At 43.5% G+C, this 54,970-nt stretch overlaps 4 protein-coding genes across 12 annotated transcripts; 1 reads left to right on the top strand and 3 right to left on the bottom strand.

Moving 5' to 3' along the window:
- Positions 1-742: 742 nt before the first annotated feature.
- Positions 743-1,660, bottom strand: LOC4343000 (SKP1-like protein 1). Its single transcript, XM_015790801.3, has one exon. The coding sequence runs from the start codon at positions 1,563-1,565 to the stop codon at positions 993-995; it is 573 nt and encodes a 190-aa protein (XP_015646287.1). The 5' UTR covers positions 1,566-1,660; the 3' UTR covers positions 743-992.
- A 2,727-nt stretch (positions 1,661-4,387) lies between these two features.
- On the top strand, positions 4,388-10,580 carry LOC4342999 (transcription termination factor MTEF18, mitochondrial). Of its 8 annotated transcripts, none has more exons than XM_066312774.1 (5): positions 4,388-6,258; positions 6,648-6,796; positions 6,897-6,968; positions 8,733-8,831; positions 8,918-10,580. In XM_066312774.1, exon 1 carries the CDS (start codon positions 4,442-4,444, stop codon positions 6,167-6,169), a length of 1,728 nt encoding a protein of 575 aa, XP_066168871.1. In that variant the 5' UTR covers positions 4,388-4,441; the 3' UTR covers positions 6,170-6,258; positions 6,648-6,796; positions 6,897-6,968; positions 8,733-8,831; positions 8,918-10,580. The 8 variants fall into 8 exon arrangements, with proteins under 8 accessions (XP_066168871.1, XP_066168870.1, XP_066168869.1 ...); XM_066312773.1 differs by having other exon boundaries at positions 8,733-8,834; positions 8,912-10,580; XM_066312772.1 differs by having other exon boundaries at positions 6,897-7,991; positions 8,151-8,831.
- Positions 10,581-11,983: 1,403 nt separating this feature from the next.
- Positions 11,984-16,077, bottom strand: LOC9267504 (D-ribulose kinase). 2 transcript variants are annotated; one of them, XM_015791468.3, is made up of 9 exons: positions 15,842-16,077; positions 15,530-15,735; positions 15,110-15,249; positions 14,738-14,999; positions 13,678-13,810; positions 13,459-13,547; positions 13,086-13,363; positions 12,769-12,838; positions 11,984-12,316 (listed from the first exon to the last, which is right to left on the bottom strand). In XM_015791468.3, exons 1-9 carry the CDS (start codon positions 15,894-15,896, stop codon positions 12,116-12,118), a joined length of 1,434 nt encoding a protein of 477 aa, XP_015646954.1. In that variant the 5' UTR covers positions 15,897-16,077; the 3' UTR covers positions 11,984-12,115. The 2 variants fall into 2 exon arrangements, with proteins under 2 accessions (XP_015646954.1, XP_015646955.1); XM_015791469.3 differs by having other exon boundaries at positions 12,769-12,831; positions 15,842-16,038.
- A 1,993-nt stretch (positions 16,078-18,070) lies between these two features.
- On the bottom strand, positions 18,071-31,044 carry LOC4342997 (calcium-dependent lipid-binding protein). The gene is made up of 11 exons (XM_015791467.3): positions 30,734-31,044; positions 30,490-30,591; positions 28,617-28,667; positions 27,669-27,789; positions 26,265-26,383; positions 26,069-26,167; positions 25,378-25,458; positions 25,215-25,297; positions 23,740-23,965; positions 20,703-20,870; positions 18,071-18,734 (listed from the first exon to the last, which is right to left on the bottom strand). Exons 1-11 carry the CDS (start codon positions 30,836-30,838, stop codon positions 18,342-18,344), a joined length of 1,548 nt encoding a protein of 515 aa, XP_015646953.1. The 5' UTR covers positions 30,839-31,044; the 3' UTR covers positions 18,071-18,341.
- Positions 31,045-54,970: the final 23,926 nt, after the last annotated feature.

Genomic DNA, 54,970 nt, shown 5'->3' with positions numbered 1-54,970 from the left:
TTTTTCCAGACTTGGAAAATCGGGATGACAATCGAAAAAAAACACCAACCATGATGTCACAACCTGCAACATGTGATGGCAAGTGATATACGTACTAGCACATTGACATGTCACAAACCATACTCTTCAAAGCAACAACAACACACAAATTAGTATCTAACCAACACATACATCTACTACTCTACCTCAGAATTCAGAGAACCCACATGCAAATCAAACAACACAACGGGAAACCACCATCTAGGGGAACCAAACACACCAGGGAAAGATGCAGCAGAACACTGAGGCCTGAGGGGATCCGGTTTACCATAACAACACAAAGTCACAGAGCACATTCCATACTGATCAGAATATCAGATCACTCCACTCATCTCTGAAACCAAGTGAGCCCACATAAATCTCACAATAGTGTCTTCACAGATGTGCCACGATGCACAAATCGAAGTGTAGAATTGCTACCTACGCAAATGCATGAACAAGAGAGAAGAACATCTTGTTGCAGGCATCCAAGCCCAATATACACATCTGAACACTCAAACCAAAAAAAACAGAGAAGAAATATGCCAACTATAGAGAAACGTTAGAAATCAGAAAACCAAATTTCTTAAGACAACCTCAACGAACCACACGCCATTGTGCCAACCAGCATACTAATTGATCAATACTAGTACTAATCCAGAAATAGACAAAGAAATCATTTAATATGACTAATTAATCAACTGCATGCAGGAACAGATCAGCATAAAGCGGCAGGGGCAAAACATTTCAGTTGATGCAAACAATTAAGCAGTTGAACATTTCGATCGACACACACCAGATTCTGTTCTAGTTGGACATGATGCAAAGGAAAGGTAAAAAGGCAAGAACGCCGATTCGATCTGAAGTTCTGAACGAACCTACCAGAGATAACTACGGGGAGCAACCACACGCGACGGGTTAAGCGATGATGAGCAGAGCAGATGCTCGATCGGGGAGGGAGGGGACGCTAGCTTCTACTCCGGATCCGGGAAGACCCAGGGGTTCTGCTCCTTGATTGCCTTGTCTTCTTCCTCGGTGAAGTCGTTGCGGATGTTGAGGATCTGGCGCATCTCCTCGGAGGTCTTGCCCTTGAGCATGTCGGCGACCTTGCGGCAGGTGATGTGGAAGAGGCCTTTGATGTCGAGTAGGTGGGCGACGAGGAGGAGGTCGTGGAGGGGCTTCACCTCCATGTTGACAAACTCCTTGTCCCAGTTCTTGAGGTCCTCCTCCTCGTCGTCGGTGCTGCTGCTTGACGCCGCCGCCGCCGCGCCGGTGTTGGTGGAGACGGTGGGGTTGCCCTTGTCGTCGACCTTGGCGTGCTTGGTGCAGTATTCCTTGACCTTGGGGAAGATACCGGAGGAGATTTGGTGGGGGAGCTCGATCACGCCGCCGTGGTCGATGCTGGGGTACTTGTCGAACATTTTGCGGATGGCCGTGCTTAGCATCGCCGCGGCCACCGGCATGTGGAAGGCCTGTCCGTCCGAGCACCTGAAGGAGATCGTCTTGCCGCCGGCCTTCTCCCCCTCCCCGCTCTTGTCCGCCTCCATGACTCTCGCTCGCTCACGACGAAACTCTAACCTCCTCTTCTGATTTGCTAGCGAGTTGGCGCTCCGCTCACGGTGGATGCGAGGCGAGGTGGAACGAAGAATGATCGGCGTGGCCGCCGTTTTATACACGACGACGACGCCGCGCTTGCCGGGTTCGGGTCTGAGCCCGCTTGGAGCGGAGGCGTGCCGGAATTTGCTTCCGTCTCCCACTGCAGTTTTCTCTCAGGTTTCGCGTCCGTTTCTTGATTTGCACGAAAGAATAGTAAACTTACTGGGCCGTTCTGCGGCCTGCGAGAGAGGGGAAGAATGGGCCCAGAATTACTGTGTTGATTTATTTGGGAATAAGTTCATTTGAGGTCCCTTCACTTGACACCGATTTCATCTCTGAAACACTGGTCCCTCAACTGTCAAAACCGGTGAAAATAAGGTCTAATACGGTTTGAACGGTGGCTTAAGTTGACATGGCGTCTACGTGGCTGGTTTGACTTAGTCATCGTCCTACGTGGTGATGATGACACTAGAAGAAAAATATCGTCCTACGTGGTGATGATGGCACTAGAAGAAAAATATACAAATTAAAAATTAAAAAAATATGGGGCTCACATGTCCTCCGGTTGAGTCAGCGTGGGCCCTACATAGGTCCCACATGTTAGCTGCGAGTGGCTCCTTAACCAATCGACACCAGCGAGACAGATAAGAGAGAGCAGAGGAGGAGGTGTCGACGAGGCGGGCGTGGATACGGCCGAAGAAGTTGCCGGAGTCGGTGAAGAAGCCCTCGACAGCGGCACGTCGGCGCCTCCTTCTCCCCTCTCCCTCTTGGCCATTCTTCCTCCCTCCTGGAGCTTCCTTGTCAGTCGGCTACGGTTGTTGGCATGCCAGCGTTGTGGCGACTCAGCAACGGTAGGTGTGGCTCGCGAAGGTGACGGCTGAGGCTCTGTGACGGCCTCCTCACTGGCCTCCTTCCTCCCCCCGCCCGCTCGCTGGCCTCCTTCTTCCCCCACCCGCTCGCCGGCCTCCCCGCCTCCTCCCTCTCCGCCGGATCCTGCAGCGGCGACCGTAACAAGGCTATTGTCGGCCATGGAGTGCACGAGCGGCGGGGGAGAGGAGTGGCGTGCAATGCGGTGGCAGGAGAGGAGAGGAGCTCAGACTTGTTGTCGGCTAGCTCGGTCGGTTTGGTCTCTAATCCAGATTTCTTCGAACATTTGTTCGCCTAGGATTGTGTCACATATGTTTGGGCAATGGACTTTGCGACAAACCAAATAGCTCAGACATCTTTTTCTTGTAGGGGCAGCAACAACTTATTGGGTCACTTGGCTTTCGAGGAATGATTATGGGTTTTGAAAGCAAATATGTTTCTTCTCCTTTGCTAGTTATTTTCTTGGTTACACATTAGCTTCGAGCATGGGCTATTCTCCAGAAGCCCGGTTCACATAGTTTTGTCACTTCGGCTTGTATTCATTTGGAGCATGTGGCCAATGAGTTTTTTTTTCACCTTGGTGCATGGGTGGCAACATAGTTTTCAGGTGCAAGGTTCTTGAACCTTAGTTTGGTTTTTATTTTCTTTGTGTGTGAGGTGTGTTGGTTGTGTGCACTTTCGTAGTGTAGAGGCTAGGAGTGTCCTTAAAAAATTTTGCCAAGTTCAATAAATCTTCCATTATCTTAAAAAAAATAATGTCCTTTTTTTTTCATTTTTACTAGGTTTTTGCAACTTGTCCTGAGTGATGCTTTAATTGATTTAAAACTAATCTGAGTGCTACATTTCTTTAAACTGGTATCAACATATTGGATATTTTGTTAAGGGTTTTTTCTTTGTTCTTACTTCCTCCGTTTCATAATGTAAGTCATTTTAGCATTTCCCACATTCATATCGATATTAATGAATTTAGATAGATATATATGTCTAGATTTATTAACATCAATATGAATGTAGGAAATACTAGAATGACTTACATTGTGAAAGAGAGAGTACCAATTTTAGGTTAATGGAAATGAGTGAATGGGAATAGAGTTTATTTGAGAAGGGTGGGAATGGATTTAAATTGAAGGTATACGTATGGTTTTCATTTTGGCATTGTTTTGCATCTCGTGCTAAGGGCCTATTCGGCTGCCGGAGTTGCAGCTGCGCCGCAACCAACTAGTACAGTCTGACAAGCTCCAAGATAGCAGGGGCTGCAACAGTCGCAGCTGCAGTCCCAGCTTGCCGAACAGGCCTTAAGTTTGTTTATTTGAGTGAATGGGAATAGAGTTTCTTTGATAAGGGTGAGAATGGATTTAAATTGAAGGTAAATGTATGGTTTTCATTTTGGCATTGTTATGCATCTCGTACTAAGTTTGTCTATTTTGAAACCAAGAGAGTAAGTCAGTAGTGTGGATTCTCTCGTGTAACAATGCACTCTTTTTTGAGTCGGTAGAAGTAATTTGCAACATCTCGGTTGCAAATGTTACTTATTATATTATCCCTCTTTCAGGTTCTTTTAGTGAATTGCACTTTAGACCATCTTTTATTACCTTAATTTTACTTTGGATCACCTCGACTCTCTTTAATATCCATCCTATACTCGGACAAAGATATGGCCTGCTCAGAGGTGGAGGATTTTGGCAGCATGCCATAACTAATATCCTAGAGATTGTTGATGTGGTAAAGTGGCTTTGGGGTGTTCCAAAGTAAAATAAATGTAAATTTAGCTAGTCCAAAATAAAATATTGAATTATGAGTGTTCTAAAGTGAACGGTAAAAAAGATAAACCAAACTGTAATTCACACTCTTTTTTTTCACTGAACCGAACCATTATCTGCCAAGCAAACAAAGTCTGAAAAACCCTAAACCTCGCTCGCCCATCCCCACCCCACCTCCTCTGTGGAGCAAAAGCGGCGCAATGCCGCTCTTCCGCGCGGCGGCGCTCCGCCGGCTGCTCTCCACCGCGGCGGCTTCGTCGGCACCCCCGAAGCTATGGAACCTTCCCTACCGCCTCCGGCGCGCCGCCGTCCCCGCCGCGCGCGCCGCCGTCTCCGAGTACCTCCACGCCACGCGCTGCCTTCCCTCCTCCCACGCCGACACCATCGCCGCGCGCTCCCCGCGCTCCCTGCACGCCTTCCTCGCCGGCCTCCCCGCTGTGCCCAGCTCCCTCCGCACCTCCGCTTTCCCCTCCCTCCTCCGCCGCCACCTCGCCTTCCACCCGCTCAACGAGCTCCCCTTCTTCCTCGAGTCCATCGGCCTGCCCCCGACCACGCGCTCCGACCTCATGTTCCTCGCCGACCACCCGTCCCTCCTCCCAGCCGTCGCCGCGCTCGCGCATTTCGGCTTCCCCTGGTCCCGCCTCGGCCTCCTCTTCCCCACCGTCCTCCTCCGCCTCCCGCCCGACCTCATCACCTCCCGCCTTGCCTCTCTCGAGGCTTGCCTCGGCCCGCTCCCCCGTGCCGCCATCATCGCCGCCTGCCTCGCCTTCCCCTCGCTTCTTGAGAACGATCTCTCCAGCAGTGACCGTCTCGTCGACGATCTTGGCAAGGTGTTTGGAAGGCTGGGCCCTGGTTTGGGGACCTCCAATGACATTGATGCTTTCTTGGGGGTTTGCCGCAGGACATGGATGTTCTATGATGCTGGTTCAGAGGTCGGGGGCATTGGGGACCTTGTCGGCTGCAACAACCAGAGGGTGTTTCTTGAGCTTGAGGAGGAGAGGATTGGTAAAATGTTGAAGTTTTTCAAGGGGTTGGGGATGGCGGGAGAGGAGGTGGGGAGATTCTTGCTTACCAATCCCATGGTTTTTTATCTTGAATTTGGTGATGTTGTCATTTCGGTGCCGGAGTACCTGAGGAGAGTTGGTTTGGCAGTGAATGAGGTTAATGCAGCGGTGGAGAAGCACCCGTACGTTGTTGGGAAGAACCTGCTGCAGAACCTCCCTGGTGTGCTGCGGGCAATGGAACTGGATCATTGGTTCCTGGAGAAGATTTCTGATGGTGGGGAGAGTTTGCGGTATTTATTTCCAGATTTTGTGTTGGAGGATGTTAGTTATGACGTTGAGATTGAGCGAGCATTCTTGGGAGGGATGATTAAGATGAAGGCTGATAAAAGAGCTCAGCATATTGACGGCAAGCTGGAATTCTTGAAGAGCATTGGATATGGTGAGAATAAGATAGCCACAAAGATAATAGCCGTACTGCACAGCAATCGGGATACTCTGCAAGAGAGATTTGATTGCCTCCTGGAAAGAGGGTTGGAGTACAAGATGCTGTGTCAGATCGTGAGTGTATTCCCAAAGATTCTCAACCAGGGAAAGAAGATGCTTAATGACAAGTTGAACTATATGACTAAGGAGCTAGGATACTCAGTGGAGTACCTCGAGTTATTTCCAGCATTTCTGTGCTTTGATTTGGAGAACCGGGTAAAGCCTAGGTATACAATGCTTCGGTGGCTCCGAGAGAATGGTCTTCTTAGAAGAACATTAGCCCCTGCAACTGTGCTTGCTAACTCAGAGAAGAGGTTCATTTCCAACCTGTACAATGTGCATCCTGCAGCTCCAAAGCTGTGGCTTGAGTGCTTTTCTTCAAGAAAGCACATGGAGTATTATCTCAGGAACATATATCACCAGCATGCTGATACCAAATAATTTAATGTATTTAATTCTATTGATACGATTCTGAGAGGTTAATGATTGTTACCTGCGAGTCTTTTGTGGCATCCCTCTCCCTATTGAGGGTACTTCTTAGTTGCTACAGGTTTCACTCTGCAAAATTCTTTGCTCCTGCATATTTTAACAATAGTATGCAGGATGTAGGATGGAGTAGAATATAGCAATGGAAAATGAATGTAACTTAATTTTCATAAAAACTGAGTTGTACATTGTACCTGAATAATTTATAGGTTGTAACTGATCTTGGCTTCGTTTATTCATGAGTGCATGGCTTTGATTGCATTATATTGTGAGAATTTCTTCCTCTTGAAATTATGTTGAAAATTGTTGCATTCTTTGCTGTTTGGCTAATTTGTTGTGTATCAGTCTTCAAGCTCTAATTCCATCCTGTTGCAATCAGAAAATAGTTTGTGCATCCCAATCAACCATGAGCTGTAACTTTCTTTTAAACCAGGTGGTGCTGATCATAAAGTAGTAAGGAATTTCTGTTACAATCAGAAACAATGGCAGGACTGTCGAAGAAGCTCATGAAAAATATTGAGAATACAACCCAAATTGCAAAGGATGGCAGGACTGTCTAAGAAGCTCATGAAAAACATTAAGGTGAAAAATATTGAGAATAAAACCCAAATTACCTGACTGTTCCTGTATTCTAGTACCTCGGATCGTTCTGAAATTTTTATCGATTTGTGCCATTTTGAAGGTTGCTAATGAAGCAAGAGTTGATGTCAGGTTGAAGATAAATCCAATTTTGTCTCAAAGATGCTCTTGATAAGTAAGCATTCAACTCCAACAGTTCCCTTTATTCCTTTATTTTTCAATTTTGGTGAAATGCATATGTACTATTTCTTGTGTATTGTGGTCACACTTATTTTAGCAGATTCTCAGAACTGATTAGGCTAATATGAGTTTCATAAGACATTGTGTTTTGTACTTTTGTATGGCTACATTCACAAGATTTTGAAGATTCAAATATGTGTTGTTATGTTGGACCATTACACCCCATTATGTTGTTTACTGTTGTTTACTTCCAGCAACCTGTCAGAAATTTAATTCGAGGTTTCTATTCACAAAGCTGGGAAGTTGCTTTATGATGATATTGCAGTTGATTTGCTATTAACAGATAAAATAGTTTTGTATGGTATGAATTGATTTTGTTCTGCCACCATGTTTGCTCCCACCTGAACAAATTAATTGCGTTATCCACGGTAATTTGTAATGAAAACGACAATATTTCTAACCCCCCCCCCTTCTTCTGTAGTGCTTCCCGATCACTGGCACTGAGCAGGCCTTGCTCTGCTCTGGTGCAGACTCAATGGTGTTGATCCCTACCATTGGTATCTTTCCCTAGTCCAATCCATGACAACACCAAGGTCGAGCGAAATCCTCTATGGACCTCATCACATCCCCCCCCCCCCACCACACTGTTTCTTGGCATGTCATATCATTGTACTAAAGAAGAAAGGGTAGAATCCTGAGTACACACGTGCACCTTAGTAGAACTCAGATTATGTTCACGCCTATGACAAAAGACTACCAACAACCACCTCTAAAAGACTAAGATCCAGGCGATAGGGCTCTTAGGAAAGAGAGTCCTCAAGCCCCAGCCAAACTCCAGAACTGCACTTTTTTCTTGGCAAGTAACAGGGTGCTCGTCAGGTTAGGAGTGGCACCATCAAACACACAATGGTTTCTATGCTTCCAGATAATCCATGCCCCAAGGATGACAAGTGAGTTGAGGCCCTGCTGCATCTGGCCATTAACAGCATCACTGGGCATGCTCCACCACTCATCAAAGGTATGATTGGCAAATAACAGATATGCAAATTAACACCATATGGCTTTATTCTCCATTGGTATCATTTGATCTTCCTTCTATTTTTTTCTCTCATTAAGTTTATATTTGAACAATATTCGGTGCATCCAGAAGCTTATTATCGTTTTGCTCTAGTTTCAGCCTGTCGAGGGTCACCCTAATGTGACAGGGTGTTGCAGCGGCGAGCAAAAGCAATGGCCACATCAGAAGAGCGTGCCTGTTGGCCCATTCCGTGATTTTCCATTGGACTGATTCAGCTGATGGACTCATCCTGTTCTTGCAAACGCTGTATCCGAGCAACTGAGCATATAGCTTGCTATATTTAGTTGCTTGTGTATTCAATGCTAAGCCATTAATATGTGCTCACAAATTGCTCCCTGTGTTAGTACATAAGAGGCTCTCCAGTAAAGCACCTGTAAGGTGCATGTTGAAATGCCTCTGTGTGCTACAGAGGGAAGTGAGCATAATGTTTTTAGGAAGAGCATTACCTTTGCTCATTTCAGAAAGTATTATGTGTTAGAAAGATAGTAAGCACCAATTCGGAGGTGATAATTAATTTCTTCTTTAATTTCATTGCTATTAATTTGGTAGTCTTAACAGATGATCACTCTCACTCTTTGTCTCTCTCCAATCTGCTTATATATGAGTCCGCCAACCTTTTTTTATAAACACTTAACAGATTTATAGCTTTTCTCATAGTATTGTGCTACAAATTGTTGTCAGGCATGAAGACAATGGGGAGAAAGACGCTTAATTTGTCAAGAAAGGCCTGGGTTTCAGGGATTTAAGGCTCTTCAATCAAGCTCTTCTTAGTCGACAAGCGTGGTGGCTAATTTCCTTCCCTGACAATCTTTGTGCTCAAATTCTAAAAGCCAAATACTTCCCTAACTGTGACTTGATAGATGCAGTTTTCCCTAGCGATTCTTCTCCTACCTGGAAAGCGGTGGAATATGGTTTGCAACTTCTTAAAAAGGGGTTGATATGGCGCATTGGTGATGGAAAGAAGGTTAAAATTTGGCGTGATCAGTGGATACTGAGGGAGACTTCTCTCAAATTGGCAGGCCAGAAGGGTAGGTGCCGGATGCGATGGGTTTCTGAACCGATTAATCAGGAGGACAGATCATGGGATGTTGGACTGATATATCAGGTGTGTCAACCTTGTGATGTCCCTGAAATTCTGAGGATTAAACTACCGCAGTATCAGTCGGAGGATTTTCTTGCTTGGCACTATGAGAAGTCGGGTGTTTTCTCAGTTTGGAGTGTTTATAAAGTCGCCTTGAAGTCTCAGCTGCCTTCCAATATGGGGGCATCTAGCTGCTCGGCGAGTGGAGAACGGAGCATCTGGAGAAGATTTGGAACTCAGTTCCAAATAAGGTTAAGATTTTTGCTTGGCGTGTGGCTAAAGGTGGCTACTATGTGCAACCGGATAACTCGAAAAATGGAAAATAATGCTATCTGTCGCATTTGTGGTCTGGAGGAGGAAGATGAGTTCCACGCTTTTATTTCATGTACAAGGGCGCGGGAGCTCCGTGACAGACTGCGCCTGGAATGGCTTCTCCCGGCTGAAATCTGTTGGTGAGATCAGGGCCGGTTGGCTGTTGATGATTCTGCAACATGTGTCAAAGGATGTGAGGTCCTGCTTTCTCCTCGTTCTCTGGAGGGCGTGGTTCTTACGAAATGATATCTTGTTTGGTGCGGGTCGGGCGAGTGTAGAGGGATCCTTCCTTTTCCTGCTAAGTTACTGGGATTCTCTTCGGCAAGATAAACAAAACTGCCCTAAAGACTCTGGATCTCCATGGCAAGGCGAGTTGTTGTCCTCAGAGATCGGAGCCGGTAAAGGAAGATGGAGTTCAGTTCTCTAACTGGAGGAAGCCTCCGGTGGATTGGGTCAAGGTTAATTCGGATGGTGCCTTTGTCAGGAGTACGGGAGATGCAAGTGCCGGGGTTGTGATTCGGGATCATGAAGGGCGGGTTCTTCTGTCTTCTTGGAAAGTGATAAGAAATTGTGGGTCGGCAGAGGAGGCCTAAGTGCTGGCTTGTCTGGAGGGCATAAGACTCACGGTGGAATGGATTAAGCAGCCGATGATCCTAGAGAGTGATTGCGCAAATGCGGTAAATATGCTGAAGAATGGGCCGATGGACAGATCACTGCTGTGGCATATTCTCTCCGAGGCTAAAGCCAAGTTGAATCTGCTTCCCAGTGCTAGGATTGGAAAGATCTACAGAGCTGATAACGGTGTTGCCCATAGTCTTGCTCAGCTGGCTCTGAAATCTAAGCAATCTACCGTGTGGCGTTTTCAAGTTCCTGTGTGTGCGTGCGAGCCTTTACCTCGAGATTGTAATGCTCCTGGAGTTTAATATATTTCAGTTTTTCCTCACAAAAAAAAAATCTTCAAGTCTTTTTCTTTCTTGAAAAAAAAAGACTTCATTTCTTTAAGTATAAAACTATGGTGATGTCTACAGAGGAAATACATGCTACAGTTTTACTCTGGGGCTTTATTTGCCAGTACTCTACTTTATCACTGTAGTCTACGCACACTTCTGAGAACAATTCAAGATTTTATAACCAAATATATTTTAGTTTTCTCTGGACTAGGTTTCAGTGCATACTAACACAAATAAAAGAAAAAGAAATGAAGAGCTCAAGACTCGGTTGTAATTCTTTTGTATTATTCTGTCTGCTTTGCGTCCATTGACAGGTTTCTTGTTTCTTCTTGAGAGAGGAATTTCCTATTTAAATATTCCCAAATATCCATCACCATTTAGTGTTTCCTCTCGGTTACTGGTAGTAACGAGTAATTCTTTCACATTAAATTCAATGCAGATTCATGTTTGTTTTTCTGCTAGTTATTCTGTACCGGTTGTCTTCATTTTTACTCATCTGTTTTTGCTCCTAGAGCTGTTATCTGAATGCCTTCAGTCTTCAAATATATCGTACTTTTACAGTGTTCCTTTCTGCCATCTTATGGTCTGTAACTTTCTAAATGGGTCAGATCTTATTTGAACAAGCATTAGAGCCCACTTCATGGACTATTAACCCTTTAAGATATCCGTGCGGCTTTAGCTATCTGGATTAAAAACGTGTGTGATACTGTTAATTTTTGTCCAAATCCTGCGCATAGTGTGCTGCCCTTAATTGTCATGTAGGAGTTAGGGCCAAAGCTTCGAATATTAACCTATAGGTGTGTGTGGTATCCCTGATGTATCCTAGCTGCTGTTGCTACTTAGATTGCCCATCAAATAACGAGAACACTTTTGCTATATATTTATCGATAAATTTTCTCCTAAAAATTTTAGAGATGTAATTATAATACTGTAAATTGCATGTAACTACAATGTAACTATAATGTATAACTTGCATATAACTTTCATATAATTTTGAACCATTAAATTTGTTTTAAGATTTGTGCAAGTGAAGAAGGAAAAAAGTTATTGCGCGCACATATGTGAGAGGATTCGTTCCCACGACCTCCGTTTCACCGAAATAGCATGTTACAGAGAGATTTTTGAAAGTTATATACAAGTTACATGTAAGTTACAGTATAATTATACTACGATTGTACTATAGTTGCATCTGTTAAATTTCTAGAAGAAAATTTTGTCAATAAATATATAGGTTGATCCGGCAGCAGTGGCACTAAATGACTTACCAGATTTTTTGTTTAAATGACCAGCCTTCCTCAAAGTGGCATCATGTCATCATTTACCTCTTCTTTCATCGTCTCAACATTTTAAATGTTGAATCCTTCCATTAAACAGATATTAATGGTTAAAGTTAACTTATGAACTGTACATATGTTACGAAATGTGATTCATTTGTATGGGACTAAAATTATCATACTCTCTAACATTAATTCATGGACTACCCAGACCATTATCTTGCTATTGGGTTAGGCGGTAACTATGTTTCTTTATGAGGCATATGACTTTTCTTTTTCACACTATTTCTTTAACAAGAAAACAAAGATCAAACATTATGTCCAAAAGTAAACAGTGTCGTATATTTAGAAACAATGCAAGTACATTATAAGTTTGCGATTGCAACGCATACACAAATATATCATTAAAAAACTGTATATGTACATATATTTTGCTAAATTAGAGCGCTAGTGCGTAGTATTAGCACCCTTGAGTGCTAGCAGTGCAGCCCCGTAGGCCGCCTCCGTCTGCTCCGCCTTTCTCACCGGAACGCCAAGCACCCTTCCCCTTATCGCCGTCCACTTATCGTTCCGAGCTCCTCCACCCGCCGTCAAAACCTCCTCCACCATGCTCGCGCCGAGCTCCTTCAACAGATTGTACCCCTTTGCCTGCTTGCCGTTCGTCCACATACCAAATTTCATTTTTTTAGAAATAATATAATTTTAATGGAAAATTATAAAAAATAAATATTGGTTGATAAAAATCACAAATTTAGCCCCTATCAAACAACCGTAGTTCGATAATATTGTTCGACAACTTAGTTGGCCTGATTAAAAAAAGAAAAGAGCATGCATGGGGTGGCCTAACGAATTCCCGAAGTTTGATATGTCCCACAGCCCATTCACATGCATCCACACACATCTAAGTCCCTAACTTCTTAAACCTTGTCAAACAACCATTGTTCAATAGGGTGCTTAATTTGTGATTTCAGATAAACAACATCTATTTTTATAATTTTCCATTAAAGTTGCATGATTTCTAAAAATTACCAAATTTCAATGTCCAATAATTCAGTTTTTCTTTTAACTCATGCTAATGCAGCGCAGAAAAAAGATATCACCTCAATCCGCGCGATCGACTCCAGTATGCCATGCAAGTACGCCGTGTCGCTCTCCGGCCTAGGCTGCAGCCTTAATGCAGATATATGAGACAAAAACATTCAAACACAAATAAATGTTGTCAAGATCAATGAGGCCTACACCTTCTGTCCCATAAATAAAATAAACCTAGTACATTCTTCTACTATGAATTTGGGTAATTTTTTTCTAGATTTATAGTATTAGGATTCTGTAATAATTTTGTAGATTTATAGTGTTACGAGTATATATCATGAAAAAGAAAAGAGTTGAATTAGTAAATGATGATTTACTTGTGTACCTTGGCATCATGTTGGGGTCGGAGACAGGGAACCTTTCTCCTCTCTTAGGCAGAGGGTAGTAATCGAGAAGGGAAGGAACCGACGGGTCGATCTCGTGGCTGAGAGCGACGAGCTGATCGTCGGTGAAGAGCTGCCTGAGGACGGCGCCGCCGGTGTTGGACGCGCCCCCGACCAGCCACATGTCGTCCAGCCGATGGCTGTACACGCCGAACCGCGCGTCGTCCACGCGGGCGTTGCTCAGCAGCTTGATCGCCAGAGTTGAACCCAACGACGTCACCTGATCATCGATCCATTCACTGATTGATTCGTACGTGTCATACAAAAAAAACATTTTGTGAATTGCGATTCATCCGTGTCGTAGAATTAACTCACAGCTTTCCCGGGCTCTGTGGTGCGCGCTGCGAGAAAAGCGGCTATGCTGTCCGTTGTTCCAGTACAGACCACGCAGTTCTTGGGAAATCCTGACATGCCAATGCCATACATTTCAATAAAAGCTACTAAGTTTGATGTCATTTTGTAGTCACGACATCCAAATCAATATATAGTTTAACGAGATCCAAGAAAAATATGAGAATTAAGTTGGATCTGTACCAAACTGTGCGCGTACATCCTCCTTGATTGAGCCAATTGGAGCTCCGGGTGCTCTAACAGACGGCAACATGTAAGCATATGGCTGTGACATCAACCAACTTGGGTACGAGTCAATCTCTGGATCGTAGCCCACCTGCAGCATGAAAACACTATAAATAAGGGCCCCTTTGAATCGCGGGGTTGAAAAAATAGAGGAATAGGAAACACAAGATTCTGACAGAAATTGAAGTGTAAAATAGATGATTGAAAAACACAAGAAAAATACAGGAATGATCGTTTGATTGGACCGCAGGAAAAACGCAAAAATCAAATGAGAGAGAGAGACTCAAAGGAAGTTTCCAAAAGGTTAGAGTTCTTGCTAAATTTTCTCCAAAATCTCTATATGATTGTCCATTCCATAGGAATTTCAAATGATTGGTTAGGATTCAATCCTCTGATTCAAAGGCATTCATAAAAAAATTTTCTATAGGATTGAAATCCTCCAAAATTCCTATATTTTTTCCTCCAAATCAAAGGGGCCCTAAATTTCTGGCGAGCAATTCCTGTACTACATTGAAATGCGTTTTTTTCTCAAAAGAAAAATATATAGGACACTAATGTGGACATTCATCGTCAGTTACATGTTCATATAGTTTCATCTCGCTATGTGTGTACATGATTAATATTAATAGAGTGAATTACACTTTAGACCAACTTTGGTTGCCGCATTTTCACTTTGGACTAGCTAAATTTATGTTTGTTCTACTTTGGACCATCCAAAACCACTTCTTTAGCACATCAACGGCATTGAGGACTTGGCTCCACCACGCTAGTGAAATCCTCCACCTATGAGCCGGTCATATCTTTACCCGAGTATAGGATAGTCATAGACATGGCTAGAGAAGAAAGTCAGGATGGTTCAAAGTGCAAGAAATGTAAAGTTAGCTAGTCTAAAGTGAAAAAATTAGATTTGGGGTGGTTCAATGTGAAGCTATGACAATAAAAGGTGGCCCAATGTGTAATTCAGTCATATTAATAAGTAAAGGCTCTCTGGATAGGGGGTGTCAAGATATATAATTACCTTCAGAGTGTTGTTATAATCAGAAACACCATATTCTCCATGCAAAAGCCAGAGCAACCAGTCTGACTGGTGCATCAGTATCGCTGAATCTCTACTGCTCAAGCCTGCTGAGCTCGAATTCCACCATGACACAAGCTTGCACAGGGTGGACGAACCAGAACGCACCGTATGATTTGCCGGGGCAATCGATTCGACTGCTGGCAGCGCGTCTGCGAAGCTCTCGTTGTAGAGATATGGGCCAGCAAGAATCCCTCCATTGTTCCTAATTGCGAGCATGCATGGTCAGATACTTGCATTAGCGATGCACCTTTTGTCTGACTGAATTTTGCATTGAAGCGATGTGGAATGTGTAAGGATCTGAGGAACAGAAACCTGTCGATGATGAAAGTGGTGGCTGAAGTCCCGTCGATTGAAATGGAAGAGATGGATGGCCGGTAGATGGCTGGGATATTACCCAGAAGATGGAAGAGAGCTTCTCTCCAGGAGCTTGCCCAGTTTGTGACTCTACCAACCTACCTAGTAACTCAAACCAAAGGATGTGTATGCTCGTTAGGAGTGAACAAATAATCCAATGCAGTGATGATGGCAGAGAAAAAATTACAGCCATATTTTTCAATCTTGTTCTACCTATGGACTGAAAAGGAGTTAGCTGGTTGATTCTGATCCAATTAAACGACAGTTTTACTGATATTTTAAGCCAATAAAACAAAACTTGGGATAATCAGTTGTTCATCTACATTCTTCAGCCAAACTGAAAAGAAAAAAATGATCAGAGATTCACAAAACTCGTACAGGAGGGTAAGTTCTTTTGCCTTCAGAATGTATGGCCCCTTGCTTATCGACAAGAGCATATCTGGCACCTGAAGTTCCAAAGTCTATCCCAAGATATAGAGGCTCGCCTGTTCCATCAAAGCTCTTCTTCTGGCCTCCCGGATTTTTTTGCCTAAGCATCATAACCCTTACTCTTGATGTACCTTTCGTTGTGAACCTGGATGATCCTGAAAGTACCGCCAAGAAAGAATCATGCAGATAAATTCAGAATTGTACAGCACGCATACATCCAGGGTAGAAGTTAAAAGAGGGTCGATAGATGGTTTCACTTGCCTCGTTTTGCGGGGAGGTGAGACAGAGGCTTGGCAGAGACACTGGCAATTGGCATTATTTGGTCTCGATGCGACGATCAACTCGTTTGGATTTGGAGATGGAGAGGGGGGCGATTAATGTCGCTCGTGCCGTCTTAGAGGGAGAGGTGCCGTGCCCTCTGGGCTGGGGAAGGATAAGGATCCTTTGGATGGAAGACCGTTACGCTCCGCAGACTCGCTGCATATGGGTGGCTCGCTGCACCCTTCCCACCCCTGGACGTACTGACGTTGTACGACAATCACAGCCATTTCCCAGTCTCACGCAGGTAAGGGGGTGTTTAGATTCAGGGTAAAGTCTTAGAGTGTCACATCGGATATTATATAGGGTGTATTATTTTATTATTAAAAAAAATAATATAGGGTGTATTACAGAATCCGTTAGTAAACCGCGAGACGAATTTATTAAGCCTAATTAATCAGCAAATGTTTACGGTAGCTTCACATTGTCAAATCATGGAGCAATTAGGCTTAAAAGATTCGTCTCGCAAATTAATCAGAATCTGTGCAATTAGTTATTTTTTTAGCCTATATTTAATATTTCATGCAGGTGTTCAAACGTTCAATGTGACAAGGTGTAAAATTTTAGGGTGGGGATCTAAACAGGCCCTAAGCTTGCAACTCAAGGGTCGAACTCGGCACAGGCTCAGCTCCCCACCATAGCTCCTTTATATACACCTATAGAGAAGAGATACTGTAGATATTCAGGGATATTTACTGTATCATAAAAATGATATATCAAAGGCAGCAAAAAAAGCCAGCTACCACGATCGTTAGGGCATCACCAATGTATATGGCAAAAGTAGTCTATATAGATGAGACCCACATAAATAAACTTTAACTATAGCAATCCTCACAATATGTATGTGTCGGTGAAATGGGCCCGGGGGTACGCACAGTAGAGGAAAGTATCCTTCCCATCTAGTCGCGTGGCTACACGGCCTCGCCTCCCCCCGCCCCTTGGGTAGCGCTGAGGTGGCCAGGGGACCTCGGGGTGCCATGTCGCACCCCTCGGGCTTTCAGGGCGTGCTACCCCGAGGCCCTCGCCCGGCCACCACGTGGCGGGGAGAGCAGGCGGGGCGAAAAACACTGCTCCGCGCCTTCAATGTGCGGCGCCCCAACCGTCCTGCGCCGCAATTAATGCGGCGTGGGAGGGACGTGTGGCGCCGCTCGATTGACCCATGTCAATCGAGCTTGACCGGCCTGTGACCGTTCATAGGCGATGGGACGGGGGCAGTGCCCCCACGTTCTGCCCTGTGTCAGGCGGAGTGGGGGCAGGTATACCCTGTCCCATTGACACGTTGCCAGGGGCGCCCCACGCGCATGGTGAGCCGCCAAAGTTTTCATACAATTAATAGGGAATGACAGGTATGTTCCCCGTGTCAGGCGGGGGGCGGCGCTGGGCCCCACTTGAAGCCAGGTGGCCATGCTGCTTCCGGTTGAAGCAAAGGATAGCGGTATGATTAGGGCCATGTGGGCCTCCCCTCCCATGGAGGGGTAGGTGCAAACGGTGCATGTGGTATCCCCTTAACTATAAAAGGAGGACCTCGCCCACCGAGAAAAAGGACGACTCTGAGATAGCTCAAGCTCTAGAGGAAGAACAGCTAGATTTCCCTCTAGAGCTCAAGACCTCTTGTAAAAGTTGATCTTAATCCCACACACAGGAGTAGGGTATTACGCTCAATAGCGGCCCGAACCTGTATAATCCTTGATCTCACGCACAGCCACGAGAGCAATCTAGCAGTTAGACCGCGAGCGGAAGTAGGCTCCCGATCATCGCGCCATTTCCCCCGGCCGAACTCATAAAGGAGGGTCTCACGACCACCCGCTAGAGAGGATCACTCCTCTACCGTATGGATACAAGGTAGCATTAAGAGAAGAGAGAGAAGTAGAGATAGATAATATTATTTATTTTATATGGATAGTCCATATGCATATGGATACCTTTTGTTATTTACTTTATATGGACTAGTTGCACAATGTTACTAGGTGGCTGAATGGAATAGTTTATTCCCTATGGACTACTTTTGTACTACATTATAGATGCCCTAACCATACTAGGTGTGTCTGGCACGAGTCATCAATTAATCACATCATACACCACTAGTAGTACATCTGAATATATAGACATCTCCAAAAAAAAAAGGAAAATAGAAACGATGCGAGTATATAGTAACTTTTTTCAAGACGGTAATAACGACAAATTTCAATACCATTGCATTGTCCAGAAAGGATCTGGATATGTCTAGCTTGCCAATTTACAGTTTAATCTTGCTATTTATCTTCAGGTAAAAACAGAACGAAGAAAAAAAAGCAACAGATGGTCATATAATTGACACCGACGGTGCCAGAACACTGAAATGCATGGTATGCAACCCTATAATTCTAGGTATCACAAGTTTATATCAAACAGAATTAACACGCAACTGAACATGCGATGTCCATTGCAATCACTGTACATCAAGTCACGCAGAAGGTTGTTCAGCCTGGGGAGCAGTTGAGCTGCTACCGTTCTTCCGGGACATACTGAAAGGCCCGGCCACAGTCTTGCCCATGAATTTCCCAGCTTTACCGAGGCCGCTGCCGACAGCGCCAATACCCGAACCAACAAGCCCAACACCCGAACCAACAAGCCCAACACCAGCACCAATTCCTGATCCAACAAGTCCAACCCCGCCGACAATGCCAGTGCCCACAAGTCCAACACCAGAACCAACTAGTGAAGCAGCACCACCAAGAGCATCCATTGTACTACCAATAACCCCAGCCTCCTTGAGTCGCTTTCTCTCCTCGATAGCTCTCTTTTCAGACTCTAGGGCTTCCATCTGTTCTTCCTTTGAAAATGGGTGATATGTGACCTGAAAAGCAAAATGTCAGAACCATCATGCACAACCACAAATATTATTTTCCTAAACTAGCAAACATACCAAATGCACCATTTTTTTTACGAAATGCACATAGCATATAAAAGTACATAGATGTAAAACATATCAGACTATGTGCAGCTACAGAAAAATTGCGCATAATAGTAAAAATGAACACCCTACAAAAGAGATAAATATGTACAGCGTGTGTGCAATCATAAATTTATAACTGTGCACAGCTTTGTGCGAGTATGTGTATTCAGGCTTTCAACGTTTTGTGATCTTAATTAAGATAATTTTTCAATATTGTATAGTCTACATTCTTTTACATGTTCGCATCATTTAGTCCATGAGACTCATGTTTTCAACCAATCATGACATGGGAAACTTTTTTTCAAATTAATCTAGGTGTTCTTTCATTGTTTTCTATTTTTCAACCTTGGCTTTTAAAACAATGAGTAGAAATCTAAAAGTCCTGCCCTAAAATCATTTTTGGTTGCTTCGTTTATTTTTTGTTCGGCTTATAAGCCGTAGCTCAACCAATGACGAAAAATAAATTATGGAATCCCCTTTCATGGCATCAAGACAAGTGGCATGAATAACCAACATTATGGAAAATGAATTATGAATTCAGATAAAAAAGATTATCTGACATCCACGCGGGGTGCAGATAAAAATCAGAATGGCATGTTCTTGAACTTATGAAACATCCTAGCTACAAAAAGCAGACTGCGCATAAAAACCAGAATAGCATGTCCTCGAACTTATGAAACATCCTAGCTACAAAAAGAAGAGTGTAGCCATCATTTGTGCTAAGTTGATGTAAATGGAGATTTCAGCAGATGTGGATTCCTGTTTGGTAATGGAAATGTCCTTGGTTCCTCAACCAAAATGTCAATATTATGTGCATGCTATTACAGAAGGAAAAGCTACTATGATATCTTGACGGCAATATGCTATGCAATAAACTTGAGAGATAAAACGCCAAGGGCAACCATAGTTTAAGCAGTTCAGGGGGTAAAGTGAGCCAACAAAAATGTTTGGAGGGTTTAGTGCTCTATCAAAATCTATATCTATATCTATACTACTTAAAATGTTAGTAGTGGTGGTGTCCGTTCTGCCACACCACCCCTACCACTGGCACTTGGGCCCCACAATCCATACTATTACACCAACACCACCCTTCAACAAGTCCTTCCCCGTTCCACTGTTGGCTCTCACCAAATTTCAAAATCACCTACTTGTTCAATAAGAAAAATAATAAAAGTACTACTCAATCTGTTTCCCATTGCGACGCACGGGCTCTTGGCTAGTCTATACTCCTTTAAAAAGGAGTAGTGGTGGGGGTGAGTGGTAAATCTACCACCACCCTCACCACCAACTCTTTACCCTTTCAGAGTGAAGGACATGTGGGGCCAAAGGACCCACATATGAACTACCCCCACCACCCTCGCTATTTGTTTGGAAGGAAAAATGATATTGTTAGACCATATAACCCATATATTAGTTACAAATATATGTAGAATTTAAGAGAATGTATACAGAAAATAATGATAATAGCAGGTTAATGATCATTTTCATCAATTAAAATCCCGTTGCAACGCACGGGCAATATGCAAGTTACTTTAAAAGAAGCAAGTGGTGGGGGTGAGTGGTGAATCTGCCACCACCACCACCACCACCAACTCCCTACTTTTTTTAAGGAAAAAAAATAGAGTACCAAGTCTAAAGGGCCCACTTTTCAGCTCAAAAGATATGCAGGCATAAGAGGTGTGCAGAAAGTACGGCAAAAACGGGTTGAGATTTTTCTTTAAAACTCACATTGCAAGGTACGTGCAATATACTAGTAGTAGAGAAATAAAGTAAATGTTTTCCATGTATTAATAGTTTAGATTAGAGTGGAGTTACGTGTTGAATGCACGTCACATGTAGAAACTGACAAAACAAAAGTCTCATGCTAACCTGAAGATGTAATGTTCCTCTATCCTTGGTGTCCTTAATTTTAAGAGAATCTAGTGATTGCTGAAGTTTCAAAGTGATTTCACTGGTAGCCTCAGGTTGAAGACTGTTCACTGCTAGTTTAGCTACACCAAGCTTTTTGTCTTGCTGAAGTCTGTCTTCATCATATACCTGCAAAAAATTCACAAGCATGTTATCTGGTACTACATTGAGTAGATTGACACATAGAAGCATAATATTAAGAACACATAAAATCAATCAAGATAGAAACAACTTATGGGAATTCAAGTTGAACCGAAATTTCTACCAATGATGCATCAGGTCCTTCCAAGCACTTTCAATGAAACTAGATCACTGCCAGGTATGAAACATTCTCAAAGCACATCTGATTTTTTTTCTAGTCCAAGTCTCCAAGACGCACCAAGGAAGTATCATCATCTCTTGGTTTGATTAGGCAAATTATTTAGTCCAAAAGAAATCAGAAATTTCTGTCATCTGACATTCGTATGTTAAAAACAATTACATGTATTGTCCCATGACTGTTTGGACATGAAAATAGCAATGCAGATTAGACTAAGATAGTGACATTGTGTAATCCCTTCTAGCCACCCAATATGTAGCATAATCTGACTAAAAACTGCCTAGGGGGATGGGACAAGCTCATGAAATTAAGGAGAAAAAACTAAATTACATTGTCTGTGTATATATTAGGTCCATTTTAGGGTAACCAAATTTGAAATGGCTCTATTGACCAAAAAAAAGGGAATCCAAACCAGGGCTGAGCAGTGATAGAAAACAGTATGTTAACAATATTATTGATCCAGCTACTATCTACTCCCTCCATCCAAAAATATAGATTATATAGCATTCGAAATTTGTCCCAAAATATAAGGCCTTCTAGACTACTACTTCCCCAACCCAACCACTCATCGTTTAATTATATTCAATCTTATATGCAAAGATATGCAGCTCTGCTGCGTATTCGAGAACAAAAAAAATCCAGTCTTACCCTCAACCACCCCTCATTTAATGAAGCATTACAATCCTTTCCCTTCATCCTTAATCCCTCCAAAAGAAGCCCTAGAAGTCCTTATATTTTGGGATGGAGGGAATACGTTGCAGTTAATAATATATTGTTGTGGTACTTACCATATGTATACAATAATTGCCACCTAAAAACAAAGAGGCATGGAAAATTAACAAAAGGGAAAAGAAAGATGACAAAATGGAAAAGAACTGAGTGGATTTCATGAGCAGGGATATGGTCCATGCTCACTCTTCATGCACGATCAGTACCAGACTACCAGTGCAATGTTGTTGGCTGTCCCAAGTTGGTTGATTTGTTTATCTTCAGCGATAAGCTGCTAAATATAAGGATTTGACGGGAGAGGATTTTTGACAGTTTTTGAGTTAGAGATAATAAGTTAAAAAAAAGGATTTATCCCTTCTTAATTCTTTTGGTAGAGATCACGTGTTAGGGCTAAACCTCAATAAAAAAAAGGAGCCATAGCACCACCATACAGAAAACTAAACAATAGAAGTTGGCATGGGACTACCATGTACAGTACCAGACACATGCATCATAGTCTGAAACTTCTGTACACGTGTAATGTATGGCAAGCATTGATAACATGGCATTTCCATCCACTGAAAAATTCTGAATTATGGGCATGATTCTACAGTAAGCCTTGAATGGAACCAAAAGACACATTGAGTGAAAGACTGAAACACCAAGACATAACTTGACTCATGACTAATGTCTCAAAGAGCATTCATCATACATGTGTACCATGAAAAATAGTACACACACATGAGCATGCCACTAGTCCATAGAAATTTATTGATATCCCATCAAAGCACAAATAGATTCTTCACCTTTCCTCAATAACTCAATCTTTTAGATTAACTAATCAGGCCATAAAACTCAACATGGTATCAGAGCTAGAAGTTCTAAGTTTTTCTAAGTTTGTGATGTAGCACAATCTTGGAGAAACACAATGTCGGCAAAATACATGGTATCAGCTTATCATGGTCTCCACCATCGTCAGGCTATCATGATGTCAACTTTAGGACTTCCAGCTCTGATACCATGTTGAGGTTCATAATCTAACCAGCCAATCCAAGAGCTTAAATTATTGGAGAAAAGGTGGGCAATCTACTCATACCTCGACAGCTATACTGATTAGCATAATTTATCCCTCTGCTTTCCATTTATGGAACAAAATATTCTTCTATGCATACTAAGGAAAAGTGAGCTCCATATCGAGTTCATCAGTATCTGGGCTACAAGCCCACATGTCACCTTGTTTGGTACAAACCTGAACATTATAACTAAGGCTTGTCTTAATTCATATCTGGACTAGCGAACCAGGCTTTCTAGCTTCTATGAGCATTTTTCTGACATGTTTACCTAACTGCATGAGATCAATAAACTATTTATACATATGAGCAAAGAATGCAATTGCTTTAACAGAAGATTTTACAACCAACACACGTCCATATATATCTGACTACAATATATCTTGAGTAGGGGGTAGATACAGACCATACCATCAACCCCAACTCCCTTTTTTAAATGAGTAAAGAATTAAAGAATAACTGGACCATTTGCCAGCATGATCTGGAATCCAGCCATTAATCAGCCTTACAATCCAATGCAGATTGTTTATAGAAAGCAAGCATATAAATCTTTCTTGATAAAATTGTCTATTCCCTTCATATGAATACTAGCAAAAAAACCCATGCATTCAAATGGATCTCATAAGAGAAAAACTTAAATTATATATATTTCTCAGGGAAAACATATATAATTTGCAAACAAACATCAATACACAAATAGCAAATGCACATACACAAAAATATCAATTTATCCACCGTTAGAAGAACCCACCAACTCTAGAGGTGTGGTAGGATGGCAGACTCACAACACTGTGGTCTTCTATATACTAGAGATATTTGTGCATATTTTATTGTTTAATTGACACCATTTTGGTCATAGTTGCATGTGAGAAAGAACATGCAGGAAACAATGAAGAATTACCTCAAAAATGACAGACTGGGTTTCTTTGTCTTCAACAATCAGAGGGAATGTTTCATTCCATTCAGGATTTAGGTTATCATCTATGACTTTTGTTTTGACCTTGAACATTGGACGCACATATAGTATCACATATGGATCTGATTTACCAATCAACTCCTTATTCTTCAATGAAGTTGCTTTTACTACAGTAACAGTAAGTCTTCCCTGAGGTTTAAGCTCCAGCTCACTGCAGATGAAGTAGAGCAGGACAAATAAAATTTTTGAAATTACATGCCAATGGGATGCAATTCATTATAAAGATACTTTTCAGAACAAATAAACAAAAATATTAGTGATTTTCAGACCTTAAAAGCTAGCGTGAGGCATCAAATTAACATATTATGCTTGTGTATATCTCATGCCTACCAAAAAAATATGGCCACCACCAAATATACTCCTTCCGCCGCAAAATATAGCTACCTTTAGCATTAAAAATTTGTCCCAAAGTAAAGCTAGCTTTCCACCTCTCAACCAATCACAACCATTTTAATTTCTCCACTTACTTCCTCATCTCAACCAATCACAACCATCCATCATTGTATTTCACTTTTCTCATCAATACCCGTGCCCAACTCTAAAAGCTCTTATATTTTGGGACGGAGGGAGTATAATGGAAAGATTGGCAACCCACATAACTCACCTAGATGGAAATGCAGTATTCAATATCACATAAGGACTTTAGATTGGGATGTGAATCCTGGATGAAATGATACTCCAGAAATATATTCTGAAGAACTCCAGAACAAAGCTACCCTATCAACTTTTTCAGATGGGAGGATACTAAATCTGGATGTGTGATGCAGACTAGGTCACTCAAGTGACACGATGACCCAGCTAATTTTGTTTAAGTTGCACAAAACAACAGTGCAATGTTTAAACTATTAACACCACCTAATCGGCACAACATTGTAAAACACGCCAGGTTTTTGTCATTTAGAGGAATCAGCCAGATATTGAACAGCACACTCTGTACATAATTTGAAATGAAACTATCAATATATTCCAATTTCATCATCTCTTTTTCCCCAACCCTTTTTCCCGATCAAGTCTTACCAATTTTTCACTAAGTTATCAAAACATTCTGTTTTGTGCAAAAAAGATGCTAATTTAGCTCGAGCAATATGAAATTTACTTTAAATTCTAAGTATTGAGGTATTGTCTGGTCCAATCGTGTAATCATTAATGCAGTCAACATCTCTTGTTAAGCATTAATGTTCATGTATCGAGAACATCTTGCAGTTGGATGATTCAAAGGAATGAAGAATTATTATGATTAAAAAACAAGTTCCTTTCAAGAAAAATGAATACATGATACTATGTGAACAATAAATATAACACAGAAAAGCAGCTCATTGTCAACATTTATTGCATATGATTGGAGAGCTAACAGTTAGCAGGATTGATTATAACTGGTGACAACATTCAAGAGAAGTCACCTTGTATCAACATTGACACCAAGTGGAACAACAAGCCTGTGTGGCCACTTGAGCATGTCAGAAACAATTGAATTGACAGTGTCCTAATTAAAGGAGAGGAATCATGGTCAGGATTTTATAATCTGTTAGAAGAAATTAAATGTTCAAAATACTTTCATCTCACATCAATCATGTCGGAGAGTCCTGGAACAGCGGTCAGACTTCCTCCAATAGCCTTCAAAGTGTATTGTATTTTCGGCTCTGGCTGAAGCACAAAGAACCGCCATTGAAGAAATACCACAGGAAATGCTCATACCAATTAGCAAAAGACTCCAAACCTCAAATGTAGTCAACAGATTATCTCCAGAGACATTCAACAATAATGGCAAATTTGCAGTATGGAACATGTATTAAGTTCAAAAAATAATAATGATATAGGCCAAAGTAATGAAACATTTCCTTGAATTGGCCTTAAATGTTATTTGATTGGCCAATTTCTAATCAATTAACATTAAAACTGGACCAGGTGGAGTTGGCTTTTCTTTTCTCATTAGGACCCTTTCACATAATCTCCTACCTTGGCAGTCCACTTTCAAGCTATACTTGGAACAGTGTTATGTGTAATTTAATCAATAATTTCAAGGAAACAGATTAATAAGGTTATAAACAATCTCAAGGAAATTTCACTTTGTGTCATCCTAATGATAGGGGCACCCGGTGTTACTAAAATAGCTGCCATCGAACAACTGTGCTTAGGATGTCCACCTTGTTAATTCAAGACTCGTCTCTGCTTAGACATGCAGATCTCCTGTATTGTCTTAGAAAAAAAATCTCCTTTGAAATAGAAAGATAAATCATTTTTTGTAGATGTATACCTCTGCAAGAAGAGCAACAACAACAGCAGAGATGCAAGGGATCTCCTCTGATAGTTGAAATACAACACGGACAATGGTGTAGACTTGAAGATCTTTGAGCTGTGAGATGGTTGGCAAAGATGATATCATGACTAGTTCAAGAGAGATTTACTTCTGTAAGAATTAATCACTGAAAAGAACAAAGAAATAGTAAAACCTGAATAGGAAGTGATGCAACAACAGCATCAACAGCAAGGATTATGCTTGGATCACCACCCCAACGAAGATCTATATCCATTATGATTTGGCCTGGCTGAATATTTTGAATGCGAATACCTTTACACAACATGACAAAACGTGATGTCTCAGTTATTTAGTATTGCATTAACATGATCAAGATGCTAAACAAAACATAGCTTAGTGGGGCATCCCTAAGAAAGAACTCATGCATAATATACATAAAGGTAACATCAGGTAATTAGCATTTATTTAATGAGCATTGTTTGGAGAATGTACATAAGACCGTCCCCTGGAGGCCTGAAGCAATTGAAATGACAATCGCATGGATGCAACTATACCACAAGGGCAGGGGGGAAACTATAGAGACTAGAGACTTGTTTATTCTTGCTTGATGCCAATACTTGCAAGAAACCTCTTATATAGCGGACTCACCTACCTCTTATATAGAGGACTCCCGCTCCCCTAGCAATTATAGATATGATCAATTTAAATAATAACTTGCCTAACTACTGGAAAGATACCAAACAACCTAAGAGCTAGATTATCAAGTAACAAACCCATGCCTAATCATAAGACGATGTACTTTTCATATGAGCAGTAACTACACACTGCACTACACATCCAGGGCCCATGCCAACATTGGCAGTTGGCACATGAGTACATGACAATAGTAAAGAAGAAATTACCAGCAAACACATAAAACTGCGAAGATGATGGCCAAAACATAATTGGTATTTAGTAATTAGTAGGCAAAGTAACCTTGCTTGTTAGCTGGCTATCAGTTAGGAAGGGTAAAATGGCATATTTTGTGTTTTTTAACCTACACCAATCTGCATTGTTTTGTGCCAAAATTTTCTTTCCATATCACATCTATTTGACGAGTTTGTCTCTCTCGACAAATCCTATCTGAAGCTTTTTCACATCAAGTTATCAGGGGTACTCATGCCATTTTGAAAATTTTCCCTCCATAAATACGTAAAGAAATGGACTCAATTAATCAATTATTGACTGACAGTTTGCATCGACCGATGTTAACATAAAGTGTCAACTTGGTAATGTTGGTCAATCTACATAGAAAATAGTCACTCAGAGGTCGCAAAGAGTGTATCGTCAGATTCACAAATCACAAAACAAAAGGATGAACTTGTATTTAGTAGTCACGATGGTCAGTTCCTGCAATTAAAACCATCTAATGAAATACTCCTAAGGCATGTCACCAGTCACTATTACCACTGGGTGCAGTTCTTGGTTTACATACATCAGATGCAAAGATTGTTATTCTCACTGTAGGAATTCTCTAATTCAGAACCCAGACAGGAGGCATACAACAGAGTAAAAATCAGATAAATAGTGCAGAACGTGGAGATTATAATAGGAAAACCTTCTATCTTTGGTGAAACAGTTCCAAGAGAGAATTTGCTGAACTTCAGAGATTTTATTCCTGGAGGTCGATAATCATCTAGCAGTGGCTCAACAGATTCCTTGACTACTGCAGTGGCAGCCTGAAATGGAACTAAAAGTTTAGTAGCCCCCAGAAGAACTAAAATCTACCAAAACATAGTACATACTTTTAAGAAAAAAAATAACTTGGAGAATGAGATTGGGGCAGAATAAAACAAAGAAATAAGTCCTATCTTTATTAACACAATTGTACATATTTACCACAATTAAAAGGATTAGGACATTGTGCATACTAGTGGAAAATGTTAAGATAACTTGATAGAGGTATGCTTTCAACGCTATACTGATGAAGCGTATCTTGATATATCTTCAAAAACCAAGCACAATTTGTATAAATAGAAAATGGCATATCACTTTGAATGAAAGTGACAGGATGATTGAGATGATCAATATTTAAGTTAAAATGTTTAACCTTTAGAACCTGCAGTTAGGAGTAGCATTACAATACACAAAAAGATCAACATGAATTATACCCCCCCCCCCGCGCGTGCGCGCGGAAATGCCGGTGTTTTTGTTTAGATAATGGAATATAAATTCCGGCCTTTACTTCAAAGAAGCTACAGCCACTTATTACACAAAACTCTCAAAGAGAGCCAATAGTCAGGCAACAATATGAACTAAAACTCTCAAAGAAATGCCAGTGTTAAAGACAAAGAAAGCTATTAACAAATAACAATTAGGAAGTTTGCTGGAATAGCATACACATAGGAATGAATTTTTTTTGTAATCAAAGGAACGAATAAAAATTTCTACAAGAAAATACCATAGTTGTCAGCAAACGGGGGCTGTAGGACTGCCAAACTAACAGCATACTTTACATTATTATCAGTTGGCTAGAGCCTAGAGATTTAACAAACATTTGTCTTACTTGATCAACGAAAGGCCAGAGTTTGCTGAGATGCTTGTTCAGCCATTTCACCTGTAGAAATCAAAATTGTGGGTAAAATAGTCATTGTCCATAGTACAATGGATAAGGATAACTCAATAAGCATCAAGAAGTGTCCCTTTATGATGGGTATTTGGATTACAATACGAATATTGCCAGCACATTAATCTGGACAGACGGTTTTTCCAGCTTCGTTGTACTAGGATGTGTCTGTCCAGATTCATGTACTAGGATATGTCAAATCAACCAAAATCCCTTATATTATGGGACGGAGGGAGTAATAAATTGCAAGAAAACTAAACAAATGAAACATCCTGTCAATGTAATGATGTTCATGTTCACCACAGTTAACTTTTTCACAAGCTTACAAATTACAATAAGTATAGCCAGCTAAAGGTCTTTTATGAAGATAAAGGTCTATTTCATTTGGTTAGGTTTGTATTAGGTGTAGTTTATACCACCTTGATTCACTAGTGTTCAGTTGGTAGTACAGCCATATGATGGATATGAGAATTTCGGCTAGTGTTTACTCGAAATTTCACCATTGGGTTGATTAAGCTGTCACCTCTTTTGGGGTAAATACAAAGTAGCAATGCTAACTAAATTGCGAAGATTGAAGCCTGTCAATCTCAATCCATCATGCAAGCATACTATGATGTGAATCACCAATCCTCAACATTGCCAATAGTTTCTGAACTCAAAATGAATGCATCTATTTTGGTCAAACTAAGCCAAATCCCTTACAACCTACTGTCCTACTCTAGCAGCTGCCTCCGCATGTTGCTGACCACCAAAGGGCTACAGCACTTACCAATCCTCCCAAGGGCAGCCTTAGTTGCTGAGATGGGCTGTTAAGGCGATGTAAGGCGACCCAACCCAACCTTAGCGGTAAGGCGTAAGGCGATGCGAAAAGAAGAAGAATGCGAGAACAGATATGGGCCAGAAGTACATCCAGCCAGCCACCACACTATAGTATTCTGCAGTTAACCCCAGCCCAACAGCCCGTTTAAAGCCAACCAGGTCCCTTTCCTCTCTTGCCCCAGCATGCCAAGTCCACAAACATTCTATATATCTATGTACCCATCTTGACCCTCTATAGCACTACTTTGTTTTTGAGATCTCTGCTTCTTAAAAAGAATTGCACCAGACGTCCAAACCTACCTTTGGCTTTGATCTTGTAGTTTCAAAACTAGCACAGAAACAAGTCATCATGCAAACTACTACAATTTTCCACTTGTGAATGAAGGGGTTAAAAGGTTAGATTATAAATTGTGTTCCATTCATTATTTTTCTTTACTTGACTTTCAAGACATGGACTCAGCATATATGATCTTTTTTTTTCTCTAATGACATATTCATGAAAATTATTTAAAGAGCAACTGCATGAAAGTATTTTTATGGCAAATCTATTAATGTCATTTCTACAAATCAAATCTTAATAATTTTGCATATGTTAACAAGTTGAGGTTTCAAGATCTGACAGCACGGTGCATGCATTCTCAAGGAAAATTTGGTTCCATGAAACTGAATCCATGAGTTATGTAACCATCGAAAGCTCACTTCAATATCACCAAAAAATTTGCAAAGCTCCTTTTTATACCATTTCCATCCAACTGCGCTAACTATGACCCAGAAAATCATCTAGCAAGAACACAGACCCAGTACTACCATGCTTATGCTGTATTAAATTTTTGGTGAAGAACAGAAACGGCGCAAACTTTCGGTGTCACAAACTCAATATCAGTTCTTCCCATTCTAAAACGTCATCATTTGAGGACATCGGGTAGTAGTTTACACTTTACACAGACAAGAACAAAAATAAGACTAGGAACATTTCGGAGGAATCACCACAAACCTGCTCATACTGCGGGAAGGATATCCACTCGGGGAAATTGTCGCCGCACAGCTTCTTGAGATCGTCCCTACCGAGAGACCCAAGGACCTTGATATCCGCAGCCTGTAGAAAAAGTTTCGGAAAAACTAAACAAAAATCAAAACCTCGACCACGAAAATTAAACGACCATCACCCTAGCCTTATACGCAGAAACAAGGAGCAATCCAGGCGAAGCATCACCACCACGCGCACCCGAAACACGAACCTTAGCGATGCGCTTCCTGCTGCGCCGCTGCATCACACGGCTCCACCCGGCCATAAGCGCGACGCCGACCACCATCCCCATCACCATCCCCGAGATCAGCCCCATCCTGGCGCACCCGCGACCGACAGCCCGCCCTCCGCCGGCCAGCCAACCTCGCTTCTCGCGCCGGCACCCCCCTTACCTCATCAATCGAATGGCAGCTCGAGATCTGCGGCTTCGCAGCGGAGGAGACGAGGGGGAGGGTTACGCCTCTCTGGCTTGCGTTGGCGGTTTGCAATTGTGGCTTGGGAGTGGGGAATGCGGAGGATTGCGACGGATTGGGGCTTGGGAGAGGGGATTAATTACGGGGATTAGTGCGCAGTTAATGCCCCAAGGGAAGCATCAACGAATCGATGTACTGCTCGCTTGCTGGAACAGTGACGAGGAAGTCAACTCGAGGAGATCTGGAGAGGAAACGGAGTTGATTTTTAGGACAAACGGCAAGTCGGCCGCGAGCGAGGGGGCTTTTAACTATTTGCCACTCTTACGGATGTTGCTTAATGATTTGCCACTAAGCTCACATGTCATAGACACATGAGGGCCCACATGTCATTGACAGGGTGTGGCAAATCGTTAATTGTCATGTCACAAGAGTGGCAAATAACGTGGACCTTCCAACACCCCCACCCGCGAGCGAGGGGCAGGGGCTGTCTGCGGGGGGAAATTTAACCTCCACGTGAGCCTGGCTAGTAGCTTCGCTTTTTGTTTTACCCAAACAAAGCAGATGGGAGACCGATTTTACAAATCCACCCCAAGTTTGACAAAACTATCGTAAAAAACTAAAAACGTCTCTTTTGAGTACCTTCCCATGCAACACGTAGCACTGCAAAACACGTACCTGCAAAACGAATTGCCTGTATTTGTATGGATGTAAGTAACAGTTGCATATAAACATATAGCAATTCATATTTGACTATTTGTGGATGCAGCTTGAAGCTGCAAACATACGGAGTAAATTTAGAGTTGACATATTAGTCTACCCTTTGTATATAATAACATCCTCCAGTAATTACAGGCCTGTTTGGCAGAGTTCTAACTCTTAAATTTAGCTAGTTGGGTCTGGAGTGGAGTCGTGGAGCTGCCTAAACCCAACTCCACTTCTCTAGTTCATTTTGTGAGAGAGCTCTACCTAGCTCTGCTCCTATTTTAGATAGAGTTGAGACTGTTTGGCTAAGCTCCACCTTCAGGAGAGCTGGAGCTGGAGCTGTGCCAAACAGGCCCACAGTGAGAACCACACCGATTTTCTTATTTTTTTGCAGAAAAAATTGCTTCTTTTGAAAAATTTGACATGTGGTGGGCTAGTTTGAAAAAAGATCATTGTCTACGTACAAAATATCAAACAAACCTCCCGGCGCACTTGACACCTAGTTGTGTTTTTTCGGAACAACTCTTGTCTTTTCGTGATATACAATGTGAAGAAGAGAAAATTTTGTTGCTATGGATAACACTTTACATATGGAAACTAAAGGGGTATTTTCATAAAATCTCCTTTACTCACCTCAACCTCTCCACCCCATCAAAAACCCATCCTTCTCCCCAATCCGCGCTCCTGTTGCACGAGTGCTGCACATCCGTGCCTCACGCCGACTCCAACGCTGCCATCTTCCCTTCCTTCCACACCTGTCGCATAGCCATCGTCGTTCTTCCTCCACCCACAACCTCTCTTCCTGAGCAAGCACATTGTCGGCTGCTTCAAAAATCCCTATCTTCTCGAACCCTAGGCCAGGCGACAAGAGCAGCAAGCGTCGGTGTCAGGGATTGTTGGTTCTTCTCTTTAATCTAGGGATAGTTCCCTTCCCTTCCTCTCTCTCACTCTCCCCATATATAAGCCCTTAATTAGATTAGAAAATATATAACTGAGATCTAGTGCTTCAAATGGAAGAAAGAAAACCAAGCAAGATTGAATTGCCACCCATTTAATAAATTTGCATCTACCTACAGCTGACGTTGCACGGAAATTATATGGAACAAATGAACAATCAACTTCCAAGCGAGACCAGCATGGAAGGATGCGCGGTGCAATACAATTATGATGAATGGATGATTTTTTTTTTCAAATAAGAATTGATAAAAATCGTAAAATTCAAAATTGCCTCTAATCATTGTGCCGACGGGGGATACCCGTAGACCGAATATAGAGGGTATTAGGGTATGCTGGTACGAGGATCTACGTAGTACGACATCAAGGAAACAAAAAACATGAATTATACTGGTTCAGGCCTCTTGATAGGTAATAGCCCTAATCCAGTTGATATGGGATTATATAGTGGAAACCACAGATTACAAAGGGAATAGTAGAATTCGATGATACCGACGAGACCGTAGTCGAGTTGGTTCAACTAGATCACCCGACAACTTGGCTCCTGTAGGCTCCGACTTCGTAGGCTGTGGCGGTTGTATTGGCAATGAGATTTGATGCCTTTGATCCTCCCCGGGGGTCCCTTTTATACCGCAGGTCAGTCGGTTTCCAAGTAGGACTCGGAGACATCGGACCCTACACGATACAGTGACGACCCAGTTCTATCCGAGTAGGAATCTTTCCATCTGTGGACTCCATGATGGATTTCCTTGCGTGTACGAAGAACGTCCGTATACGCGCAGATATACCATATCGACGCATAGCGTATATCCAAGGGTAGAGGGTATACCTTATCCGTAACCCTGACACATTGAGTTTGTAAAGTACTAATACGCCCTTATGAACCGAGAGTTCAGATCGATTCTACTAGTAGTATCATAATATCAGTAATACTACCAGTAGATAACACCATTGTGGGACTCTATTGACTAAACCAATAGAGTGATTAAAATTTTTTCTTGTTTTTTGTAGCATTTTCCTGTTGCCTTGCATATATGATGGATTTGGATGTTATTTATGATCCTTGTTAACGGTCCTTAAATCATAATATTTGACCGTCAATACCTGCATATAATGAAATAAAACATGGTATCCAACTTAGTGGTAGGGATTATTACTAATCATTTCCACCAGTGTTGGTGAAATATGTGTATGCATGTAATTTGAGGAGAAAACACATCCGTCATGCGACAAAATGCACCTCAGTGCATTCAGGACACGTTTACACGGATTGGAGGCCTAATAAGTCAGTGAAAACCATTTAGAATTGGGCCAAAACATAGCATAGGTTGTTGGGGGGCCATTAAGCAACCTCCCGGCCGAAGGAGAGGCCGGGAGGAGTGTTTTTGGGTTCAGCCGAACCCATCCTGGCGCTTTCCGCCATCTGTTTTCATGTGGACGGCTTGGATTTCTCCCCTATGGCGTTTACAGGGTGGTTTGGTCATTTCCCATGCCCCTAACCGTCATTTAGAGCTTATATAAGGAGGTCTCCATCTCACTTCAAGCACACACAACTTTGAGCTGAATTACAAGAGGCTTTATTGTATCTTTTGTACATTAGAATTAGGTATAGAGTGAGGGGAAGCTCTGGAGGAGTGCTCGGAAGTTTGGCGCTCATCCGACTTCTACCTCGACGAGAATAGCTTCCTAGAAGGAATTCGGGAGGAGTACCTGAGCTGTCGGTACACTCTGCTCTGGGTTCAGAAAAACTTCTTCAATAAAGTAAGCATTCGTGTTCTTTTCTTATGTTATTTAATTACTTTGTCTAAGTAAGATAGATTTTCATCTTTGCGGGTTCATTGGTTAGTATTCATACTAAGTGCTCTAGTACTAGGACTCTGGATAATGAATGAAGTTCCTGCACAAATATTAGAGTAGTAATTAATAACTTAGACGTAGTGTTTAGGTTAGAGATTACCTTTGTTTGTTGTGTATCCCACGGATTTGTCAGAGGTAGGCGACAGGTGGTGATAGCCCTAAATCCCGTCCTAGTAATCCTCCACATTCGGATACATCATAGAACTATAGCCGGAACCAGGCTGGCAGACCAGCAGGGGTCGGTGCCCGAAGCAACAGATAGGAAATTACCTTTGCTTAGCTTAGATAATTAAAACACATAGAAAGTCCTCTCTAGCCTAGCCAGCCTACCTATAGTTGTTGTCCTTGGATAGTCTTAGCCTTAAGTAGATTACACACGTTCGCTGAGTTCGATATCCTTTTGGGGTCACCGAAGATGAAGTGCTATAATTGTATTCTGTGCGCTTGCGGATTTATCTGTGGTCATAAGAAATGCCAACAATCCTCATAATTACCAAATGGATTTTACTTGGTGGATTTTATTTTGCAGTAGTTTCTTTGAAATCCCTTGTTTCTATATGGTTTCAAATTTGTTCACCATATGCCTTTTGTGTTAGTGTATTGGTTTTGCCTAACATTTCATTTGTTTGTCTTATCTAAGATAGTGTTGCATTATAGCTTTTGGAATGTATTCCATCACAGTTAGTGGACTAAAATTATGTGCAAAATCTGTTATATTAAAGGAAATGGAGGAAAGTGCACGGGTGGTCCCTAAACCTATCATGTTGTGTCATACAGGTCTGCAAAACTCTCAAAATACATTTTCAGGTCCCTAAACTTGTCCCAGGCACAAATTGGCTCCAACCCATTCTGGACACTGACATGGCATACCATGGTGGTACCTATATGTCATTAGGACTCACATGTGATACACATTAAAATATAAATAAAACATTCTCATTATGTTACTTTTTTTCCCTTTCTTCTTCTCTCCCCTTCTCTTTCTTTACTGTCGAGGTAGTTGTTCACTCTCTCTCTCTCTCCCCTTTTCCCAGCGAGCCCCTCTTTGGAGCGGCGGTGGTGAGGGCCAAGGCTACGCCGGTGAGATCCTGCTTACTCAAAATCTCAAATGCGAGGCCTTCCCTGATGTCATCATCACCTATGGTAATGTGCACTGGTCCGCACAGGTTCCTCTCGTTCTCATATGCCCTAGTCTATAGTGACAAAATTAAGATGTGCACTGCTCAGTTGTGAATTGTGATAAACCTTTCAAGCAATCATGATGATTAAAATCCAACTCATGAAGCGTACGTAGCCATGGACGTGGCCGGCGAAGCCTCATAGAGAATGTGCTCCATGCATGGCCTTTCTCATGGCCTCGCCCTCCACCTCGTGTCCCGCGTTCATGTTGTACCGGAGGCATTTAGCGGCACAACGCGTCGTGCCACGGTGGATGGTGGCAAGGTTGCGCGCCAGCCACCTACACGGTAGTACTGCGCCGAGCTCGGAGTCTAACTGGTCATTGAGCCACTCTCCTCGTACGACATGGCAAGTCCGGCAGCCCCATCCACTACTAAGAAAAAGTATTTTTCATGACATCAAACTTTTTTTTACTAGCGGGTTTAATAAACACACGCTTGTAAACATATATTTGAGGGTTTCTAATCACAAACCACCAGAGAAAATCGATTTTATGTTAGCTGTCACTTACGAGGTCCACCTGAAAAAACAAATCGTTATAATAAATTGCAGTGCCATATGCGCTAAGTATTAAATAATCGCTATCCTCTCAATTTCTCCCCAGCTGCCTTCTCAATTCCTCTTCTCCCTAGCCTTCTCGATTCCTTCTCGACTTCTCCTCTCGACTGCTCCTCCTCTCCCTCCAGGCCCCCTCCGTGGTGGCTCCCTCCAGCGATAGGGGCTCCCCCCAGCCGATGCTCTCGGCAACAACAGCAACGGCGACAGGAGGTGGATCCGGTTGCGGGATGGGAGGAGGCCGATGGCGGGCGGCAACACTCTTGCCCTCCCCTCTCTCTCCTAGATTTGGCCGGAGGGGAGGAGACCGCTGGTGGCGACAGCATTAGCAGGGGAGCATCGGTGGTAGCCCTCCAATCCCCATCCCTCCCAGTTCTAGTAGGAGGGGCAGCAGCAGAAGCAGGAGGCTGGTGATGGCAGAATTAGTAGAGGGGGCAGCTGCGATGGCTCCCCCAGACCCCTCCCTACCCTGCCTCTTTTAGATCCATAGGAGGCTGCCGGCGGTGACAGCAGTAGAGGGGACAGTGGTGGCGGCTTCCCCACTCCTCTCCCCTCCCTCTCCTAGATCTGGCCGGAGGGGAGACGGCCGATAGCAGCAGAGAGGGTGGCTTCGGCGACGTCTTGTCCATGGTGGCTTCAGCAGCCTCAAGGTAGCAGAGAGGGTGACTTCGGCGACGTCTTGTCCATGGTGGCTTCAGCGGCCTCAAGGTCACCAGCGAGCTCATCCATGGCAACTAGGGTTCTTGTGAATTAGCGAGGATATGCTTGGGAGCAAGGGTTGCACTGGTGAATTTTTCCGTGTTTGTTCTTCCCTTTTGGCTTTTGCAGATCCATTTAATGCAGTGGTGATTAGTATTTCATAGGGATGATGTTTGTTTATCTGTAGTTGATTTGATTTGATTTGTGGAAATGGGTAGCTACATGCATGTGGTATTTTTGAAAAAAAAAATTGGCCACAATGCATCTATTCTAGCGGTCATTGTAATTTGACCGCAAAAATCGGACTTTCACAGATGGTCGCACTACTATAAAACATCAAATAGGTGTCGCCATTATAGGTGCCGGAACAACTAAAATCGGCACCTATAATGCATTTCTCACCCAAAAAGCGCATCCACGGGACACCATTGGCTAGAATCGGCACCTTTGTAAAGAGATAGGTGTCGGTTCTAAATAAAAACCGACACATTTTAGATTAGTATCGGTTTTTCTGAAAGAACCGACACCCATATATTTATATTATAGGTGTTAGTTTTATGAAAAAACCGACACCTATTCGGAGCCGACTGACACCTATTTAGAGCACTCAGCCTTATCCTCAGCCTCTCTTCCCTTAGAGCAAGTATAATAGAAGGCTGTAAGCCGACTAAATGCTGAGGTGGAGGAGAGAAGAGAGGAGAGAGAGGAGAAGCGGGCTGTAAACTTACAGCCGGCTTGGACACAAGAACCAAGTAACTCTGTGAGAGAGGCAAGTGGGCTATGTATTAATTGTAAAGAGCTAACTATTATATAGGTAGGCTGAGAGGAGGCTGCAAAGAACCTTACAACCAACAAGTCGGTTGTATTCTTAGCCTTGCTCTGATCCTCTCAGCCCCTCTTCTCTGTCTCCTCCCCTCTCTCAGCTCTCTCTCTCTCTCCACCACACAGTGGCGGCCCGACGGCGGAAGGGGATGCAGCGGCGGCAGCGGCCTGGCGGCGGCTCAGCGGCTCGGGAAGTGGCGGCGGCTCCCTCCCCTCCGCTAGATTTGGCGGGAGAGGGGAGGTGGCGGAACGGGATGTGGCGGCGATGGCTCGGCGGCGGAAGGGGATGCTACAGTGGTGGGAGGGGAGGCGGCGGTGGTGGTCCCACGGCCCGTAAGATGTTTTGACTTGTGATTATTTGTTGACGTGGTGATTTAATGATGTAATGATTTGTGATTTGTGGGATCGGCTTGACGGCTCGATGCATCGAGGCGATTTTTTTTTGGCTCGTGTGTACTTCAAAGGTGCCGGTTTTGAAACCGGCACCTTTAATCTTCTGTAATCTGTGCCACCTCTAGAGTGCTGGTTGGGAAAACCGGTACCTGAGGGGGTTTCCCAACCGGCACCGAATTGAGATTCTCTAGTAGTGTCGGCTTAACCTAGTTGCTTGCGAAAACCATTTTCGCTGGCGGTTGGGCTAGGTCACCCGCCAGAGAAAATGATTTCTTGTTCCGACAGTCGCCGTAGAAAATACAAACTGGCCATCAAGAAAAATCCATTTTGTACTAGTGATTGCCGCCTCCACCTCATGGTTCCCCTCGTTGACCATCCATGCTGCTCGCCGGCTGGCATAATCTGCATGAACCGACCACCGATGTTGTGGTGATGCTCGTAGCGCTGATGTCCAGTGGCGACTGTGACGACCTCACAAACAGCATCATTGCGTTGTTGGCAAGGCTTGCCAAGCAGCCCGTCGGTGCGGCAGCCATCCTGTCCAGCTGCTTGGCACTCTCATGTGGCTCGTTGATTTCCTCAGCGTGTCGGTGTTACGGTTGGCTAAGAAGCACGACACTACGCTGTTGGCTCGCTATGCTGCCACGCGCGGCGACGCGGTGGTGGCACTGCTATGGCAGCACATTGCCAGCCTGCACGATAGGGGATGATAGAAATGAGCTTTTTTTTATGCGACTGACTTATGAACCCCACGAAAAAGTCCACCGGAGATTCATCGTGGTCCACATCAGCGAGTGGAGCGGGTTGCATCCAATTTGGATTAGTTGTTATACCCATGACGAGTTTAGAGATCTGAAAGTGCATTTTAAGATTATGGGGACCTAGATGACAAACATGATAAGTTTAGGGACTATCCGTTCACTTTACTTAAAAAAAAGTTGGGTGTCCGACCTCATTTCTATATGATATGCAATTTATTTATCTAGATGTCTTTTTGCATCTATTGTGTTTAAAAAAGTGCAGATCTTTATTATGCAAACTAAACTGTATCATTACTTCTTCATTTTTTTAATTTTTTTAAATAAATAAAATGTTGACTGGATTACCATGCGTACGCCACGTAGGATAAAATCACTCTGTATTGGGTCGAGGGGGTAATTTGTTCAGTATTGAAAGTTGAGGGTGAACGATGTCTAGTTTTCGGGTTTAGGGGGGTAATTCGGTCGACCGTGATAATTGGAGGAGGGGGGTAATTGGTACCTTTTTCCCTTTTTTTTTCCTCGTGTGAGTGAGCAGCCCTTCCCGGTCTCATCTATCTCATTCCTTTTTTGAACTAGCAAGAAGTGATTTTTGTCGTGGTCTACGGGCCTGATGCTAGCACTTAACAGAATGGGCCAAATGATAGCCCACAACAAAACGAGCAAAATGGTAGCCCATAAAACAAAAGGAGTAAAGTCCATCACCGGTCCCTAAACTTGTACCGCTGTGTCATCCCGGTCCCTAAACTTGCAGATCACTCGTTTAGGTCCTCCAACTTATTCAGATGTGTCACCCCGGTCCCTAAACAGGATGGTCTAAAAACTTTATATCAAAAAATAATTCATAACTTTTTCATGTGAACTCTAATGAAGACAAACTTTATATCAAAATTGTAGCCTTCGACGCGACTTACAACTTTGTATTTGAAAAGTTTTTGAATTAAAACTGTTTAGGTCCCAAAATATTGTTGCATGTTTATATATTTTGAAATTTTAATTTTAAAATTACATTTTGGGACAAAAAAATGACTTAAAATAAAAAAAATTCAACTACAAAGTTGTAGATCGCGTTGAGGGCTACAAGTTTGATATAAAGTTTATTTTCATTAGAGTTCACATGAAAAAGTTATGAATTATTTTTAAATATAAAGTCTTTAGACTGTCTTATTTGACCCAGATGATATTCAAATCCAAGTTTAGGGACCGGGGTGACACAATTGAACAAGTTGTAGGACCTAAACGAGTGATCTGCAAGTTTAGGGACCGGGATGACACAGTCGAACAAGTTTGAGGAACTGAACGATCGATTTGCGAGTTTAGGGACCGGGATGACACAACGGTACAAGTTTAGGGACCGGTGATGGACTTTACTCTAATAACGAGTTTGGGAGGTTGGGAGCAGATCCGATCCAGTTGGCATCCGAGTGTGGAATGGGGATCCCGAGTGCGGGTGCGCTCGCTTTGCTTGGGATGATTTCATCGGATGTGAAAAAGGGTGTCGAAACTAAGGGTGTGTTTGGTTGGGCTTTTCAACCTGCTTTTGCTTTTGCAAAAGCCAAAAGCCAACCAAAAGGCTCAAAAGCCATAAGGGCTTTTGCTCCAAAGCTGCTTTTAGTGTAGTACAAATCCAAAAGCAGCCCCTACCCCTGCTTTCACTGGCTTTTGAGGGAAAAAATTACCCACCTATGCCATTATGAAAAAAAAACGATTCGCTCTTTCTTTCTTTCTTTCCCGTTCCCCTTCTCGCGAGATCGAGCGCCTGGCCATTCACGGTTCGATGCGGCGCTAGGGTTTGCGCCGCCGCCCGTGCTCCCGCCGTCGCGCGCCGCATCACCCGGTGCCGCCCTGCTCCTGCGTCCGTCTCCCCGTCGCCCGCCCCCACGCCACCCGACGCCGCCCCAGGCCGCCCGGCGGCCGTCTCCCCATCGCCCACCCCACGCCGGCCGATGTTGCCCCACGCCGCGCCGAAGCCGCCCCTGCTCAACGCCGCCCGATGCTGCTCCGACGCCTTCGCTACCGCTCAGCCGACTTGAAAGGTGAGGCCGAATCGCCCCTGCCCCTGTGCTCTTGTGTTGATGCATGTGCTGTCCCTAGAATGTTACAGCAAATTGATTTTTGGCCTGCAAATTGATTGAACAACAAATTATTTGGTTCAAGAATAGGTGACATGGCAGATTGGGGTGATTGTTTTGTAAAGCATTTGTTTGATGTTTGCAAAGAAGAGATAGAGGCTGGGAATAGACCCATGGGAATTTTCACCACTACCGGTTGGAAAAATGTTGTTTCCAAGTTTGCGGAAAAATCGGGTGACAAGCGAACCAAAAAACAATTGAAGAGGAGGATAGTTATTTTGAGATATGGCATCATTGTATGAACCATTTATCTTTTGTTCTGTTTATGTGGACCATATCACTTTGATGGATGAAAAAACTAATATATTTCGATGAAAAACTTATACATTTTTTAAAAAAATTGGCCTTTTAAATACAAAATATTGAACAGGTTAGGTTTGTACAAGTAATTTGCATATAAACAGTCCTACATGCCATTAGGGGCATTACAGGTATTTCTTCTACAACCTACAGTTTCACAGCTGCTCTAACCAAACGGGCTTCTGCTTTTCCCACAGCTGCTTTTCCACAGCCTACAGCTCACAGCAGCTTTTCCAAAAGCCACAGCTCAACCAAACACACCCTTGGCGATACTAGAAGGGGTAGCGAACAAGCTATGAAAGTGAATGGGTTATGAGAAAAGATTTATACATGTTCGGGCCTTCTCAATGAGAAGTAATACTCTACTCCTGTCTCGGGAAATATTCCGCCGATTGTGCTATTGATCTAACGATCTAATAGCATCTCCAACAGCCTCTCCAAATCTGACTCTCCAAATACTCATTTAGCTAGCCTACCAACTAAATAGAGTCAATTTTGCTTTCACTCCAACAACCTCTCTATTTACACTGTCCAATCTAATAATTGGTCCCACATGTCACATGTCAGTGTCAGTATAGTTCTTTTACCTCCCTCCAATCTTCTCTCCACGAGTAGCACATCGCCGTTCTCTCCTTGTCCCCGCCTCCTCTGCACAAGCCGTCGGCACCGCCGCCCAAGTCACCATCACCGCCGCAGCAAACTGTCACGCCGCTGCCCACCTCGCCACCATCGCTGCAGCCGTCTGTACCACTGCCGCGCAAGTCGCCACCGCTGCATCAGCTGCCAAAGTCGCCACCTAATGTGACCATGGCTACTACGGATACAACCATTGCTCACATCATGGATGAACAAGGAGATATCAAGATCAAGTCCTCCAAGTGCTGGAATCTGATTCGGCCACCTACTACACTGCTGACTTCAAATGGCCACCGAATCTGCATACGACCTCTGTTTTCGGCCCGTAAGTACTTGATGGAAAGCTCTTGGAGCCCTCTTTCCAACGGATCCAGCCTCATCGCCAATTTCCATGTCGTTTGGCCGCAATCACATAAACAAGGTGCTATGTCACCTGTCTTGGGCCTATAGGCTTGTAACTTTGTTTGGGACCCCGACCCAAGTGGGGCCCATGTGGGGTGCGCCCCAACCAGGTGGAGAATGACCATTGGCACCCCTTGGTCTTCCTCCCACCCCTATAAATAGGTAAGCACCACTTCAGGGTTACTCGGGTTTTGTTTAGATGAAAGTTTAGCCATTGCTACTTCCTCGCAGCGCGCGTGTCGGCTAGACCGTCTGTCTGCTTGTATTCGAAACCCCAACTTATCGTGTGTACTCAATTCCTATTTGCAATATCAGATTGCTTTTATCTTGTTCTTGCTTGTTTCTTCGATTTACTTGCAGGAATAAGGTTGATCTGCACCGGCAAGATCAACAACCCACGGAGAGGTGTATCGATCGCTAAGGTGCAACACAACGTCTCGTACGGTTGTAGTCGGATAGTCAACGTTTCTCCCAAATCGTAGTTATCTGAACTCACCGAAAGATCGGGGCAACAACAACCTTGAGTTTCGAGTGGAACTCAGGGTTTATCAGGTGGTATTAGAGCTTTCGTTGCTCGGTGAGTTTTTATCTACCCATAACCAGAAAATAACCACAAAAAAATTTGTATCATTTACCTAGCCATATTTGTGCCTTTGCATTGTTCTTTTCAGTTTTTGCTTTGTTGAGTTTTCTGTTGCATCGTCAAGTCGTGTTGCTGGTCGTAGCGTCAAGTGCGTTTAGGGTTTTGAGTTCTGGTCACGCTTAGTACCACTATCACCGTGTGCTCTGTTGTCGTCGGGACCTACGAAAACGGAATCGGCTCGTTGCCACGGTTCTATTTTTGTAGTTTTCAGAAGTTTCTATCGGTTAGTTTTTGAGTTCTTGAGTTGCATCTAAGGGCTTCTGTTCGGTGGTTGTGCCGTGCATGTGTGTGCGAGGAAGAAGATAACAGATCAGTAGAAAAGAGGATAAAGATCGGTTTTCAGAGGAAGTTTTGCATATTAGATCAAGTCGGTTGGGTTGTTTCCATGTAAGGCCAAACTTCCCACTTTGGCCGATTCTATTTCCTCCCCCACGCGTGAAGGCCGGCGTCCATCTCCTTCTGTCGCCCACTTTAGCTGAATCCGACTCCCTCCCTCTCACGTTGGTTCCTCCTGTTCCGAGTTGTGTCAAACACCTTGGTGAATTTTTGCTTGGTTTCGGTTTCGAGATCTGTTTGGAAAAACGGAACCGGCATAAATTCAACATTCCATTTTTGTATAATTTTAATTTTTGAGTTTGTACTTTTACAGCTGAGTCCCTGTAATTTCCATATTTGCATTTGAGCCCCAGTGATCATACATTGAGGTCCTTGAGTCAGTCTTTGTAAAAAAAAATAAAAGAAAAAAAAGGCAGAAAGGTGCATAAAAAAGAAAAAGAAAAGAAAAGCCACACCAAAGAAAAAGAGAGAAAAAAAAAGAAGAAGAAAGAAAGAAAGAAAAAGAAAGAAGGAAAAAAAATCACTTGTTATCTTTTGGATCGCTTGGATATATCAGAGTATGCTTGAGTTGTTTCTAGTACTATTTTGTGGTGCCGTTTGTGTCTAGGCTCGCGTCTCTAGTACGTTCTAGCCTAGGACCAGCACAGTACTGACTTTGAACGATTATTCAATTTTGCATTATCTGATTTGAGCATTTGCTATTCCTTTGCTACATATTTAAGCCTACCCAGAGCTCCACAGATTTGATTGCAGCCGTACAGCAAGTGTTTGCCAAGTCATCGATACATCCAAACTCCATTGGGGTGTTTGGTTGAGTCGGTGTGGACACCATATTCTAGTTTGCATTGGTAAAAACTTGTAAGAGCTCGATATAAAGCTTGAGTGTGTGTGATTTGTGAGCTTCCACTACCTCCTAGTTGATAGGAACGTATATATTCTTGTATATGTTTCTTGTTTGCTACTAACTATGGCAGGGTTACACAAAGAGTTTGGAGCTGTTCGTGCTCAATGTGGACATTTTCACCTTCGACAACACATGGCAAGTGACCAACATGACGCAAATAAGGTACATGATCATAATCTTGCAAGAGTAGAGTCTGTTTTGCTATCTTTTGATGGAAAGTATGATTCCGCTGCATACGTTAATTGGGAGCTAGCCGTAGAAAAACAATTTGATGAGTATGATTTTTCTAATGCTCAAAAGATTAAGGCTGCTAGTAATAAGTGTACCGGTTCTACATCTTTTTGGTGGCATACTGTGAGAAATAAGCTTGAAACTTGGGATGAATGCAAAATACTGATGAGAAAAAGATTTGTGTTTTCATAGTATAGACGTGCTCTCCTTGAGAAATTTGAACATCTAAAACAAAGTGACAAAACTGTTAGGGAGTACTTTCATGATTTTAAAATTTGTATCACTTATAGTGGTTTACAAGAATCTAATGAGAACACAATGACTAGATTTTTTAGAGGGCTTAATTCCAATATTCAGGCTGGGCTTGTTAATGTGACATATAATCAAATAGGCCAATTGTTCATGCTTGCTTGCAATGTTGAGCGCAAAATTTTGGAGAACCCAACGGAGCAACAAGCTATGCTTGTGCCTCCTATCACTGATATTTTGCAGGAAGTTCAGAACAGTCCTCAAAATGAGAAGAACGATATGTTTGAGATGTCACTTCCATCACTCGCGAATGAGGAGAAGGCTGATGCACCTACATTATCTGAAGAGGGCATAAAAGGTAAATTAAATGGTGTAGAAATTACTCAAGGTGAGTGTGCTTCTGATGAATTACATTTTTCCACTTTTCATGCCAGAGAAGAGCAACCATTAGTGAAACCAATTGCTGAGATGCCTTTGTCACAAGTTGATTTACTTGCTGTTCCTTGTGATAAAGAAGAGTTGTGTGATAATGCTTCACTTATATCCATGCCACAACTGGTGAATGGACATGCTATTTCTAGTATTTCTTTGTGTGCTGATTTTAAGCATGTTGTTCACATTGCTAATGAAGTAGAGGAACGTGAATTGCTATCTTCTTTAAATACTTTGGGCTATGTTCAGCTTGATGATTTTTGTGAGCTTGATAATTTGGAGGAGAAATTATTTGCTAAGTCTGATTTGCCATGTCCAACTAATGCTATTTTTCATATATTTGGCGAATATGATGATAGAGGAATACGTTTGGTGCATAGAGTTTATATATGTTCGGATTTAGAACCTCCTGTACATGTGGATAAAACTTGCAAGCTAGAGAGGCATGTAATTTTTAATCATATTACTTCCAGTTTATCTTGTTTTGATTGGATGAAACAGGTTGTTTTAAATCGACCACACGATGAGCACCATATGGAAAACCGAGGACGGTTTTTCGTGAAGAAGGGGAGGATGATGTGACTATGGCTACTACGGATACAACCATTGCTCACATTATGGATGAACAAGGAGATATCAAGATCAAGTCCTCCAAGTGCTGGAATCCGATTCGGCCTCCTACTGCACTACTGACTTCAAACGGCCGCCGAATCTGCATACGACCTCCATTTTCGGCCCTTGAGTACTTGATGGAAAGCTCTCGGAGCCCTCTTTCCAACGGATCCATCCTCATCGCCAATTTCCATATCATTTGGCCGCAATCATATAAACAAGGTGCTACATCACCTGTCTTGGGCCTATGGGCTTGTAACTTTGTTTGGGACCCCGGCCCAAGTGGGGCCCTTGTGGGTTGCGCCCCAACCAGGTGGAGAACGACCATTGGCACCCCTTTGGTTGTCCTCCCACCCCTATAAATAGGTAGGTACCCCTTCAGGGTTACTCGGGTTTTGTTTAGATGAAAGTTTAGCCATTGCTACTTCCTCGCAGCGCGCGTGTCGACTAGACCGTCCGTCTGCTTGTATTCGAAACCCCAACTTATCATGTGTACTCAATTCCTATTTGCAATAAGGTTGATCTGCACCGGTAAGATCAACAACCCACGGAGAGGTATATCGATCGCTAAGGCGCAACACAACGCCTTGTACGGTTGTAGTCGGATCATCAACATTTCTCCAAAATCGTAGTTATCTGAACTCACCGAAAGATCGGGGCAACAACAGCCTTGAGTTTCGAGTGGAACTCAGGGTTCATCACCACCGCAGCCGACTGTAACGCCGCTGCCCAAGTCGCCACCGCCGCCGCAGCCGACCGTAGGATGGCGAGAAGCAAGGCGAGATGGGGGGGAGCAGGATGACGGGGAGGAAGGGGTGGGGCGATGGTGGCATGGGGCGGAGATGTTGACGACAGCGGGGCCGACGGGGCCGGGCGGTGATCGTGCTGCTGCGCTGGATAAGGAGGTGGCGGCGGCGACAGCTCGAGGTAAGGGGATTTGCGTCGGCGTTGCTACTCGCCGCGGGTGGGAGGAGGCTCCGGCTTGCCGTCCTCCCGTCTCGTTGTCCTACCTTTGGGTCGGCGATCAAGGTGACGATGGGGTCATCTTCCTCGAGCCGGGAAAGACTGTGGCAGCGACGAGGGGAGAGGCGGATGGGAGGAGATGGTGGCGAGCTAGCTGCTCGGGGGGCGTCGTTGCTAGCCCTGCTCGGTTTGGGGCAGTGATGCTCGCTAGTCCTACCGCCGCCAACAGGTGGTTCCTTCTCCGACCTGCTCGCCTTCCTCTTCCTCTTGCCTTGCCTGCAGCGCACGCTCCTCGGCGCCGTCAACCTCGTCTATGTCATCGCGTCCCTCGTCGTCCTCGTCCGTCCCCGCGGCGGCGGTGGCGACACTGGGGATGGTCCCAAATGGGAGGCGCTGCTGCCAAAGCCTTGGTCGTCGGGAAGGCCTTTCCTGGTCGTGGTCACGCTCGGGGCATCGGGATGTTTGTGTTTGGCCAACCAAACAGGCCGACTACATTTGGCCAGTGAGATGGCTTAGCCATTCAAATAGAGAGTCTGTTGGACCTCATTTTCTTGTTAAGTTTGCTACTCCCTCTGTCCCATAATATAAGGGATTTTGAGGTTTTGCTTGCAACGTTTGACCACTCGTCTTATTCAAAATTTTTTGAAATTATTATTTATTTTATTTGTGACTTACTTTATTATCCACAATACTTTAAGCACAACTTTTCATTTTTTATATTTGCAAAAAAAATGAATAAAACGAGTAGTCAAACGTTGCATGCAAAAACTCAAAATCCCTTATATTGTGGGACGGAGGGAGTATTTTTTAACTTGGAGAGTGTGATGGCCAATCTGTTGGAGATGCTCTAAAGTATGATTATGTCCCTAAGGAGCCCTCGACCCTTCCTTATATAGAGGAAGGAGTCGGGATTATAAGATAAATACCTTATCCTTTACGGTCCAAGTTCTATAAATATTTTATAATTGTAACCGATTAAGACTACATGATACTTTCTTGATATACAAGTTAACATAATACACGAGTTTCTGTTACTATGAGTTACCCTGATAACCAGTCGAGTAATGCAGCCACGTGGGTAATCTCCACAAAGGGCTAGTGTGTTTATAATTTTTTTTACTAGGGTGATACATAGACAGTCCCAATATAAATATATCGGAGCACGCATCTAAACGAGTGAATGAATACAAAACTTGGCATGAAAATATGGAACGCACCTTTATCATAATCCTCTCTCTCCCAACACGATAGGAGACCAATCAATAAGGCATCGAATAAAGGAGCGGCGTCGCTTCGCACCGCACCACCCCCAAAGCAGAGGCGCGGACGGCGGAGCCCACCTACTCCTTCCGCCGAATATAAGCAACAGCCCAGTGAATTTTTTTGAGAATTAATATTATTTTTATGGAAAATCGCAAAAGTAGTAGTCAACCGGGGAAAATCGCGAAAGTAGGTCCCTGTCGAACGGGTGCAGTTCGATAGGGCGCCTATCGAACGGCCAGAGCGTGACTGGCGAGGAGATCAGAAGGCTGCCGTTCGACAGGACCTGTCGAACAGCCCCCGTTCGACAGGCAGGGCTGTCGAACTGCCCCTGTTCGACAGGATATCCGTCGAACTGGCGCAGTTCGACAGGGTCGCGTTCTCCATTTATTTGTAATAAGTTATTTTTTTTAATAATATGTAATTTATTTTAGTGTGTAAGAAAGGAAAATATTTTTGTAATGTTATATGTATATGATTTAGGGTTTTGATAATGTTTGGTCAGAAATTGTAGTATTTATTTGTTGGTTAAAATATTTGAATTATTTAGTTTCATTATTTGTATATTTGAATGATAATTTGTCATGATTCATTCGAAGGGTATGCTACTGAGTAATTATCCGAAGAAGTTTATGAAATAGTACTGATAGTGCTAAGTTAATCGTAAAGTGTTTCTCAAATAGTACGGACAGAACAGAAATGACTAAAAGTTTAATACAAATAGATAAGTCAAGGACGATCAGTGCCCTTCGCACGCTTGCTAGGTCTTCCCTTCTTCCTACGCCTAATCTGCTCAGTGGGATATGTCAAATTATCAGGGGGGTGCCTATCTCTAGCTGCCTGCTGTGGTGTCACGTCTGGCCCCTGACCGGCCTCCGTCTCCTGCGTCGGCTGTGTGACCTGAGGTGCTGCGTGCCAGTAATCCATCCCTACTTCCCCCTGGGGAGGATAAGTGGAAAAGAAGTCCTCAATGAATGCTGTGCGAGGGGAGTAAGCAGGCATTCCGTGATGCGTCGACGCCGAACCGTACTCATCGTCTGTTTGCACAAGAGGGAGAAACCAAAAAATATGGCGTAGTTAGTAACGATACATATAATTAGAAACTAAAGCGTGTTATTGTTTAAAATGACTTACATGTGTGCTGTGTGTGGCCCTGCTCTGGCGCACGCGGAGTGATATGAAGTCCCCATGCTGGTGTGTTCAACACGTTTTCCCCCGTTGGCATGTAAGGGAAGTGTGCCGACCCAGATGCTCCCTGCGAGGGGTGAACATAAGGCGGAGTTTGGAATACCTGCGGACGTGGTGGTGCCGTGCTCGACGTGGGTACCCCTGATCCGGCTGACCCCCTGGTGTACTCCGGTGCTGGGGTGTGCTGAAAGGAAGGACGACCGTGAGATGTGTGGGCCGCTTCGTACCCGCGACGTGAAGAGGATGGACCACTCCGATCCACGCTGGAACGTCGGGGTAGTGGTGGTGATGGCCGTCGGCCCGACGTCTGCACCACATCTGCCGCGCTCCGACAGGAGACACGACGTAGTAGTGCGGCAGCACGTGCACGGAAGTTGCGAAGGATGCTCGCCACGTCGTCAGGCCTGACGACTGGAGGTCTCGCGCTCTAGTCTTTGCAGCAGGGTGTCGGACTCCATGTGAACGTGCTCAACAAATTCCGCCTGTTCCACAAATAATCAAGGCAATTAAAATTATTTAACCAGTTGCACATTTATTAAGAGTATTTAACAAGATGCACATTTGTTAGAAATAATGAACCAGTTGCACATCATTTATAAATACTGAACTAGTTCCACATTTATGTAAGAAAAGGAACTAGTTGAACCAATTGCACATTTATTAGACATACTGAACTACTTGCTAACTTTTTAAAAATATTGAACTAGTTGCTCAAATTCCACAAATAAACACGTACCATTGAGTTGTAAGCTGAACTAGGCTGAGGGGCAAACGTGTCAGTAATCGCTGCCTGGTGGGGGACGGTGCTATCTCCTTGTGGAGGAAAACACCTCCATCGTGTAACACTGCGGTACCAACGAAGGTAAGCTCCATAATAACTCCCATCGTCTGGAGGTGTCTGAAGTGCCAAGTTATCAGCTGCGTGCTCCCACTCTTGTACCGTCGGCTGAACCGTGGTCACAATAACTAGCTCGTAGGAAAGCCCGAGCCCCTTTCTGGAGTACCTGCACAACAACAAATTCACACATCAGAAAAAATGTTGTGCAGTGATTTATTTTAAAAAATGTAGGATTAAACAACTGTGATGTGAACTAACCTATGAAGACTATCAGCCAAAGGACGACCATCTCTCGGAGGGAAGTCCTGATACATGCCCAACTGTTTGAGAACCCTGTGGACATTGTGTGGCTCGACGTGCACGTCCACCACGAGGTGACAAGTCGTCATCCAGAGTTGCATATCTCGCGTGCAAAGATCCGCGAGACCGTGCGGTGCATGATCATTGACATCGTGCTGAGTGTAGGGAGTCCACCGAACACGGTCAGGCGTAAGCTGATCAAAGTCAGCTACAAACTGAGTGTAGACACGACGTGTCGTCCCGCTAACCCACTGCGGCTGTAACAAGTAGTAGTTTTCATTAGTCATATAAGGAAAGTTTGTGAACTAGTATTCATAATGATAACATAAATGAATTTAACAAAAAATACCTCACGGTGTGTCCACAAGGATCCCATAGTGGGACGATCGTCGATGTCATCAACACCAGACCTGTACATCTCTCGCAAACCGTAGTTTGCGTACGAGTCAAGCTGAGGCCTCCCAATGTCGAAGCGCTCGTGCGCCCACAACATAAGTAGCAACGGGCATCCAGGGAGTGAACTTTGCTTGCTGTTCCTCACGCAAGCATCACACAGTCCGGCATATGTCACCGCAAGTACCGCCGACCCCCAACTGTACTGTGGAATCTCCGCGATAGGTAACTTTGCAATCTGCTCCGCAAAGTGGATGAAGTGCTTGTCCACGGAGTCAGCGTGAGTTCCCGTGAACATCACCCATCCAAACAACCACAACAGGTAAGCGACTAAGTGCCGCTGCACGATCCACTCCTCCTGGTCATCAGGGAAGACATCCTGTCGAAACTGATTCAACCAACTTTTCGTAGGCCCGTGCCCATCTGTGAGATCCTCCAGTGCAACAGGCAGCACACCACCAAAACTGGCCAGAAGGTCATCCGCCCATCCAGCATTCACCATTGTTGGGCCAACTGCTGGCCCAGCTATCGGCAGCCCCAACAAATAAGACACATCCTGCAGAGTGGGCACCATCTCTCCAACTGTGAGGTGGAAAGTGTGGGTCTCAGGCCTCCATCTATCCACAAGAGCACTCAGAAGCGCCGCGTCAATGTGGATTCGTTCGGATCTTGCACGTGAAGGCTCGACCAACCGTGCAAACGTCAACAACCCAGCTGCTCTCAGCCTACAACATGACAGAGCGCAAGTTATTAATACATGAAAATATAAACACCTTGTATTAGTAAAAACAATATATTTTCACACACCTTGGAACCCAACGAGGATCAATACGCCAATATTGATCCGGTCCTCGCATCTTTAGCACATTGCAGAAAGTTCCTGTACTAAGACGTCGCGATCGATGGTTCCTATCGATCTCCTTGTCTATCAGCTGCCCATCATATTGATCAGCCATACCTGCAGATCGAAAACCACATTAGTACAATGCACGTACGGTAACAGTACAGTAAATGTATGCAACATAATTCAAGTAACAAATTTGCATGCCATTTCAATTTAAAATTACAGTACCAGCACACATAGATACAGATAAGAATAGTTCAGTACATTTCAATTTAAAATTACAAGCCCAGGACACATATATTATGATATTACAAGTGCAGTGCAGTTCGAAATTTAAATTACAATTCCAATACAAATACATGACGATATTAAAAGTGCAGTGCAGTTCAAAATGAAAATTACAAGGCCGTTACAAATAGATTCGGGTAATAAAAGTGCAAGAAAGTTCAAATTAAAATTACAGACGCACTAAACATAAATTGAACGATAACGATCTTCAAAGTAGGGAGTCCACCAAGGATAATAGCGAACTAAGGATTATTTTTCTTCTTCGACTTCCCCTTTGGAACGCGACGAACATCAGCGCCTGTGGCATCTTGCCCTACATTGTACATGCTGCAATCTTTACGGGAATGGTTCTCCCCGCAAAGAATGCAAGCTTTCTTACGACGAGAACGATCTTTCACTTCAGCTTCATCCATAAGGTTCTTGATCCTGCGCGACTGGCGACGACCCTTAGTATCAACTAATAAATTTGAGTCAGGAACCCAATTGGCTTGCCCTGGAGGAGGACGAGTGAAATCGCACACGGCACGCCAACCACGCAATTCACCACGCCAAGTTGCCTCCCACGATTCCTTTCTAAAGTAGGGAGAAACAAAAATGTTTCCATCAACACCCCCTTTTGCGGAAGCAGCAAGAACATGGGAACATGGCCGATGTAACAGGTAAGGCTTGTTGCAATTGCATTTGCAAGTGTGATACTCTGGCCACAACGTGCATTCCAATGTGATGTTAGTAGTCCCAATGCCGACACCACTCTTGTCACGAAGTCGTATCTCAAATAACAACTCTCTGTTCCCAGCATGCCACACTCTGTGGATTCCTCCCTTCTTACTTTTCTCATCCATGTACTGTGTAATAGCGGGGCTATACTTAACACTGGGTTTGCTGAGGTTCAGACTATCCATGGAATACCTTTTACAGAGATACTTCTGTGTACCCCTCGTGATGCCCTCCAGGATAGCAACAAGTGGTAGAGGTTGTGTATTCTTCATAACCCAGTTATACACTTCAGCAAGATTTGTTGTCATCACACCATACCTCGATCCGTCTGTATCGTACAACAACGACCATTTCTCCCTTGGCTCAAATTCTACCCACTCCGTGAAGCACTTCATGGCCCTTCCACGCTTCCTGCGCCGAGTAATACTTGGTGCTTCATTAGGAATGGGTTCAAGTCCCTCGGCTCCTCCTGTCTGGCAACTATATGTTTTTTCCTAACCTCTTCCATGTGTGTAGTGGTCAAACGATCCAGTTGATCCCATATGGCATCAAACTTTCTTTGTTGATTCTGCTTGCATAACTTCTTGAACAGGTCCATCAATCTCTTACTCCTGAATTGTCTATAAAAATTAGCCCCAAAATGTCGCATGCACCATCTGCTATGTAAATCTGGCTATGGCACGGACTGTGTGACATCTTCTTGAAGCTTCTGTATCGCTGATAGCAAACCGGCGTGTCGGTCATGCAGAACACACACATTTGGTCTGTTTTCAACAACACACATTTTAATGTGCCGCAAAAACCATAGCCAGCTTGATGTGTTCTCGCTTTCAACAAATGCAAAAGCAACAGGAACGACATGGCTATCCGCGTCGACTCCGATCGCGGTTAGAATTGTTCCTCTGTACTTGCCTGTCATGAAAGTGCCATCAACACAGAGCAAAGGAATGCAATTTCTAAAGGCCTCTATCATGCACCCAAATGACCAGAAAGCCCGACGAAGAACATTCTCCCCATATTCATTCACCTCATCGAGAATAGCCATGTGTGTGCCCGGGTTTCTTGCCTGCATCACCTCCAATAGTGGGGGAAGATTGTGATAAGAATCCTCATAAGTTCCAAACCTCATCTCCAATGCTTTCTGTTTTGCCCTCCAAGCCTTGTCGTACGATATCTCATATCCGTACTCTTTCTCAACGTCATGCATTATGGTGAAAGGGGACAAAGATGTTTTTCTAACCACCTTTGAATATACCATTTGTGCCACAAATGCCGCTGTCAGGTTTCTGTGCACCAGACGGGTATTCTCCAACAAACACGTATGTTGCTCAACCATCAAAGCTACCCATAAAGTGTCATGTTGTGGCTTGTAACCATGCACTCTCCAAGGACATCCACCCTGTATGCACTTCACGTCATACGTCGTCCTATTTGAAACCTTCACCCTGAACTCACGCTTCTGGACAAATGCCCACCTCTTCACCGCATCTTGTAAGTGACCTTTGTCATGAAACATTTGTCCAACTTTCACCTGCTTACTATCATAACACCAGTGGGCATCTAAACCATCGTTTACCTTCATACGACTCATTGATATGGTCGTCCAATCATCGGGTATGTTAGTTTCGTTGTCCCACAGTGTTGTATCTTCTCCTTCCACTACAAGCGCAAGGTATTCCTCGTTTTCCACTTCCATCTGATCCACTACCGCCTCATTCTCCTCCGCTGCATCAACACGCATAGGCGAATCCGGTTCTTCATCGTCCGAGTCGTTGGCCTCACGATTAGTACCACGAACAATGACCTCTCCTTGTGTATTACCCTCTACTACTTCTTCCCCTCGACCTTGCTCAGTCCGCCAAACATTTTCAACTTGTCCACCTTCCAACGGAGTTTCTTCCACCACGGCATGACTTGACTCCCCCGATCGATCAACACATGTTGTCTTCTGCACCACGCCAGGCTATAGCCTTTCTCCCTTACTTTACTAACAAACTTCCTCCAACTCCCAGTTGACGCAACCTCCACTACTCTCCACTGCCATCCATGTTGACCCCTCACTGGCCACACGGCATTTATGACAAATTTATCGTGCACTGGATCTACCCCAAACATATTATACAACCACCCTAACACGTCATTCAAACCCATATGCTCCGGTGCATTCAGACTAGTATCATGGAAGGCATATACAGTCAAATCCACCCCGCTATCACATATTTGTATAGGAGCATCGCCATAATACAGACGAATGGGCATATCACCTGACATCCTGATAAAACATGACAAATAGTCTCACGTTTAATCATTTAATCATTCGATAATTACCCTATTACAACTTATACTATATTACCGTGTACTAATTTACAACTATTAGTAACAAACAACTAGTTTAATAATCCAAATAAAATATAACACCTTTGTACCTATTTTAACACACAACATATC

Source organism: Oryza sativa, chromosome 7 (genome assembly GCF_034140825.1).
Source record: "Oryza sativa Japonica Group chromosome 7, ASM3414082v1".
NCBI lineage: Eukaryota > Viridiplantae > Streptophyta > Magnoliopsida > Poales > Poaceae > Oryza > Oryza sativa.
The sequence above is the reverse complement of the archived record's forward strand: the minus strand, read 5'-3'. Positions and strand labels throughout refer to the sequence as shown.

Excerpts from the sequence above, each read along its gene's own strand:
- LOC4343000 (XM_015790801.3), bottom strand. The coding sequence starts at position 1,565 with ATGGAGGCGGACAAGAGCGGGGAGGGGGAGAAGGCCGGCGGCAAGACG.
- LOC9267504 (XM_015791468.3), bottom strand. The coding sequence starts at position 15,896 with ATGCCAATTGCCAGTGTCTCTGCCAAGCCTCTGTCTCACCTCCCCGCA. Across the intron at positions 15,736-15,841 it reads TCACCTCCCCGCAAAACGAG|GATCATCCAGGTTCACAACG; the intron begins GCAAGTGAAACC and ends CGGTACTTTCAG. Across the intron at positions 13,811-14,737 it reads ATTATAACAACACTCTGAAG|GTGGGCTACGATCCAGAGAT; the intron begins GTAATTATATAT and ends TTCATGCTGCAG.
- LOC4342999 (XM_066312774.1), top strand. The coding sequence starts at position 4,442 with ATGCCGCTCTTCCGCGCGGCGGCGCTCCGCCGGCTGCTCTCCACCGCG.
- LOC4342997 (XM_015791467.3), bottom strand. The coding sequence starts at position 30,838 with ATGGGGCTGATCTCGGGGATGGTGATGGGGATGGTGGTCGGCGTCGCG. Across the intron at positions 25,298-25,377 it reads GACTCTCCGACATGATTGAT|GACACTGTCAATTCAATTGT; the intron begins GTGAGATGAAAG and ends TCCTTTAATTAG. Across the intron at positions 23,966-25,214 it reads GGTGTCAATGTTGATACAAG|TGAGCTGGAGCTTAAACCTC; the intron begins GTGACTTCTCTT and ends CTTCATCTGCAG.